This window comes from Gasterosteus aculeatus, chromosome 1 (genome assembly GCF_964276395.1).
Source record: "Gasterosteus aculeatus chromosome 1, fGasAcu3.hap1.1, whole genome shotgun sequence".
NCBI classification, from domain to species: Eukaryota; Metazoa; Chordata; class Actinopteri; order Perciformes; family Gasterosteidae; genus Gasterosteus; species Gasterosteus aculeatus.
This window is the reverse complement of record NC_135688.1, coordinates 27,610,156-27,682,244: the sequence shown is the minus strand read 5'-3', so window position 1 is coordinate 27,682,244 and position 72,089 is coordinate 27,610,156. Positions and strand designations below refer to the sequence as shown.

Below are 72,089 nucleotides of genomic sequence, written 5' to 3'. Positions count from 1 at the left end.
TGGGTTTAGAAATAGAGAATCTGATTTAGGCAGAGGAGAACTGGAGAGGCTTTATCTTTCAGTCATGTGTTGTGTTTAAAATGAAGAAACACCGGACGGACAAAAGGGAATTGCAGATCGAAAGGTTAAAATCAAATGTATTTAATAAAAGAAAGGGTGTTGTGGTAAAAAGGACATCTCCGATGAGGAGCCGCTGTGCCCCAGGGTAATCCATTGACCACCCAGTGCCTTCCACCAGCGAACCGAGAACAATGGCGTCTACATTTTTTTATACAGATCCGTAAAGGTGTGAAAGTTCGTGTCCACACCTCTGGGAGTGGTCTTCTGGTGAGTTCAATGTAACTCGGATTTCGAATGCCTCTCAGTCAATACCAGTTGTTGTGCAAATATTACATGCATGCATTCCAGTTGATTACATTAAATACAATCATAACTGTACATTGATATTTGATTACAGTTTCAAAATTACAGTGGTTTTACAATATTGTCATTACTTAATTGATTGCACAGTTTCAGAGTCATAGCTGTATTCTGGTGTACACTAAATGCATTTTATCAATTTATGAAGCGGGTCGTCAGTTTGTTTCTAATATCCTACACATGTTTGAAGGCCGCAGTTAACTTCAGATTTCTTCTCCCTCTTCAGTCCAGAGCACTCAACGTTGTCCCAGCGAGCGTGTTTCCCCGGTAAAGACGTTTAAAAGACGTTGACAGTTGGTTGAAAGGCGAAAAGTCTAGTTATATATAACTTCTATATAACAGACTTTGAAAAAACGTTCGCCTTTCAACGGAAGGTGCTCGCGGGGATGCTAACGCTAATGCTAACCGACGTTAGCGCTCGACAAACTCTGAACAAAACCTTTTAAAGATGCAAAGAGGCACCAAAATGAAAAGAGAGAAAGTAATGGAGGCGGAAACAGGTGAGTTCATCGGTGTTTTAAGAGGGCTGTAAACTATAACGTTAATTGTGTGGTAACCGTTGACCGGTGACGTTAACATTGACTTCCATTGATATCCTCCGCCTGGTTGGTAACCTTATTTAATAAATGTAACGTTGACGTTATTTCAACCTGATTATGGAAGCATTACACGTATTTATGAAGTAAAAGTAATAAAACATTCACACTAAATTCCTTTGAGAATATATTAACTTAGTTTACGGCATGTGACAGTCAGTAAAATATAACTAACTTTAGGTAACGTTGTGTAAAATTACCCTCTCAAGAGTTTTATACGAAGCAAAGGTGTTACGTTATTACACATATAACGTATGTAACGTTACATTAACGTAGTAATTGTACCTAAAGCTAACGGTTAGTCACGTTCCACCATTGGCCCAATGTGGGCTCATTAATTAACGGTTAACTTAGTTGATAGCACACCTGTGTGTGACAGGTGTGCTATCCTCCTCCATGGACACCCGAGCATCAAAATAACACACTAAAGAAAAAGTACTGTCCAAGCAGCCGGAGCAGGGAGAGGAACAGGTCCATTCAATTATTTCATATTATTATTCACTCGCATCAATTCATCTTTTTTTTTAATCACTTTTAGATGTTCAACCTTCCTCGTGTTACAGAAACTGCTACCGAGCAAAGCTGCTTAAAAGGACCCTGAAGACGTGGCACAAGGTGAGTTCACACAACAAAGTCAAACAGTATTTTCTCGTTATTCAACGAGAAAATACTTTTAGCTATTGTAATTTTGTATATGTATTTCCCATCGGAGTTACACAGGACAAGCAAGAAACACAAAAAAAAGAAAATACAGAATGGAATGGAATTTAATTTATGGCCGTTTTTGACACCGGTCCATCATCCGGGGACACATCTTCACACACATTGTTATGTGTCCGGGGCGCTGATTCAAGACGTCGTCTTTGATGACTTACAAATGTAGGTTGAGTATTTCAGTCTACAGTGTGGGACAACACACCCATGTGCTACTGGAGCGCTTTCCAGACACAATGTTTAATATACAAATGTAATGGTTTAGCTAAACTCGACTAGCAAATTACAAGCGATTGGAAATAAAAAGGGTCAAGATTTAAGGAGTCTGAAGTCCTCTGAAAATGACAGAAAACATGCAACGCCACCACCTCCGTGTCTTCTTAGGGTGCCTAGTTTTTAGCTCCATATGCACCTGTAACCTTATAACTGAAAACATGCTGTATATGTCAGCTTTTAAGTGAAAAAGATAGAGATCATAATGAGAGGGGGGGGCGTAATTTAGATTATGCCAACCGAGGCGTAAATGAAGTCTTGTTTCAGCGCGAGTCTTGCATGAATACTCAGCCGTCCTCTGATTCGTTTGAACAGGGAGAGTCCACGCAGACGTCTAACACAACACGATGTAATCTGCTGCAGCGCCAGCCAATCGAATACATGCACGTGCACATTCCTGAAACCTGCTTCTCCCGTGTGGGCTATATTCCTTGTATCCCCCCTCAGAGTTGTAACACCCTGTTTGTGTGAGAGAAACCTTTGGTGTCTATAACCTTCAAAACACATTGTGTTACTTTAATGCTTCCGCGATCGCTAAAGGCTGTAAAGGTAGATTGCGTTCCTGCCAAACAGGCACGAGGCCACAATGATCACAGGGTTGATGATTGCTAGCCTTGAATCTGCATTGTACCAGTTAAGTTAAATGAAATCATGACTTTGGATGGTCCGTGTCACAGTGCTGCCTTCGACCTGTCTGGTTTGTGGGCGAGTCTTCTTCCTGTGCCCTCATATGCTCCCTCTCTCCAGTGTGTAATGTTATAAACATGACATTTGATATCATTTGCCACTCTAATGTCATCACATCCATTACCAGGCATGTGACGAGTCACCGGGACATTTATAATAAATAGACGAGCAGCTTGAAGCTTTTGCATCACTTTAGTTTATACATAACAAGAACAGGTGAATGACCTGTTATAGAAACAATGCGTGTAAGGCCTGTATCTTTTGATCATAGACATAAAATATTCCTGATTGTAGCATCCCTGCCGGCTACTCTTTAGAGCAGTGATTCTCAACTGGTCCGGCCCCCGGGACCCGCCATCACCCCTTAATGACAAGCCACGACCCAAATCGAGGAACATTCTCAACTTCTCAAATTTATTTAATGAAAATATAGTGCAGTTTGAACCTGAGATAATATGGAGACAGAATACGTATGCCAACACAAAAACAAGTTTAATGAAAAAACCAAACAGCCAGCTGTTCATTTTTATCTTCCCAGACAAAGGCCTGCGACCCATTAAAAACGGGTCCCTAACCCCCCAGTTGAGAATCACTGCTTTAGAGTATTTAGCTGATTTAAACGGAAAATCTGACCTAAATTGAGACTTTCTGTTCATGTATTGTGCAAAAGTATAAATTTACAAAATGTTCAGCTGCCACTTAACTTTTTTGAGAGAAATCTAAATGCGACCAGAGAATGATCCTCTCAGTGCTTTGTGTCAGATGTTTGTGTCAAAGATACTGTAGTTTGGGATTTAAAGGAAGAGTTTAGTATTTTGGGGAATCCACTGTGAGGGATGCCCCTCTGACTCCCCGGTTCTCTCCAGAGCAAAGCACCTCTGCAGCTCTGAAACAAACCAGTCCTACAGGGACGACAGCAGGCCGGCTTGATGGTCGGTCCTCTCAGTTCCCTTTCATGCGGCCTGAGATAAAAACGTCTCCTCTCCTTATGAAGCCAGGAGGCAGTCATTGGAAATGCGCCCCATATTTCTGCAAATAATGTGTATGCACTTACACAAATGGACAAATCAAATATCTTGATTTCAGTAATTTGTACAAATATTTATTCTATCCTGCATTATTCTCCCGAGTCCCCACACATAACTATTGTGATCTGTAGAAGCCGAGAGGTTCACAAGATGATTGTTGGAGGTATCATATTTTATTATATTATTTCCAGTGGGTCTGTTTATTTATTAGCATCTGGAATCGCCTGATATTTACAATGTTCTAGCTTACAGGAAAGATAAATGAAGCCATAACCAGCTCGGTGGGGTTAGTTGGCATGTCAGTGGCTTCCTCCAAGAAGAAACCTTTTATTTCCTCTTCCTACAAAACTTATAAAGGAGTCCATGAGAAAATCTGAGGTTGGGTAGCTGCTGAAAAGTGAGCCTGCTTGAGATACTCAATCATTTCCAGGTTACATGAGTCGTGACTGGAGATGAGCCCGAAGAAACGGGACTATAAAAAGACGTTTACTCGTCTATTGGTGTCGTTGTCGCTCTAGCTGGCGGCGGACTGCTGTAACGGCTGCTTCAAAAACCACCCAATGAGCCAGAACATCTGCCCAAGAGCAGAGAAGGAGCCGCTTGTCCATGTGGTGCTCTTTCGTGGCATTGCGTGTGTGTGTCAGAGTGGATCGGTTTTCTGTTGTTCAGTCTCCTGGGGGCTGAACCGAGTAGCAGAGATGTCGTGATCTTACGCTCAAACCTCCCTCCGTCCTCGGCTTTCTGTCTCGCTGTCTCTCCATAGCTCGCTGAGCGGCAGGACGCTCGCCTCAGGCACAAATCCTTTCTTTCCAACTGCAGCTGTTTCTCTGTGTTTGACCCACAAACTGGCATGCCGAAACTTTACAGATGAATAAACCTGATTTCACGGCTGCCGAAATAGTAAACAGGAACCGCAGTGGTGTGAGAAATCGTCCTAATGATGAAATTGTCGTGTGCAGAAGTGTAATGGTTTGAGTTTAGGGCTGAAATGGGACACTGCAGTCGACAGTGAAGGAACTAACGAGACGTAGTTTCCATGTAGATCGTCCGTGTGGTTGAAGTTACAGCATACTGAGCTCTAATTAATACAAACAGATTACAAATAAACTAAATATGTTAATTATGATAACACAGCGTTTTGCATTTCTTTGGGAAACGCGTGTGTGAAACAAATGTGTCTGATTAAAAAGTCCAATCTACGGTTAACTGAAATAAACGGAGCGAAAGAAAGATTAGAAAGAAACGTGTTTAAAGTCTTTCAAACTCACTAGTGAAATGGAAGTGGTTTTATTTAGATTAAAGTTTTCTAAGATCTCTTGAGTGGGAGGGGGGCGGGGGGTCTCGTTTAAGGAGCCCGTGTGTGTGTGTGTGTGTGTGTGTGCGGCCTCAGTGTATCCACCTTTTTCTTATTGTTTCATTACTCGTTTTAGCCATTAAACCCTTCCTGTTGGAGTAGAAATCCCTGAGGGATTATTTTTATCTTTTTCAGTCTCGGGGTGATGCAATTCTGTTTTGCCTCACTTATTCAACAGTGGAAAGTAATGAAATGTGAGAAAATGTTCATCCTTCGGCTCTTGGAGATACGAGAGGCAAATCGAAACCCAGTCTTTATTTGTGTTGCACCTCTCGTTCAGGTTAGTGGAGTTATAAGAACAATAAAAAGGAGGATCTATGACCAGAAATGTGCTTATTAAAAAATGTGCATGGATCTGAGTGTAAAGATGCATTCAGTTTAAAGTAAAAAAGAAATTTACTAATGGTATAGATACGTTTTTAGATGACGCCATAACACTTTCTAATCAAAGGCCAAAGGGTTTGTTTGAATTCAAATGTTAATCAGAAAAACTAATTTATCTAAGAGAGGCTAATTAAATACTAATAATGTTTCTTTTCTGGAAAACTATACGGGCAAAGTCTTCTTTCTCCTATCTGGTCATACTTAGACATACAAACCTACCAAGTCTGTGGCCAAAGAGACAGAAAGAGAGCGCAAGAAGCTCTGCATGACTGTTATCAGGAAGTAGTTTGTCCTTCACGCTGCCAACGTCATCGTCTCTGGCTCGCACATTTTCCACTGCCTTGGCCAACTCTTCCTCCCCACACGCACACTCTCTACCTAAACTACATGTCACACAAATTTGTAGTGTGTGTGTGTGTGTGTGTGTGTGTGTGTGTGTGAGGGGTAGAAGATCATTTTTCCACCAGTGATGCTGGTGACACCAAAACAACATGTTCCTTCTTGGACTTTGTGACTGGACACAAAGCGATGAGGAGAAGAAAAGAGTGGAAAGCACAGATCCAGAACTCACAGATAAACACTGTAGCTGCTCAAACATCTCAGTGTAAAGGAGATGTCAAGATTTAAATGCTTTTCTCTCTGGTTATGTTTTACTTTTTTTTTCTTCTGGTATTTGATTCGCTGCATCTGCAAAAACATTGTGCCCCCTTCTGTCTGAATCATTCTCTCCATGCAAACATAAATTCAATTATTCAGCTTTTGGACGTAGCTCAGTTTTATAATACACTGATTCTTCAGCATGCAATTTTTTTTACAATCAAGTACATTATAAAATCGGAAAAAAGCTTTACGAACGCCTTCAGTGATCTCTTCTATGCAGTGGGTTTCTATGCAGGCGATGGGGTTCAACAGGAAGTTTATCCCCCTGACAACTCTCTGTCTCTCGCTTCTTTTCTCTGTGGTCTTTGTGCCTTTGGGGTTCCCCTCACTAATTACTATGCCGAGTGTCCCCAAAAGCAACAACAGGCCACTGTGGCCGAGTGTCAAGGCAGGAAACAAATCTTTCTGCTCAGTGGCCTCAGAGGCTGCCCTGTTTGATCAACCCAGCAAGTTGTGAGTATTTGTGTCTTTACTCAGTCAGATCTGGGGACAAATAATCCTGGAGGGCATTTTCCATATTGTGATGGTGTTGAAGAACATTCATGCTCTGAACCCAGATTCTCATGTAAAGCAAAATTAGAACAGATTTCAATGAAAGGAATTGTCTGCTCCGGATGACCACCTCTTTAGCAGTTTCGGGGCTGTTGTTGTTCCTAAGAACTCTCCAAATGTTGCCTGAAGAGCGTTTCTAAATGTGGCCGAGGAATACAATCCACAGTGTCACTAAGTGGTAACACATCCCCTTTTGGTCCTCGGCAACCGAGTATCTCCAATCGCTTCCATTTATAGTACTTGAGAAGGATTACGGTTTTGGAAAAAAAGCCCCCTTGTTCCTGGTAGGCTGACAAACTCGGTTAGAGGCCCCCGGGGAATGAGACAATAAGATTTAAAGGGCGCTCCAGCCTGGGTGGGCCCTGATGAAATCAGTTTTGAATGACATTTTTTATCAATCGCAGGATCAAAAGCAGATAAAAGATCAGAGATGATCTTGAGAAGCATGAATTCAGTAGATGATGGAGGGGAGAGTAGGGTCCTATCTGTTTATGGATCATGGAAAATGTACAATTAAGAAGTTGGAAGTTGTGAATTAATTCATTACTACATTAGAGTGAAAAGCGGCAAATCTGCACATGTGATGTTGGAATCTGTATTTTAAAAAGAGCAATTGCTTTGAAAGAATAGTTGCAGATTCATTTTGTGTTTGCCAGCTATTGGTTTCATTCATTTATTCTTTAACTACACACTATATAACTAGTTATTTAGCTCATTGGATATCTCTGGTTACATAATTCTCAACTTCTAGTCTCATAAATGAGACAATTTACATTAAAAAACATACTAACAGTAATGTTGAAGGTAATGATGGTGCACACATCCTGCAGTAAGACAACTGGTCTGTGTTAGTTCATTCTTATATCTATTATTGTTTCTATAATGTAACGCCACACACATTCACAAAGAGGAGATACATTTTCTTTGACATGGTTGTTTTCCCGGCTGTCTTAAGTTCTGACGTGTTCCCACTCGTCAGGTGCTGCAGAGTGCACATTGAATATGAATTTGTGTGTATTGAGACGGATGTGTATGTATGAATAGAAAGAATTATAGCAGTTGATTTATAGGCCAGGCAGCCCTTGGGGACCGCACACGCCACGGCCGTTTCTCCTGTGTGTTCCCTATTTCATGGTTACAGGGGAAAGAGAGACGAGATCACACGTTCGGGGGGAAAAACCGGGTCATTATTTTCCCTCTAATTATGACATATAGCCATGCAGCCTGAGGAAGGGAAGGGTGGGGATGTTGCAGTGAGATACTGGGAAATGATTAAGAGATGAAGAGATAAAGAGAGGAAGCGGCTAAAGAGGATGTTTTGAGGATGAATCCTCTGCTCGGGCCACACAGATATGAGATCTGAGCTATGGAGATATTACCTGCAGCACTTGAAGAGGCCGGACAGCGTTGGTGACGAGTCTGTTCAACCAGAACTGCTTCAAATAAGTCCACAAAGAAGCAATTACATGCCTTGTCCTTCCTTCTTTCTAGATAGTGTGTTTCACTGCTTTGAGAACACGAGATGGGAGAAGAGACAAGGCGTTATTATTGCCATAATTATGAAAGATGGCCTCTTAAGGAGTTAAAAGCGTCGGAGCAAAGAGGCAGTGGAGTGTTTTTGAATGGAAACCATTATAGTTTTAGTTACTGGTGTATAGTTTTCCATTACAGTGAGCATATTGCCCTCACGGTTTAAACAATCAATCAATTATTTTTGCTTTTTTAAATTAGCTAATAAAAGAATAAAATATACAGTCAGACTTATTTGATATTTTCCTAAAAGTTGTCCGTCATTATTTGTTCCTGTACGACAGCTCTGTGGCTGCACGCGAGAACCTTCCTTCATTCGGTACACGGATCGTTTGATAGTTTAGCAGTGTCCTTTTTCTGTAAATGTGATATTGTGAAATCATTGCGAGATATATTTGAGTTAAATGTAGCAAGAAATGTCTTTTATGACTCATTCATATCAAAATTATTTTTAACTGCTTCTTTGTTTTAGCCCAACTCGTTTCATGTCGATGAAAGCCGATTAGCTGCTATTAGGGGTGTAACGATTAATTCAGTGAATCGATTTATATTCCTGCGATCCAACTGAATCAATCTGTGCTCCGCAAATCGGCATTCCGGACGACATATATCGATTACAAATCGATTGAAATGGTACATAATCGATTGTATCGATACTTGGAAACTGCACATTGGATTTAAGCACAAAAAACGGTATGGATGTGTGTGTGTTTGTTTGTTTGTTTTTTAGCACTTTAGACACGTTAAACGTTACTCGATTGAGTCTGCCTGTCTGTGACGTCATCAGTACGCAGCGGCAGCCGCGCGAAACTCGGAACAACAACAGAACACAGCGTGGAGGAGACGACTGCGAGCGAGACATTTACAAACCAACTTATCAATCCAGCGCGTGGAAACATTTTGGCTTTTACAAACACGGAGGTGTTCTAAATAAGTCGGTCACTGTTTGTAGAATATGTAGAAGCCAAATAAAAAAACACGGAAACACGACGAATCTTTCCGGCCGTCTACTAAGGCACCGTGGGATTAAACAACGCCGACAGTCAGGACCTCTAGCAGCGTCACCGCTGCAGCAGCAGCAGGTAACTGCAGCTCTGCAGACACCTCAGGCCTCGCCAGCACCAAACTCAACATCACAGTAACAATTGTTTATCTGTAAAGACATGCGACCCTACAATGTGGTTGAAAATCCGGGATTCTGTGAATTGATCCAAACATTGTGTAATTATTGTGTAATGTTTACATTGAAAATGGCACTTGATTCAAATAAAAGGTTAATACATTTGCCATTAATTGTTGTTTGCTTGTTTATAATATCCATAATTAATTTAAACCTGATTTCCTTACAAGAAACAACAGGGATCTCAGAAACTTTGCCTCCACTGTCCAGTAAAGTTACTGAATCGATTTTAAGTCACTGAATCGAATCGAATCGTTCTAAATTAACCCAGATCGTCCATGAATCGAATCGGCAGCCATGAATCGTGATTCAAATCGAATCATTGTTAAAATTAATCGTTACACCCCTAGCTGCTATGCATTGACATGCTAAGACAAGTAAATCTTTTCATTTAAAGTCTGTAAAAAACGTTTCACACGCCTCAATTTGTAAGAGAATTAGAGAAGCTTTATTAGTTTGCCATTAACAATGTTTAATAAATTATTAAAATGGTAGCTTGTCCTTAATTCAATCACATGCTTGTTTATTTTGTGAAAAAATATATCTATTTATAATAATCTCGCTCTTAACCCCAAAAACTGAAGTTGCAACTATTACATCACCATAAAATAAATAAATATATAAATGGGACATTTCTTACAGTAGGGAAACAAAGAAGAGGAGGAGGAGCACATGGGAGGAAGGAGGAATTATTGTTATTATTTGTACTGAGACAGGATTCAGTTCCGTGATTATGAAAGGACTTTATGTCAAGTGTCTTCACAAGACATTTCAGTCAGATTTATTTTCTCCCAGAGGTTGTCAGACTGTCGCCTGTGTGTGTGTGTGTGTGTGTGTGTGTGTGTGTGTGTGTGTGTGTGTGTGTGTGTGTGAGAGAGACTCACACTGAGGATTTCTTTTGCTTACTGTTTGGTCGCTATCATCTCCACCATCTGCTACGGAGCATATGATGAGTAGGGGAAAGAGCAGTGCTGCCAAGATGAGATGAGGCAGAACGAAAAGCACAATAGAGACACCCAGGGAGGGGGGGGGGCAAGCGTGTCTACCTGTGTTTATGTATGGCTGCTTGCACGCATGTGTCACTGCATACAGTGAGTGAGTGTGTGTGTGAGGGGGAGGGGGGGGGGGTGTACAGCAAGGGCTATTTATAGCCTCTACTAGCTGTTAGCGGTGTGTTTTTACAAGGAACCGAGAGGCATCGTTCATGGGGGTCCCAGCTCTCTCTGCCTCTGTTCCTCCTCAGTCTGCGCTTCCACACACGCCTTCAACCAGTTGGCCGCCCTGCAGTCACAACAACAACAAAAGTGCCGGCGGCCAAATTCAAAGCCGCCATTTGAAAAAGCGGACTGTTAAAGACGGGGTGGTTGGCGTGATGGAAGGACGGGAGTTTGGATTAGTTTTAGGTGAATAGATTCATCCACAGTGTACTTTCATTTCACGGGATCAGAGGCTGAATGTGACGGAACCTGTGAGAAGATTCTATTGTCATCTCCTTTTTCCCGCTGAAATGGAGCCATGTTTCCACAAAAAGGAGACCTCGTGTGAAATTGTATTTTTCTTAAATCAAAGAAGTGATCAAAGCACAATCCCCGTATACTGGAACAACCAGCCCCAAAATGTGTAAAAGTCTATTCACGGTGCTCTCGCTATTTCTTTTTTAAATTTCTGTGTGGTCATGGAGGTTATGGCCTCGCTTGAGTGAGGCAGATAGTCGTGCTTTGGTCTTAATGTTTTTAAGATGCGTTTAGGAGCTTTTGTTCTCATGCTTTTGCAAAGTAGCTTCTACAATAAATCTTGTTGTTATTGTATTATGAAGTTGTTTTTACCTCATTTACCACCTCGCTACATGACAATGTCACTATGTATCGTTGAAGAGGATGAGATTGGTCCTGGATTCTATTCCGCTCTTTCAAAGGTTTGTTCGTTCATGCTATTAGCGACCGTCATTGAGAATAATAGCTATTCTTAGCCAATGAAAAGCAGTTTCATGTGGCGCTTTGAACGGATGGAGGACGGACTGATTGGTGTTCCTTTTGAAGCCGCTTCAAACGGCCTCCACACTGGACACAATACTTAAAAAGCAAGCGCTACACTTTTAGGAAAAGGACCAAACGAATCTTAGGACATCTGGACAAATTGATTTAATAAACAGAGTACATTTATTCCAATTAAAACTACACTAACTAAAATATGATTTTAATCAGTGCAAAAAAGAAATGAGGCTTCCTACTAAATGTGTCCCAACTCTGCTTATTCTGACCTATTGATCTGGGTCTATTGGTGCAGATCGTATTGATGCTGAAGGAGTGAATGACTTTAAAGTAGTTGGACTTGAGTGTGTGCTTACATAACAGAAACAGCCTGGATTACTGCAGGATGTAGAAATAAATACAGTAGACATACATAGAAAATAATAAAACCTTTCACAAGTCAAAGGCACAGTCTATTATTGATAAATAAAAAATGATCTCACCCTTAACTACAGGAGTGAAATGCTACTCGCACATACCTTAATTAAAAACAATATCTGCATGTAGATTACACGATGATTTGTATAAGATGTCAGCGGGGATTTAATTATGTTTTCATTGTTTTTGAAGTGATTTTGCTTCAATTTAATTTAACCACTGCAAATCTGAGCTGAACTACATAAATTAATATTATGCCTTTGCTTATTCCAACTGTGCAGAGATCCAGGCACCCAAACAACTGCCCAGTTTGTCTTTCTTTTTGTTTGCCTCAGTATAAAACATTCAGTGTATTCAGTAATATACTTTCACGCTGTTTAAAACGCTCGCTAATATTTCAAATTTGTTCCAAATTGTCTAAATATCTTTATCATATATTCAAACTGTATTTTCTACTCAAGCAGTCAGGAGTCCTGCTGAGCAGACAGCAGTAAAATCGGAATGCAGAGTGTGTGCTGCGTAAGAGGGGAGGTCTTGAAGCTGCAGATGCATTTTTATTCCTGTTTTTCTCTGAAAAAGATTCATGAATAATAGATGGCAAGGGGTGGAGAGATGGATGGCTGGATGAAGTGAATGTGAGCGGGAGAGAGATCGTTAAGACAGTCGCTGACACTCTGGGAGACTGGACCTCTGAGGAAGAGGTGTGAAAATAAGAGCAACACAAGAAAAACGTGCAAGGGAAAACCAGGGTATGGCAGAGTGGGAGAAAAGCCGCCATGCACGGGCAAAAGGCTGACAAAGATTTGGCTGAGGAAAACATATCGATGGAAGATGTGCTCCACTTCTGAGAGAGAAGGCAGCCTGAAGTGAGCTTGTTTTTCGGTCTGATGCAACAAAATAGATTTGGGTTTTCCTAATTGCCCTGGAAGTGGAAGAAAGAATAACTGTGACGGCCGATCGTGTCTCCCCGTTAAGAGACTGGGGAGCAGTTTCTACCTGCAGGCCATCAGGCTGCAAATTTAATAATTATTAGTATAATAGTATGCAAGAAGTTCCTCTGTAGCTTTTCACCCGGTGTGGAGGAAAACGGTCAGCACGCTACTGCTGTGCACGCTGGCCTAATGGCATCTGATGTTGGCGCTCATAGTACATAAAGTTATTCACATTGGGATCAGAAAGCAGACGTTGTAAACTGCACGGTGAAAATGCTCTTCACATTTCTGCTATATGTAAGAATGCTGCCTCTTGTGCGTCCTTCAGCTGTGTGGAAGTGCCACACCACATCACACAAGCACCTCTTTACATTCTACCTGCTCCGTGAGTCTGATTGGCAACTTGGACAAGGGTCTATTAGTTTACATGTGAGACCGAGAACTGGTCCTCAAAGGGGGACTGCTTTCTCTTCTTCTACTGCAATTACTATGACTAATCGAAATAATAACAAATAGTTACCTGCTCATGTATAGCAGCAATGAGTGCGTAACACCAAGCTGATGGCAAAATGGAAATAACATTGATTGCCTACTAACCTTAAAGTCTGGCTGAGGAAACATTTCATGAGCGTAACAGCCATTAGGAGCAATAAATGCTGTAAGACAACAACATCCATCACCACGCGCGTGCTCTGCTAACCAGCAGTTTGCAGCAGCCGGATTAGTGCACTGATGGTCTCTGCAGCAGCAGCAGTTTGACATCTCCAGTTCTAAAATCCACCTCTCCTATTCCCATAGCCATGTCTCACTCTCCACGGCAGGGTAGAGCGCTGTCAAGGTGTGTCTGCAGCAGAGGAGAGGTTTCCCTGAGAGGCTTAGAGATGCAGAGACAGTCTTGGGACCAACAACCGAGACATAATCAAACATCTTTTAGTCTCCTAATAGACAACAGGAAATCCACAAGGGCAAATATTCGCCTCCAATTTCCAGAATTGTGTCTCCAGCTTTGATGTTAAGTGCTTTCATGCAGAAACTGTGTTCAATATTATCATTTGAGATTGTCTCGTGAAGCCGTATTTTCCCTCCTTGATAACGAATCATGTGTAATAGCTGGTAATGTGTCTGTTTTCTACAGGCATGCTTATTATGTTGGATTATTAAATTCAATTTGACACAGCCCCAGGAACCTGTGAACTGTGTAGCTGACTCTCCATGATTTAGATCCGTGTCTTTCCAGTGGTGTGAAGAAGAGCTCTGAACGGGCCACATGTGACTAATGTGGCCCGCTAAAGTAGCAACACATGATGACACTGTTACAAGTATGTGCGTTTTATTAAACATCACACAGCAAGGGCCAAGTCTCTACTGAGCCGAGCGTCGGTTCAACCACTCAGAGGGACAACGTAACGAGATGACACCGTCCTTCACACAACGCTTTGCAGTAATTAAGAGAGCAGCGTGTTGCGAGTGGGTTTGAATCGTCACTCTTCAGACATAACGCTGTAGTTGGTTTGGTAACTGACAGCTGGACAGATGTTTTATGAAGAAGTGTGTGTGTGTGTGTGTGTCGCTGTTGGACCATTACTGACAGCAGATCGGAGGGAGTGGAGGACGAAGGAGCAGAGTGGTTGATTACGAAAAAGAGGAAAAGTCTGTCCTCAGCAGCAAGACTCAGCCAGACTGACGATAACTCTGCTCCGACTGTGTGAGTGTTAGTGTGCGTGTTTGAGTGCGTTTGGAAGCCTAACCGAGCGGTCTCCTCTGGGAAGTTGTCTTCCACATGTAATCCATTTAAGGATGGCTAATGTCCTGCTGTAAATGGGTGAGTTTCCCCCAAAACAAGACGCCCACTATTAGGAAGAGAGGAACCGGTAGTATGAATGGTAATAACAGACCTGGTTCCCATTAAAGTTTGAAGGTAGTTCTGTTTTTTATAGTAACAATCAGACGTGCATTCATTGCAATGTGCATCCAGAGCTCTGCAGGGTTTTGTACTCCTGTTGTGCCACCTCAACACAATCCTCAGGGCTTTGAAAGAAAGACAAAGACAGATGTGCAGTTGATGCCTTTCTGCTGGTGGCGTGAGCTGTTCATCCGCAAAATTGGGCTTTTATGCATTTTTCAACTGCAGCTGTCAAACGAGCTCTTTCATTCCTGCAGACAAACACACATTGTCCTTGATGAGGGTCCATGACGGGCTGACATCTGCAACAGGGAGATTTGTGAGTGAAAGCAAAGATGTATTGAAGATAACGCTGCTTTGCTGCAAGCGATGTCTCAAGCAGATTGATGACATCATAAACTAGAGCCCCGCCTCGCCCCGTCTGGCTTTATAGCTGCAGCAACACTCACAGATGCAAACAAGATGCTGTGAATCAAATAAGTTATCAACACAAAATGTTTGTGCATCTCTTATGCATGTTCTTTCAAATGATCCGTTTCATCGTTGGGATGAGGACAGCCAACTAGTTAAACTTTTAAATAAAGTTTCACAACAGAACACCAGCAGTCGGCCCCAGCTCTCTTTCTTTGCAGTTAACCTGCAAAGACCCCGGCAGACAGATTTGTTGACACCTGGGAGGACTGTAAAGAAAGAGAAGGGGCAGACTGTAAACTTAAAGTTCTCATCACATCTCATGTGCTGTCAGAACACATCACAGCAAGCACATCGATGTCTAAAGGAAAATGTTCATGATTTTCTGACATTTACTAGGATTAAATATTTGGTTATAAAGATATTCTCTATTTTCAGCCCCATTGTCACTTCTTTTATCCCTTAATATTCCCTCCTCTCTCTTTCCTCGTTCCCTTGTCTCTCTGCGGTGCAGCGTGCCTCTCGGGCTATATCGACCATTAAAGAAGTTTAATTATTAATAGGCACAGGAGGTCTGATCCCGCTGTGTTCAACCAAGTGCTACACACACACATACCAGACCCTCATAAGAAACCACCATACCCCTCCCAATGGGGGGGTTAGCGTCTTCATGTTGGATTTCATATTTCCTTCAAACGTCACTTTACGTTTTTTGTATCTTTTTAAGGTTTTGGCTTGACGAAGTTCTGAAAGGATAATAAGAAAACGACTCAAGGCTAAAACACCCACGGTGGGATCTGGAGTACACGTTGATTCCTGCTTTGATGTCTTTGAGGCTGATGTTGATACTTTAATGGGGTTCACTGCCAACAGCAGAATTGTGAATGAGGAGACACCGAACAGTCAGCAGATATTAATCGGAATCGGAAGAGACGGCCTCATTTCTGTGCGTTTGAACCCTCACCTCGTGTCACATGGTCTTTCTCTCCCTCACATGGTTGTGAACAATAGGACTTCTTTCTCAGATTCCTGCAGACTAATCGCGTTATGTAATCTCCCACAGCCCACACACACACACACACACACACACACACACACACACACACACACACACACACACACACACACACACACAGTGTGCTTGGGGGGAAGCTTCACTTTTTCTCTTTCTCACACTCTCTAAAACCGACTACTGACTCGGGAAACGTGAGGGAAATACAAAGTGTGTGTGTGTTGTGTGTGTGTGTGTGTGTGTGTGTGTGTGTGTGTGTGTGTGTGCTTGGGGGGGGCTCAGTAAGGGCCAATGGAAGAAAAGACCTGTTGTTTAAAAGCCAAGTTTAAGCCATTTAAAGGGGCCGTACAGATGCATTTTACTGAGAGATAATCTGGGATTATCTCTACTACTCGGTTGGTCTTTTAAAAACGGTACGCGAGTTCTGCGGTATCTCTGATGTGTGGTTTGTGAGACAGGTCATCTGCAACACTTTATTCCTCCTACAGTTTATTGGCTTGATGGTCACCGATAGAAAGAGGACTTGTTTTCCTCCTTCAGAGCAAAGCACTTTCTGCCATTCATTAGTTTACTGTACAGAAAAACATCTTCCAAAATATAAAGTGAAATAAATGTTGTTTAAAATGTCTGCGAGCTCACGTTGATGTCTTCGGTTTGCTTCTTTTCTCCCTCTAATGGCTCAAAGTATCACATTCCAGAAGAGGAACAATTAATTAATCAACAATCAATCATCCCTTAGCTGATTAAAGATTGATTGTTTGACTAATTGCAGCAATGATTTCAGCTCGACTGCTGACCGAAGCTTAGCAGGGAGTGAGATGATATTAACTTCAGACTTCAGAGAACCTTCTGGATTTATGACCTGTGTTAAAGTCTATTCTCACATCCCAAATATGATGATTTCATGCGTTGCATAATCCCGACTCGAGTGTCAACAGTTTTAATAGCAAACTTTGTAAATCAGCAAAATTATTTATGGAGCGAGTAGATTATTAGAAAGATGAATAAAATCCCAACCCACCTAAACGCCATCATATGTGCATAATAACGAAACTGAATTTGAATTCTTTCATCAAACATTTAGTAGAGACGCAGTAAACAAGAACAAAGCCAGTAGTGTTACATAAACATACAAATCAGATGGTAACCCAGTAGAATGAAGACATGCATATGTATGAAGTTATTATCAAGGTCAATGCAGAATATAATAGGAAAACCACATAGAAAGAAATGCTTAAAAATAACATTCCTGAAATGTGTGGATGTACTTTATCACCCAATATGTATATCTGTGAATCATTTACTTCTTTTAAACAAAACTCTCTGTCCTCGCTCGGAGAGCCCAAAGCATTAATCCTTTTGCAGGATAAAGAAATGGTTCATTCCCATTAATCCGGGTTTACAATGCCACAGCCTGCAGGAGGGAGGGGGGGAAATAGGGGGGGTCATTGAAATGCTCGTAAGCAAACTGCAGCAAGTGTCTGCGCGGTCCAGAAGCACGGACATGAAATGGTTCTTGGTCGACCCGCGGCCGTGTTCCTTCATCCTGAACCGGGTCACCTTGTGTTTGTGTGTGTGTGCTGGAGTCCACCCCCCACTCCCCACCAAGAGGCCTCTCGATTCCATTACATAAGCGCTTCTGTGCGGGATCCCTGTGTCTTCTGGACTGAGCTTTCCCAATCAGTCACTGCCCCATCCGCCTGCTGCTTTGATGTAGTAGCAGCGGTTGTGTTTTTTTACCCTTTCCTCTTTGTGTTTCAATGAGTGAATTTATGAATGAAAAGCCGGTGGGCGTTGATGAAAATAGCCAGGCTGGGTTATTGGAGCCGTATCAGATGTTATAATGCATCATATGTCTTTTCTTTCATTTTGCTGTCAATCAACAAGCCTCAGGCGTCAAAACGCATCAATCAGGAGCGTCCTGACGTCAGCAGATGGCGTCTGCAGCTTCCCGGACCGCGACTGAACACTGCTGCCAGCATCGCGTGACAAAATCCAAAAATATATATTTTTCGTCCGCTCACAGCTGATTGTGAACAACAGGACTGGCTGGTGGCCGGTGAGGGTTAGGAGATGGATCACTGCAGAGCAGCGGGGGCCCCTGGTGGTTCACAGCGTTAATCCTCCTGCCCTCCCCCATCACATGATCACTGACTGTTCCTAGATGGGGAGATCTGTCCGTTTACAGAGTGATTGATAATGCTCTAAAGCAGTGATCCCCAACCACCATTTGGTACCAGGCCGCACCACAGAGAGAATATATATAGTTATTGATAATTGACCGGGTTCTCTCCAAATTATGTGCGCTCGTTCCTCTTGACATATTTCCTAAGCGTCACCAAGCGTTTTTCCTCACGTTTACAATTGTCCTCTTACCGCGCACGGCAGTTTCGCCCACCGGCGAATTCCGCCTGACCTTCTTGACCGGTCCACGAAATATTGTCTCACATGAAAACGGTGCGTGAGGTAAAAAAGGTTGGGGAGCACTGCGCCGGGTGTGGACGGCCCGCCGGATGACTTTGCTATTGTGAGGGATGAGGGACGAGAGGCCGGTCGTGTCTTTCTTTTATATCGATTTGTCCGGCCCGAACCTGAAATTAGTTTGACACCCCTGCTCTAAAGTGATCATGATTATTTCACAGTCCCAGACTACCTGGAATGAGAGTTTGGGGGTAATTGTATTATTAGGGCATTGTAACAGCACTGTAACTGAGATGCTCCCAACGGGAGACCTAATAATCAGACTGGGAGGACACCTGGTGGACGATAGAAGCAATCACAAATACATAAATACATTTATATTTAGATATAACAGTACGACTTTTTTTTCTTCTAATTATACTAATAGTGCAAAAACTGTGAATCAGTGTTTTTTATTTAATTTTTTACCAAATAGTTTCGGAAAACGGATGACCCCCACATTATATTTACATATGTGGAACTTCAAATGTAAACTGTATTTTGCGTAGTTTGCATTTTCTGGCACAAAATGGATTGATAAGAAACATTTTAGATTTTTGGGGTTTCTGCCATTGCACTTCAAAAAGCCAAAGTCCTCAAAGTCCTCCTTTGTGCAAGACGGTGTTGTGCATCGTGTCATGCACACACATGTGCTCAGCCCACATGGACGTAGCCAGCCATCAGACACTCTGAAGGCTTCCTTCCTCAGCAGAAAGCAGACCTTACCAACACAAATATTTCCTGAAGCATCACATGATGAGGGTTAATACATGAAGTCTTTCCCTCAACTCAAGTCATCTTTGACCGTTTTGCCAAATTCTGCGGCACTCCAGTTGTTTTTCTCTCTGGTAATAGTTTCATAATTTAGCGTTGTATCAAACAACACTCCGTGTTTCCTTTTACATCCTCAACAACTTGTGTGTGTCCCGTGCTGAATATTATTCTGCAATCCGATTTGAAAAATGTAAAATAAATCACACACAAAAAATAAAGTAATCTCTGCAGTATTTCTAGTTTCTGGGATGTCTCATTTTGTTTTATGGCAAACTGATTTGTCATAATTTACCAGGGCTTAATGACAAATGTTCAGATTGTGACAGTGTACAAATGATATGTGATATGTAACTGATCATACATGTCCTGTATTGAACAGGCGGATCCACTGTGCATCCCTCTGTTCCACCTCTGGAGGGCGCTGCTATATTGACTCCTGTTTTAAGAAAAAACAGGAGTCAATATAAAGCAGCGTCTCCTCTTCGCTGTTGAATTGGAATGGAATTGTTCAGTCTTCTTGGATTGATGTCTCCCATCCTTCTTTAAGAGTATGGAAGGTTGTTTTGCTGAGTCTCTCCTCATAAGAAGAGGTTCTTCACCTCAGAGTGGAGACTCTCGGTTTAATTAGAAACCTGAGAGGTCTGTAATCCGTATCATGCAAAGTGAAGTAGAACTTTGGATTGAAATTGATTGTTCATTTTTTACGCCCTCTTACGTATTAAAAACAATTGCATTCTTCACATGATATAATATGTGTCTTACACTAATGGTAAAGACCTACTCTGCTGTATACAGTCAACAGTACGTACACACGTGGGTGGCTTTATATAATCAGGCTTATTATTTAATTCTATTAGTCGCTGAAAGCCCAAAATATTATGGAAGAAAAGTCCTTTACAACTTACCACCGCCCAGGGTGAAGTCTTCGGAAGTCTTGTTATGTTTGATTATATATATTTTATCATGATACATGACAGTGAAAGCAGCAAATCCTCATAGTTAAGAGGATTGGTCCAGAGAATAAGTGTGTGTGTGTTTTCTTTGCTTTAAAAAGTACTGGATCGTCAATTCTACTCTTCTATTTGTGCTTCTTGTTACCACCGGATGCTTCTCTACCGGATGCGTATTCGTGCAGAGCGACGTGTGAAGCCCCCCCCCCGATGAGCGTCCCCCATGAACCCAAAATGAGCTCCTGTGGTGCTGCGTGTTAGCAGCTTAGTGATTGTTGGATTTGGGGATTGAAAGAAAAGCAGGCCGCATCACTCAGGTGATGACCCCGACTCCTTATCTCTCCTCCCTCCATCCAACTCCCCCCTCCAGATGTACCCTGTTCCATTTGTCATCATTTGTGACCCCCCCGCTCCCCCCCGCCCTCCCTGCCGCTCAGTCTGAGATGAAGATTTGGCTGTCGCCCATCCACTCGGCCCCTGCGTGACCGCCATAATTCAATTTTTCCAATCTTTCTAATCTAAAGATTTGTTTTTCATTTTTCTAATACTATCAAGGCAAAAGAGAAGGGGAGGGGGGTGCACAGCCTGGGCACCATTTGTGAATATTATAACCTTGTTTTATTCCTCGTCTTGATTAATAAGAGACTTCTTGAACCCGTCCCTCCCCCTCCTCTCTCCCGTGTCTCTTCATCTGTGGACCTTTTCTCTCCCTGATGTTTCTGCTGTTTTTTATCCCTCCTCTTTTTTCTTTCTCTCTTTTCCTTCATTTTTTATCAGTCTTTCTTTTCTATCCCCCTTGAGTCAGGTCCCGAGTCCTAAATTATTCCGATTATTGGGCTCTGGGAGGGGCAGCGGAGCGTATGGGGAAATGTTAAATCCATGATGGATTACGGCGTCCAGATTGTCGTTTTGAATTAAAGAAAATGATAGGGAACGACATGTAAAAACAATCATAAGTAGATTTCGTTCTCAAGGAGAAGCTGTGTTATAATGACAAGAGGGTGGAGGGGTGATGGCCCTGCATTCAATCAGTAAATATCGCCTCTGCGGGTCCCCTTAAAACCCTGGTAAAACGCAGCCGGGCTTAACCGGCACATCCACTCTCCTTGGCGGCCATCTTGTTTGTCACTTTGGGTTATTGGTCTCCTCCTTCAACCACGTGAAGAGCAGAGGAGCTTTTCTAACAGCAGTGTGTGCACTGTGGTTGGATCTCCCACGTCTTCTGTTGGTCTATTCGTTGGTTTAGTATTTCTCAAAAGGACTGATTCATTTTGGCATTTTACCCGTCTCCGTGGGTGGGCTTGATGAGGTGGACAACAGAAATGAAAAAATGTAACTTTCATGAACTCTTTTCACTGTAATCTGTGGCAATCCTCAAAGCCATAGCAACATAATCTTCCAAATATTTTCATAGCATTTCAACATCATATGTTTCGTTCCATTATCCTTATTTGGAGGCTTAGATGGTCCCTCCCCGACTTTTCTCCCCATGTCATACGGACTCGTGCATGAAAAGGCAGGGGGCAGTAAGAGAGCATGACATGCAGCACCGTGTGTAACACAGGGCAGAGTAAGAGGCTTTGAGTAAAAACCCTGCAGCGTATTGTTACGGATAAACAATGTCTAATTGATCACTTTATGTTTTCCTTTCATCCTTTTTTTTGTTTGGAGATTTTGGGACAAACTTACAAATGTAACGATAATGTAGATCATTTTACGGAGAACCAGAATCTAGAATCTGGCAGACCGACTGGTGAACTTCTATTATTTTCTTCTCTGTGTCTCGTTGAAACCCGCTGCTCAGAGACTGAGAACTCCTTCGTGTCTCACAACGCCGGCAGTAACCGCAAAGAGAGGAGTTGGTGCCGGAGGACGTTTGCGTCGACTAAACACACGCGCGACGCTTGGCATTCTGATTTACCGCCACGGCGAGAGCTTAACCTTGCTTTAACCCCAATAAAAGTCTTTGCTGTTCTCCTTCTGCCCCATTGTTTCCCCCTCAGACCTCCTTAGCTGCCAATTGACGGCTGTCCACAAGTGTGTGTGTGTGTGTGTGTGTATGTATGTGTGTTTCATTTTCCACACGAGTGATCCCGGTCCTCCAGCTGACCTGCCAGTGAACCTTGACCGCTGCATGTTCAATCGCACCGCACAAGCTTATTTGTGGTTCTGTGTGTGTGTGTGGAAGGACGAGCACGGGAGGCCGGAGATTCTTCCCCTCTGTTAATGTCACGCTTTCTTTTTCCTCCTTACAGTAAGCTCACTCCTCCTCCTCCTTCATTGTCTCCTCGCTGTGTCACTTTGTTATTTATAGTGTGCGCCCGTGTGTCTGAAGAGGGCTCTTCTGGGAGGCCTATCCATTTCTTGATAAGTGAAATTCCTTGTGCCTCTGTGGGGTCTTAACAATGGACGCAGACACTGAGCTAAAGCTATCCCAACGCACCTGCTCCTCATGTCACACACATCTTCTAAAGATTTCCGCTCCACTAAACGGGCACGAAGTGCAGTTGAGCCAAGCACGTTAATATACTATATTTTAGTTAGTCTATTGATCTGCCAATTTATCATGCAACATTTTTTCTTTGTTGACCAGAATAGACAATAAATTGGGTTTCCTTATTGTCACATTAACTACTTTATTTTAAAGATCTGTTGCACTAATCCATATTGTGACATACGAGACCTTTTCATGCCACTGGTAGAACAATAACACAACCAACCACGCCATCATAATCCCCATACACCGTCTCAAAGAGCGGCTTATGTTTAGTTTTAATAGAACCAAAGCAATGAATAGAATGGAATCCTTGGCTCATGGCTTCGTATAGATTTACTAACCCGCATTTAAATGTAATGACATGAGTTTCGGGCCTTATTGCTCGCACTCTGCCGAGTTGTTACCATTGCTGAGTGTGTGCTCGGGTGCTTTGTCGAACTCGGCATCGGCTATTGTTCCCTGTCGTACGAGGAGCGGCAGCCTTGCTTTTCAAGTTGTTTCACCCAGATTACTTCTATTTAAAAGCTTTTTTCTCCTCCCATTGAAATATTGTTTTACCGTCCCCAGACCATTAACTACTCCTGATGTCATTCTGTCTTCATCCATGGAGGGAGATTCTCCTTTTCTTTTTGGGTTCTTTCAGACTCACAGAATGGAAGCTGCGAGCTGGATGTTCAGTCTGGGTCATTGTGTACAAGGTCACATCTGGCTGTTCTTTTATCTTCATAATATATCTATTTCTGCCTCTTTAGGGCCAGTAGGCCTACCTAAATGAAATGTTGCTCTATAACAATCTATCTTTATATGTCTCTTTTAGTCTCAAAAGGATTAGAATACATCAAAGAAAAAAAATGACTTACGGAATCATAAACCACTAATTGTTGTCGCAATAAGGATATTTATGAGTGTTTTAACTATAATTGTTATACGATATAACTATGTTTATGATGCATTATATTTGAAAAGGGCTAATCCGTGATCCCACAAAATACAGCGCCACTGGAATAAAAATAAAAAGTAAAAAAAGATGGGAGGCAAAGGGAGGAGGAAACACAGAACCGCGGTGTCATGAGGAGAACGAGGTGAAATGGAACGGCTGCACTCCAGTTTTGTCTGCTTAAAAGACAAAGTAAGCGGGGGAAGTTGGTCTGTGTGTGTCTGTGCGTGTCAGCCGATGGAACCCCTGGTATTCTTGAAAGGCTCTTATTGACGGACCTAATGCCCTTATTGGACATGAGACATGAGGCCGACACGCTCCCTCAAGTGTACGTGTGTTCTTCTATAAGCATGTGTTGATGTGTGTGTGTGAGCCCCCCTGTCTCCACCATGTGTGCGGCGGCATTGATCTCCCCACCAGAAGTGTCCCCTCTCAGCTGGTGGAAATATCCCATCGCAGGGAGTCCAGTCCATTCCGTCAGGCACGTTCGATTTTACTGACTAATGCTCCGGCCACCAACGGTTTATGAGCCAGATAATATTTAAAATCTAAATGATTGCCTTTGATTGCATCTTCACAAAAGGATCCTCTCAAACTTGCAAGAAACGTTTCGACTATTTTCACTGCTTTGGTGTTTTTACATTGTTTTATTGACTTTGTACGCCCGTTGAGCAAAGCTTATGAGGTAGCATTAATGGAAAAGCAAAGATGCCAGTGTCATTTTCAATGAATGACTGAGAGAAAGAGGAAAGCTTTTAACAAAATTCTCATATTTTCTTTTTGGCAGTTACTATGGGAAAAAAAGCATGAATTGTTAATGTGTGACCAATTTTGAATTTCTTTTCTCATTCAATTAACATGCTGTACACAACCCAGGTTTTGGCTGTTACTATCTTGTCTTTTTGCAAACACATTGTATGGAAAATAACATGAAATTAGAGTTTGAGATCATACACTCATATTGACAATGCTTAGTGAGGCAGAAGTAGTCATGTTCTCATTGACTTCCACACAACCAGCAAACCAACTGAAAACGGGAAAGAGATTGAGACGCCGCCTGCCGCTCGGTGGCGTGGTGATGGCGTGGTGAGGCACTACTCCTGCTCCACTCCTGTTCCTTTCACTATATGAGCAGTTTGTCTCTTTCACCTCCACTCTTTATACTCCTCTCCTCCACTCTTTATACTCCTCCACTCTTAATACTCCTCCACTCTTAATACTCCTCCACTCTTTATACTCCTCCACTCTTTATACTCCTCCACTCTTAATACTCCTCCACTCTTAATACTCCTCCACTCTTTATACTCCTCCACTCTTAATACTCCTCCACTCTTAATACTCCTCCACTCTTAATACTCCTCCACTCTTTATACTCCTCCACTCTTTATACTCCTCCACTCTTTATACTCCTCCACTCTTTATACTCCTCCACTCTTAATACTCCTCCACTCTTAATACTCCTCCACTCTTTATACTCCTCCACTCTTTATACTCCTCCACTCTTTCGTTGATCCCTTTATTTCTTCTGGCTCTTCTCGCTCCTTGTTTCTTGCCCTTCGTATGATAAAAAAGTCTTGGCGCTTTAGTCTGATATAAAATGCTCATATGCCAGGAGGGTCGGGGGGGGATAAAGATGCCAGCCAGTGTTGCACTGACTGTGTGCGTGTGTGTTTGTGTGTGTGTGTGTGTGTGTGTGTGGGTATTTGTGTTTGCCAGGAGAACATCTGGCCCATGTGCCAATGATTGGTTGGGGAAGTTCCTCAGGATATAACACTTGAAAATGTCTTGGCATGTTCGCGACAACAGCAGTGCAGTTTCTGCAGCGACTGTGTGTGTGTGTGTGTGTGTGTGTGATGAGAGTGTTAGTGAACGTGCACCGCTGGGTGATTACATGTGTGACGCGTGTCTGATGATCGTATGATGTGAGAAAACTGTATACGGTGCTTGTAGTGTTGATTTTGTGTGTGTGTGCGTTGATTGGACAGCACTTTGTTTGTGTTGGGAGCTTTTACTCTCCACCATTAGCTCTAAACCCTTTTTTTTGAGCAGGAGGCTGATTCTTCCCTTGATTACTATTTAGACCGACTCGTTTACCGAGCGCCATCTCTCCGTTGTTTTATCTCTCAGTTTATACCTTCTGCTAGCTCGTTATGCCTCTTTCTCTGGAATGATTTCATTTTCTTTGCTGGTTCCTGTCGGTGCTACGTAGGTTCATCCAGAGGCCAGTAAAAAGTTGTTTTTAAACTTTTAAAACTGGTCTTACTGTCTTCCAAAACCACTTTTCCATTCATTCTCCAGTTTCCTCGTTCCTTTGAGACTCTCCCGCCCTGATCACCTCCCGCGCTCCGACGGGCTCCGACGGGCTCCGACGAGCATGCACGGTTCTGCACGGCGCTGGTCGCACACATGTCTGTTGCGTCGGCGGCGTGCGCTCTTAAAGGAGGCGGTGGCCTTCGACGGAGACGCCCGCCCTGCCGTGTGCCGGGGAAGATGCGGCAGGGCTGTTAAAAGAATTGTTAAGAGAGCGGCTGGCAGCTGTTCCTGACAGGTTGGGGATGCAACGACAGATGGCGTTTGATTAGCCAACAGCCCGCTGATGGAAGGAGGGATGGAGGGAGGAGGAAACGCATAGCAGTTAGGAGCCAGGGAGAAAAGAAGGTGGCGGTATGGATTCTTTGACTTCAAGAAAGGGGGATAGAAATGCATCATGGAGAGATAGTTTGACTCGGACGGTTAGATTGTTTAAAGGACAGATAGTTGCCTTAGTGGCTTAGAAATGAAGGATTTTCTGCACGGCGGGATGGAATGGGTGGAATGGGAGCATGACCTGCTGGAGAGATGAAGGGATGCAGAGCGTGCCGCGAGAAGGAAGTGAAAACGCTGTCGGGGCAGCTGCTCAAAACAACAATTAGCCTCATCCACCTGGGTGCCATCTTAAAGAACGATGCGAATAAACCTGCAGCGCTGGCTGATTAAAGTCTGTTCGACAAGCTAACAGTTGTTGTTGCAGCCGGCGATGGTCCGATCCAGTCAGTCGTTTATTTGAATTATGTTTGTAAGTTGATGTGTTGAAATGAGTCATAATTAGACTCCAACAGGTCAGGCTGAGGTCAGACGTGGAGCTCAGGTTCTACTTACACAGCTGGAAAACTCAATGAAAACGTTATTAAACAGTGATGAGAGACACAACTACAATTCTGCAGATTTAGCTCTACTGGACAGCAGATCAACCTTTTCTTCTATAAAATAAATCTAATATCAGTTTAAAATGCAAAATAGCAACTTTTATTCAGGAAAACATCCTTTATTTTGTTATGATAGAAAATAGGAAGAAGAAAAATTCAATGCAGATTGAGTTTTTAGATTTCACAGTCACACACTGTACTAACCGTCATGATCAATAATCCGTCTTTAAAGCATGCTGATCAAGCAGAATAACAGGCTGCTAATTGTTCTTCTTCATTCACTCACTCATTATCTCTTAAACAGGAAATTGCACAGCCAATCTTTATCAACATAATGTACGTTAAAATAGAAATAAAGACAAATACCAGGAGAAAAACACAAGAAGACATCAACAGGATTCTTTTTCTGCCAAACGATGAGTTATATTTTATTTGTGACCGTAAAGTCGGGCTGTTTTTACGATTATTGCCGTTGTCGCAGCTCCAGACACAAAGTTCTGCCTCGTCATTGGATGAGAACTCGGCCTCTCTCACACACATTCACAGCGACCACAGTCCAACTCAGCAGCAGTCAACACGGAGGAGACCGTTACAGCCATTGGCATTAGGTCAAGGACTGATCTTCCTCTATAATAATAAACTCGCTCCCTACTCCATGATGATGGCGGCCATTACCCAAGACGTATCGCTGTCCCGTCTTCTCGGTCGACAATAAGTGTGCTTGTGCATATGACGAGGTGATAGAGAAGGAAACATTCAGCAGGCCAACACAAACACAGCTGTTTTATTGCGTTGCTCAGATGTGCTCTCACAGGCAGACGGCGTGCGTGCGTGTGTGTGATCATGTAGAGCACAGAGTGACCACGCCTCCTGTTCTAATGAAACGTGTTGGCAGTGTAAGCCTGCTGCATTAGATGATCGTGATTTGGCCTTTTGTTTCCCTCAAAGCACTTAGAGACAAACTTTCTGGATCAGCGGTGGACGTGTGATTGTTGTCCTCCACCTGCAGCGTTAGAGACGTCCTGCAGGACAGCTTTTATCTGTGTATCAATTGTTGTGAAGTATTTGCTACGAAAGGCCGTGAGGTTACTCTTAATGCCTGTCCTCACGGAGCATGACCTTTCAGCTCAGATTCCCACGGGCCTGCACCGAGACTCGCATACTAATCCGGTCTTTTGGGCCTTGTGGATTAGATTTCTTTATGCTTTTCTCCGATGAATAATTTACTTCCGTGAAAACTTGTGAGCCCATCACCGAACACACAATTCCAGGTTGGCGCTTTAGTGAGAATTCTGAGGATCAAATCAAATAATCCATAATTGTTCTGAGTAAGAATGTGTTTGGATGACAGCCTCACAAAGCTGCTTGCATTGCTCTTTTTATGATTTGTATTCTTTATTGTTTTGTGAGTAACTTCCTTCATGTTTCCTGTTGACGTACACTGGAGCCGTGACTTTGCATTAACGGTTGTGCTTCACATGTTGCGTTATAACATCCAAATGCTACAACTTCATTGTCAGGATTGTATTCAAAGTGGCGCACTCGCTCTCACTCACACACACACACGCACACACACATTGCTGTCATCTCCTGTATGGGGGAGAGCGCGAGGAGGAAAAAGAGACACACATTGAGTGCTGGCACTTTATCTCATGCTGGTGATGGCGGTTGGCATTGTGCGATGCCAGTCAGCGTTGGACGCCAACACACATAGGGCACGGTGTGTGAGTGTGTGTGTGTGTGTGTTAGTTAGGGAGGTAAGCGGTGGGAGAGGAGGACAGAAATAAAACCTACGAGACAGGAGGAGACGGGAAAAGAGGAGGAGGAAGTGGTGAGAGAGGATGAACAGAGGACGTGTAGAGGACGGAGAAGGATGGTAGAGCAACGAGGGCAGACGGGCCTTGTCCCTGTGCCTTTGTGTGTGTGTGTGTGTGTGTGTGTGAGTCTGTACCTATGTCTTTGTGTGCGTCTGTCCCTGCGTCTTTGTACTGGCTAATCTAGGCGTCAGCAGCTTTTTGAGGCTTTTGTGCTGACAATAATCACACAGCGCTCCTCTTTTCAATTCATCAGCATCAACAACAAGGGATCACATGTCTCCTGTACACAACCCGGAGAGAGAGAGAGAGAGAGTCAAAGTGGCCGGCATGTTGCCTGGTTACCGCTCAGGTTGAAGGCGTTTTTCTGCGTACAGGCAGGTCACCGGCCTCTCCGCCTCTGCTGAGCGCAGGTCCAACACACAATGCAATCACACACCGATTTATTTTTATTTTTTTCAAAGAATAATTTATTTCATGTTGCAGTGTGATGGATAAGTAAAACCACTGGCCAAATCTGTAGCAAGCAATAATAATCGTCATCAACATTAATAGGAATAATTATTTCAATTATAAATAATAACATTATCGGACTAATTGTTACATCTATACAAGCTACAAATATCAGCATTTTGTCTTTTTTTCTGCTGTTAAAACACTTCACACGTGACCCGGCCGGTGTGTGGCTGCTCCCCTCGGCCCCCCCACAGCGAGCACAATTTAAAAAATGGATGATTGTTGTGAGCGCCCTGCGTGTGTGAGGGGCAGAAGGTTACCCCCCCCCCACAGAGGAGGTTGTGGGAGTGACCTGCTGCTTTAGAGAAGGGATTTTTCGATTAGATATTCTTGGAGATATAATGAAGCACACGAATGATAATAATAAAAGCCAAAGTTGTAATAGTACATCTCTTAAATGCCGTGTCCTAAATTTAGATCGTGGGGATTTTTTTTCTTGGATGCTCTGGGTGCCCTAATGCGTCACCAACCAAGAGGGGCGGCCAGGAAAGTGGGGGGGGGGGGCACACGGTCAAAACAAACACCCAGTAAGTCTCAGTACAGTAAGAAGAGGGAGGAGTAAAAAGAGGAGGGAACAAAAGAAGGAAAATAAACAACAACAAGTTAATTTATGTGCAGTTTTTCCTGGTTGAGGTGAGGATTTGGGAATGCTACGGTGCTTTCCTATTCAAGTGGCGTGTGAGTGTGTGTGTTGTGGTTGTGTGTATCTATGCACGTAACTGAGGGTTCATAGAAGAGTAATACAAAGGACAAGAAAATACAGAAACATCACTTCTCCGAAAATGTGCATGAAACTTAAAAACATCCACAATAAAAAGATTTATTTTAATATATTATCATCTTTATTTGTACTTCTTTCCTGACCCCAAGTCATCTTCCTCATTCCTTCATTCCTCCAGAGAAGGAGCGCGCGCTTTGATGAGGTGGAGAAGAAAAAAGACGGAGGAGCTTTTCTGTAGCTGCGTGGAGGTTCAGGTCTCACCGTCTTTGCTTCATTTTATAAAAGTCTCACCAGTCGACTACGATTTCGAGCCCTCTACCTCTTCAAGAAGGATTCTTTGTTTCTTTAGGAAACATTTTGAGGGCATTTACGTCTTTTTAAAAGTTGGGCTGACAGAAAACATCCATCAACAAACCTCTCCAGGAGTGTTTTCGCTGACTAATGGCGCTCTGTTCCGGTCTCCTCTCGGCCCGCGGAGGTTTTGTCCCGCTCGCCACGCGTCTTCCCTCTGCCCGGTCAGTCGTGAAGGAGTTCTTGTAGACAGTTGGGCGATTTGAACACATCGGGGACCTCGCTGTCCAGTTTGCAGATCACCTTGTAGATGGCCTTCTTCCAGGACGGATCCGCGTCCTTTCCCGCCATGATGGCGTTGAAGAACTCGCGGAGAGTCACCTGGGAAACCTCCAGAAATCGTTCAGGAACCTGAGGGCGGGAAAAAAAGGGGAAAGGAGAGTGAGAGGAAATCAAGAGTTAAAGGTCAAACTAAAGAGGAACTACTTCAATCAACTTCTTCTTTGTGGCCTGATTTTAAAGCATGTATGAATTAACCAATCAGAACTTCCGTATGAGGGCACATTAAAGCGGCTTCCTCTTCGTCACTAAATCGGTTTCTTTTGTCATTTCTTTAAGGCAGAACCTCTGATCACATATCTGAACAAGCAACATTTTGAAGTGCTTCTTTGTAAAGAAACTCTGTTGTACTGATCGGTGTAAATGAAGTGGTTGTGAGACTGAAACCAATCAAGACTTTGGTTAAGAGTGTTTCAGGTGTCTGCATACTGTGTTTTACTATTCCTGTACCAAGCTCTTCCTCAGCTGTCCACTTCCCCATAATGTACTTCCCCTTCCCTAAAAGCCCCCAGCTGTGTGTGTGTGTGTGTGTGTGTGTGTGTGTGTGTGTGGTCAAGAGTTTCTTTATGCACATGCGGGCTCATATATGTAATGACACATTAAGTCCTTGACAATGGCAGGTAAACAGTCTGTTCTGTGTGTGTGTGTGTGGGGGGGGGGGGGGGGGGGTGTACGTATTTAAACAAGAATGAAGGATTGCAGTCGTTGTAGATTGTAGTGTCATCACAAGGCTTTTTGCGTTTGTGTGGCTTTTTAATGCTGTGTGTGACAGCTGAAGAATGTACACACACACATTTTTCATGCTTTTTTCTGCCCTTTCTCCCGGGGGCAAGATCATACAAAGACATGAAACCACCTCTCACTACCCCTCTTTTGGTCTGTCTTTTTCTTCTTCTTGCATGCAGATGCGCGTACACACACACACACACACACACACACACACACACACACTCTATCTCACAGACGCACACAGGGGGGGGGGGGCTCCTACAAACCCTCTCTCACACACAAACACACAGACCTAGAGGACGACAGAGCGCCGTCTGGTTGTAACCCCGTCGCGCATGGCGGGACGAGCCAAGGTTAGCCGCCACGAGAACGGATGAATCACCACACACACACACACACACACACACACACACACACACACAGGGCCTAAATGCTTCCCTGACTCTCATATACTCTCTCCCCTCACCTACCCTCTCTCTCTTTGTAACCTCTTGAGACCACAGTTATTTCAATGAGGCCCTCTGTCACTGTCTGCTATAGACACACACACATGCAGACAAACACACACACCAAAGATTCAATGTTACAGAATGCACATGTTGGATTTTACACTTCACAATAGTTCTGTTGTTTGAGCTGTTATGTTTAAAAAATCACCTAATCTGTTCTAATAAGTCAAATTTGGTCCGTAAACAAATGAATAATTAGAGCAAACAAGATCGTCTGACTGCTAGTTCTTCTTTATAGTGATTCTACTGCATTTCAGAGCTCCACTAAGTATTAACGTGACGAGTACAGTGGTATTATTAGAGAATCATTGCACCTTACCCAAAACATTTTAAACCTTTGTGTTGTACCTCTGAGCAATAATACCGAAAGCCCCAACGTCAAGCTGCTGTTTTAATAGTTTCTGTGAATTTGACCAGTGGGATAAATAAAAGTAGAAAGCTGTGTTTGCTCTTGAAGATGAATGTGCCTTTGAGGCGTCTTCTCCCTCCTGAATCACCTTCATCCTTTAGTTGTTTTTCTCTCATCTTAAAAGAATACTTGAAAAATGATAATTTTTTATTCTATTACTTAATAATTAAACAAACTGTTAAACAAACTTTTTTCTCACCTGCCTCGACAATGTTTGTTTAAAAGCACACCTCGTGCATCTCCACGAACACCTGACTCTCCCAAACGGCCAAATCACAGCTCAAAGCTCACATCCACTCTCCCACTTTTCTTCACTCCGAGTGCTGAAACAAGACGAGACAGCGAAGACCGGGAAGCAACGCCGCTGATCCACTAAGAGGTAGGAGAACCCGAGCAGGAAGAAGGAAAAGCAGCAGGGGAGGATACTGTGCGTCCGGTCGGGTGTCAGCTCGACACAAACACACAGACACACACTGGGCCACAACGCCCCAATTTTGGCTGTTATAAATAAGTCCAATAAGGAGATCTAATATAGGCCATCATCAATACAGATGGGCCTGTGTGTGTGCGTGTGTTTGTGGCTTGGATCTTGATATGGTGTCTAGTTGCCAGGAGAGAGAGAGAGCGAGCGAGGAATGGGGAAAGAGGGAAAGAGAAAGAAAGAGAACGAAAAGTCACTTCCCAGTAAACATAATTCGCATGATCGCTCTGGTTTGTTGGGTAAATATTGGATGGAGGGAGGATCAATTACTTTCTCTTCACACACACACACACACACACACACACACACACACACACACACACACACACACACACACACACACACACACAGACAGAAGGACAAGGGTCTGTAAATCTCTACATCGCTGCCCAACAAAGAGGCCTACTGGGAGTCCCTCCCTCCCTCCCTTCTACTTGTCTTCTTCCCTTTTCTCTCATCCTCTCTCTCTCTCTCTGCCGTCACTACCTCCTCGTTGGCTCCTCTGTCCCTCATCTCTTCTTGGAAGTGTTGTAGTAAAAAAGACAATCCCAAACTCATTACACTAAGATGTTCTAAAAACAGGAGCAGTTGCTGCGTCAAGATGCTTTTTCAGCCCCTCCTCAAACATTTTCCACTCTGTCGCTTTCGTCCAATGCAAATGTGACTTTGCATGTCGGTGTCTGCCGCAGCGGTTTGAGTTTCATGTTAGTAATTTAAAACCTTTGTTTTAATAGGGGTGGAAAGGAAAGGCACATCTCATCAAAGTATATAAAGAAGCATTTATCTCAAAGCAGAAAGCTTCTGGACCACAATTACCATTCAACAATTTAATGTCGTGAATATTAAGAGGCTTAATTGTGAGATAACGAGAAGAGACTCAAACCATCACTATTTGACCCGGAGAGCAGCACAGAGACGGGCACTTAGCAACAGTGACGTCCGCTTCGCTAATTTAGTCGTTTCTTAGAGTGCAGGCCACGAGCACAAAAGGGCAGTGTTGCACTCTTAACATATTTTTAGAATAAAGTAGAGCCCTTTATAAGTAGGTTACTTCTTTATGAATACATTGTCCCATTTTAACACATCCAAAATAGAGTAATGCTTAACACAGACTTAAGTTACATGTGGAACATCAACGTCATCACGCAGAAAATACTCTCATCGGGAGTCGTGACGCTACTCATCCTGTCCTCCGCGTTTGGACGTCTGTGTTCAGTCTGCACCAACATCTCTAGGAGGTAAAAAAGTATCAAGGCCTCCTTCTGTCTGCCTCTTGATGCCCACTGATCCCCTCCTCTCCTGTAGAGAAGCCCCTCCCCCGTCTCCTGAAGGATTAATGCTTCTTTTTCTCAACATGAGTGACTGATGGAGACGTCTGGGCTGCGCGTCCTCACCCAGTCACTCCCCCTCCGTCTTTCCACCTGCTTCTCCACTCCGTTTCCTTTCCATCCTCACTCGCCGTCTTGCACAAAAGGAGACACACACACACACACACACACACACACACACCGGGCTCCTAAGAAATCACTGTGCAAACACCATATGTTTGATTGTCAAGGTGTGCAAACAGAAGGAGGCTGTGTGTGTTGTTCCATCTCTTCTGGTCTTTCTACCTCTGTCCATTAACATCGGAGACGTGGACAATGTTTACTCAAGTGTGTGTACACTGGTTTAGTGGGTTGTTAGGCGTCTGTATTTAATGATTGATCATTTATCAGCTCCCTCTCTGAATCATCTTTAGTTTCAAGGTTTTTCTCTTTTCTATTTGGTCACCCTGCTGCCTGGTGGTCGGGTCATTTTTGTGCCACACACAAGCATCTGCTTCCTCTTTCCTCCCCTCTCTCTGTGCCTCTTTCCCTGCTATCAGGTCTGGCTTTCGTCACACACACACAAACCCTGGCAGGAAAATACGGAGGGACATACGCACACACATTACACACACTTCCAGAGAAGAGTCATTTCACTTTTCTTTGTCTTTTCTTTTCATCATTTCTGCACCTACAGGATTTCATACTTTGGGTCTTTAGGTCACTATTGTTACTATTGTTTTTCCATTTTGCGCATGTTTAGGTGGTTGAGTAATTAATTAAGTTAGAAAAGAAGGACCTGCTATGGTTCTCATGTGCTCAGTTCAGCTCATGGTGGCTGAACCTCTGATGTGAAATTTTCCATCTCTATTTGCATCCTGATCAGATTTGAATTATTATTTATCTTTGCAAAGCAGATGGAGCACGCTCCTGCTTTTTCTGGTTGTATTGAGCCTCACGCCAGCACCACTGGTACATGGAATACACACTCCTTAATTTGTGTCCAAAACACTGGTGCTTTGGTTTGAATTACCCCTGCTACACCCCACCTGCCCTTTGACCCGTGATTTACTCAGTTATACACAACTTTGTCCAGGGAATTCTGTTTGTTCCTAGATGTTCCCAAAAGAATCTTTTACACAGTCACTGTTACTCCAGGACGTCAGCAATACGTTTCCTTTCTCTGCTGATCAGTCACTGATCTCACTGTCACCAGGACAATGGCAATCAAGTTTCTCTTTGTTCACACTGCATGTGACTAAGAGGAAGGGTCTGCGTCCTGAGATTGTGTCTCTGTGTGTGTGTGTGTGTTCTCAGTATGTCATGACCGTGTATGTCTCTTTTTCTTCTTGTGTGTCTTCGTATCTACGCACACTACAGGTTGCGTGTGTCCCTTCATACACGTGCTGTGCTTCCCTGGATTGGTGTGTGTGTCTGTGTGTGACCTGTGGTCCTGTGTGTGTCTGTGTGTGCAAGTGTGTGTCACCCATAGAGGACAATGGCCTGGGTCATCTGACTGAGAGGCTGCAGACCACTAGTATCACATGACGGAGGCTGAAGGCCCCGTCTTTGTTACCAGGCCTATTGTTAAAGCTAAGGAGACAGCTGGGGCAGGGGAAGGGAATCACTGCACGCGCACACACACACACACACACACACACACACACGCAAACACACACATACATACACCGGCCCCTCGTGACTCCAATCAGGCTCAGTGACAAAGATGATGCCTTCTTCTTCTCAACTGGAATACTAAGACACACACACACACACACACACACATTGCAAGCAGATAGCTATAATTATAGTGACGGAAAGTGACAGGTGGCATTGTCTGTAGCACAGCGCTCTCCGTCAACAGCCGCAGAGAGCAGCAGAGGGGAAGACTGAGCTACTTGGTGCTCGTGTACTTGCTTAATAACATTGAGTGACAGAAACAAAGAGTGTGTTCACGTAGATTATTGGCTTGCGTGTGTGTGTGTGTGTGTGTGTGTGTGTGTGTGTGTGTGTGTTTTCAACAAATGTTTGTTCACACTCCTGAGGAACCGAGCAGGAATACCTTTTTTATGGTTCGGCCCTTCAGATCTGTAGGTTAAAGTTACGCAGAGATTGAGAGTCAAATTAAAGCCATGAAGAGCTGGTGTAGCACTTCAAAAAGCACAAAAAGCAAAAAACCCTGGTGAGTCACATGTGGTAATTGCCCAAAGCTGTGCGCTCAGATTGTAGGAGAGATCAGAGTTGGAGAAAGAGGGAGGAGAGGACAGGTGTAGTCTTTGAAATGTGTGTTTGCCTTCTGGGTAGGTTACAAATAGATGGCATAATTAGGTGGGGAAGAAACGTAAGGCCAATGGATTCAGACAGACAGATCTTTAATATTTTGTGGTGTCTCCATTGATTAATAACAAAATTATAAAAAGCCTCTTGAGGCCTTTATTTAAAGCTGCAGAGCATTCTCTGTGCAAAACGAAGACCTGACGGAAAGCCCACCTTTCTTCTTCTTCTTCAGCCGACTCGTGTGAAGAGGAGGCAGAGAAGATGAGTGAATAGATGAATAAGAGGGGACAAAGGATGACAACGACTCTAAAGCGGTGGAGAAAGACACAAGAAGTTTAGCCTTTCATAAAGTGCACAGCTTATGAAACCAGATCGCCCTGAAATGTGAGTGTGTGACCACTGTGTGGCCTCCAGGTGTGTGTGTGTGTGTGTGTGTGTGTGTGTGTGTGTGTGTGTGTGTGTGTGTGTGTGTGTGTGTCGTTCAAAGTCAAAGGCCAGATTTTGGTGGCAGCCACACCCACCCTTCAAGGGAGGATATCTCTGGTGTGTGTGTGTGTGTGTGTGTTTGTGCGTGCGTGAGAGGCGCAGCTGTGCCGTCTCTCGGTGCTGACGGAGGCAGTGAGGATCCTTGAACTGGAAAGATGAGAACGTCCTCTAGAAGGCTTCATAAAAACGTCCCATTGTCCCTCTCCAGCCGACACACACACACACAGACCAAAACATGACAACTTTTCTCCCAGCCGATATTCTTCCCTTTCACATTTAGTGTGTGTGCGTGTGTGTGTGTGTGTGTGTGTGTGTGTGTGCGTGTGTGTGTGCGTGCGTGCGTGTGCATACACACACACACACACACACACACACACACACCTGGAGGTGAGAACGCTCGGCCCAGCTCTGACTCGTCAATCTGTTCTTAATACAAAACAGAGGAAACGCTTCTCTTCCTCTTGGCAGAAAGTACAAGCTGACATGTTTCCCTGAGTGTCCTGGCAAAGAAAATCTCCCGCTCTCTCTTTTTGTTTTCCCCTTTCTTTTTTTTCTTTTTTCGAAGATGAGACTATTCCCCGTTCTCCTTCCTCCTTTTCTTTCTTTGCCTTCCTCATTAGTTTGTGGGCAGAGCTGCAATTAGGAGAAAATAGTTTCAGAGGCGAGGGATGGGAGAGTAAGGATGGAGAGAGAGGTAAACAACAAAGACGAGTTGAAAGAATGTGGCTGGAGAGGGGAGGAGGAGGTAATTAATGAATCTGCTGTAATTACTGGGGCCTGTTTACGCCAACACCGAAAGACGGCGCACACACAAACTCGCAACAAATTAGACTCACCTTTCACTCGGCAGTAATGCACAATGACTGTTTAAAATGCTGCCCGCGTACGTCCACTAATGACACTCGCTTTCCTTTTCAACCGATCAGACCTAAGAGCGCTTTCTTATGGCACCATGTTTACAAAGATTACGTTTTCACCAGAAAAGCATGAAAAAATGCTAATTATTTAACCTCGCAAGGCCTTCTTTTGGCAGGTAATGTGACAAAGGGCAGATTTTTATGGAGGAAATAAAAGCTGTTTGGGCACAAAGATGAAAGGTTGATGAGGGCGATGGAGCGTGCAAAAAAAGAGTTGGAGGAAGTCAGGGGAGTTAAAGATGGAATGAAGAAGCAGAGGAGAAGAAAACGACAGCAGGGGACAGGAACAAATCTCAATGAAAGGGCGATCGAAGAAGAAGAGGACAAGGAGAGGAGTGGACGGAGAGAACAATCGACAGCGGACAGATTCAGCAGAAAGGGTGGAAGGAAGGAAAGGGAGCAAGGAAAGAGCAAAAAGGGGAGGAAGGAGGGGAGGAGTTGAGGTGGGTGTGATGGGGACAAACCAAGGTGGAACTCTGATGATGCTAAATTTGGCAAAAGGATAAGACTTTTGTGTGTGTGTGTGTGTGTCGAGAGACTTGCTGAATCGGCCGTGGTTCCAGTTTCACGCCTCTGACTTTGACAGTGGGGCGGAGGGAGGGAGGGAGGGAGGGAGGGAGGGAGAGATCCCTAGCCGGTAATGTTCCCTCAGGGCGGGCGGGCGAAGGGAAGGAGGGAGGCAGTAAAGAGGACAGAGTACGAGAAGAAAATGTTTCCCTTCCTTCGCACACTTGAAGGACGCATTTGTTTGTCCTTCTCAGAAGTCGGCTCATTGGTCGAGCAGTAATTTCACACAATACTTAGTGGTGCTTTTGCAAAAATGTTTTTTCCGAACTGTGGACTCTTTTGGTCACGGAAAGTCGGAGTTGTCTGATTTGGAACCAGTACATCAACTGTGAACCTTAGAGATTGTCTGAAGTCTCTTTTCATATTTAACTAAAAGGAACTGAAACTAATGGATACCAGGAGGAGGAAAACGCATTCCGATGTTTGTGGATATGTAGTTGCAGAGCCAAAGTCATGCCTCTCAAACCGCTTATGTACGAACCCGTAGCCCCTAAAAATAAACACACGGAGGTGATTTGCATGTGGGTGTCTGTTGCTTGCGCAGCCTCTTTACACACACACACACACACACACACACACACACACCTGTGACAAGCTACCTGACTCTTGCTGTTCATTCCTACAGAACTGAATACTTAGAAAGCTTAAAGTCTGTGTGTGTCTGTGTGTAAGAGTTGTGTTTGCAAATCTCACTCTTTGTGCTTTTGAGCTCCAGCTAAGCTGCAGTGTTTCCGTCCCTCAAGCAGAAAGGGAAAGCGCGCGTGTCAGCGCAGAGGTGTGTGCGCTAATGGACGTCTAAATGCTGCTGATGTTACGTTGAATAGTTTAAGGGCCCTCAGGTCCCCTTAGACCAATATTGGGAGAGAAAGAGTGAGGGAGGGAATGGGACTTCTACAAATCGCTCTGACAAGGACACCAGCGCCTCGAGCGGCGTCCTCTTTCGCCTCATCGAACACACACACAGACGCACACGCTCCGACACCCACACCTCAGCAGAATTGCGAGGTGACTGTTGCGCTCGGACCAGCTGAGCTGCTAGAGGACGATTGTCAGAGTTGCTGAATCGAGTTTTAATTCAGTTTGATATTGTGAACTGAGAACCAGTTTGACGGGAATCTTCATTTCTTTTTGAATATTATTCCATTAACAGCTGAGATATTTTGAAAAAGAAAAAACAAGCCGGTGGCATATTGAGTTAATTAAACTAAACTAATGAATTATAGTTGAGCAAACGATGAATCAAACGTTTTTCCAGAATCAGGCAGACAACTCCAATTCCGAAAAAGGGAACGTCGGTGCGTTTAACTCGCATTCTCTCCGCTGGCCATCAGGGGGCGACTCTTGTGGTACAAAGGCAAGCGCTCACCTCGAAGTCGTTGGCCTTGTTGTAGTGCATGTTGAGCGCCCTGAAGAGCTCGGCGTCGCGGCTCACCACCAGCTCCTCCGAGGCGGTCACGCCCTCGTTGATGGACTGCCGGGCGAACTTCTCCATCTGGATGTAGTAGAACTCCCTGAAGTTGCTGAACCACTTGATCAGCTGGGAGGTGATGCAGCGATTGAACTGTCGAGTGAAACATCAGAAACATTATCTTTCATTAGAGATGCAGTTGTATTTTGACTGTTTGGTCAATTTAAGGGAACAGCTTAATAAAATGCAAACTTTGCGGCACAACATCTGTGTGAAAAAAATAAAATAAATATATATAGAGATTTTTTTTACATGGTGTACATTTTATTCTGTTATAGCTGTACTCATAAAGTCACAGAAAGAAACACGGAGTGAATGTCTGAATAACGAGAGGAAGAGAGGAGTGACTGGGAAAGTAGTGATTTACTGGTAAACTGTCCACCAATTAACTCCAACCAGGCAAAAGTAACTAAACCTCCTCAAACAACTGACTGTATCCACCTCATTAGCCACTCAAACACTGTCTGCACCAGGAGGGTCCTCGCCGGAAACCTGCCTAACCAAACAAGAATGACCCAAATATTATCTTATTGTTATGCATCAGACTGAGCCTGAAACCCACATTAAACAACTCTCATTAACCGCAGCGAACGCCCTGCAGGCCTTAACGTGACACTCTGTGCAACATCTATTATGCGAGCACATACTAGCCGAGTGAAAGTTTGTGTGTGTGTGTTCGGTGAAGTGGAAAAACGGCTTTGATACGGAGATTAAGCGCGGTATTGTTACAAGATATGGGAGAGAGAGAGAGAGAGAGAGATCTTTTTTTCAGGAGCGGTCAGAGGGGGTGACATAATGGAGCATAATTGGGAGACTTTGTGTGTGTGTGTGTGTGCGCACGCTCACGCGGAAGCAAGGGGAGCTGGTTTTACAAAGCATAGCGACGGCAGAGGAAAGTGTGTGTTTGGGGGGGTTGAGTGTTGCTCTAAATGAACGTATAAACACACACACACACACACCGAAGACGATGTCATATTCAAATGAACAGAAAAGAGACATATACCCTCGACTGTCATACCAGTGGAAACATTTCCACACATTGTCGTGTACTATGTTAAATAAGCCAAATGAGTAGCACATCAAAGACAATAGTAATAATAATAATAATGATAATATCACACCAGCGTTTTGCAGTGGTCTTTTCTGTCTTCTTTTCTCCCAGATCCCCACTGGTAAGCAAAGCAAACAATAGCGTGTCACATGTTAAGGGGACGGTTAAGGTGTTCAGATGAGGAACCTGGTCTGCGCGCTGACGTGACACTAGGGACCGTAATTGCAACAGGAATCTTACACACTTTAAATGGTAGGAGTTTCACACACAAATATTTTAGCAAATGAGTTCCCAAGTAAACCCTAACCCCAACCATCCCGCCACCCCCCCAACACACACACACACTATCCCGTCCGGCTCATCACAATCAGCACAAACCAAAGAAGAGGCCAGAGACAAAAGACAGAAAGAGAATGGAAGGGGCAGGGGGGGACAAAATGCTTAGCTCGAGGAATGCCATTTCTGTTTACAACAAAAAAGGGGAAAGAGAGAGTGTCAGGGTGCCGCCCCCCCCCCTCGCTTCTTCCCCTGACGGCGGCCGTTGTCAGGCCCCTCCAGGCCATGCTGGACGCACACATCCTTTAAGAATCTGCCCACTTCAACCAGATTCGTGGTAGCTCGGCACATTTTATAGAGGGCGAGGGGAATGTGCACGATTGACATAAATCTACAAGTGTTAACACGGAGGTTTCCTATGGATATCTGGAAGAACCGCTGCTGTAGGAACCTTCTCACGTCTTCTTCTTTCGGGTCTTTTCTGCCTCTCAAGACGGAATACGATGCAGGGCAGGTGTATGTGTGTGGGAAGTATACAAAGAATACAATCTCTCTAATCTCTAAGCAGTAAAAGAAAAAAACTGTGAACATTTGTCTGTCCAGATAATTAAAAATGCAGCTACATCCTTTCATGCAAGGGCGTAGGTTTGCATACGGTCCCTGGGGACGAGTCACAACCAAAGTTTGGCAAATTTTTAAAAATTTGAATTGCCTGTTAGAAAAAAAAATTGCACAATATATTTGCGAACTCATTCTCATTATTATATGTATGATGTTTGTCACCCAGAAGAAGATGATTTCCAAGTGTCCAACGCGTCCTCAACAAGATGCTGTTATTTGATTGGCTGGAGCGAGTCAAACACTCGTCAATACAAAAAGCTTTCATTTTTTGGTGGCATTTTAGTATTTTTTTCACCAGCAAGCAAATAATGTTAGCTATCAGCACAGGTCGTTGTTAGCGAAATGTTAGTGTAAACCACCAAATTCTTCTGTCCGAGTGTCGGGTATCCATCCATCCGTCCATCCATCCATCCATCCATTGTCCACTTTGGTAGAGTTTGCATTAGATTGTTGTTTTTTTATGGGTGTTTAGACAATGTTACCCATGAGTGTTATCAGTCACACTGGCTATTTTCAGAATAGATGTTATACTTGAAGGTAGTAAGAGGGTGCCATGAATCTAGATGCACACATGTATGCATTACACAATTCATAAATTAATACATGCTTGGATTTGCAGTTCAGGGAAAGGTTTAACCAACCGGATCTGGAGAAACTCAGATGATGCCGTTGAACCATACTTTGAAATTGACAGTGAGATTCTGATTCTGTTCCGATCAAAGTGTCCAGTCAGCACCACCAGCTAAGCTGTAGGAGTTCTTAGGGCAATGCCAAAAGACGTAAGGGGTCTCTTTGACCAGTGGAGAAGCTGATCTGAATCTTGATGTTTGTGCCTGTTTCCTCAGCTGAAGCTGAGCGGAGTTTCAGTGCCTTAAAAAGGTTAAAAACCTGGCGGAGGTCCACATGTCCCGGCAGCGGCTGAACAATGTCTGTACGCCATGATTATCAAGTTGCTCTGGACAAGATTGAGCTTAAAGGTGTAAGTTTATCTCTGTCAATGATAGATGGAGGTAAATTCAAATAAGAAATCAAAATACAAGTAGCTATGCTTAAAGGATGAAAGCACATCAACTAATATCAACTAAGTTTTTTTTAATATGAAGGGGCGGCTGGTGGTGTCCCTACCAATGCTGAGAGCAAACATACGCCCTTGCTTTCGTGCTATATTTGTCTTATAAGACTGGTGACAAATTATATTATATTTTGTCACCAGTCTTCAACGTTAATAAATGCATTGTATGGCAATTAATGAAAGTTCTGCGGCCTCTGAATCACCAGACGAGCTGATGCTGCTCCACGATATGATGACGCCAACAATTGCCCGTGTAGCTTTAATTGACAAGACGCGCTTGACGCTAAGTGATTCCTGCTGAGGCGGCGCCGAGGTGTCATTTCAGCCTCTCTAGACAGGAGACTTGAGAGGCTCTTGCTGATGAATGTGTCAGTGTTTTTGCGCTCATGTGTGCTGGATTGTGTAGAAGAAAAAGCTCCGCTGACAGCGAAGTTGTGAGTGAGTGTAAGTCGGAAGGAGCTCCCTGAGCCACTGAGCGTCTAATTAATCCTAACTCATCCAGTCCTAACGAGGTCTTAATTACTCCCACTGACTCTCTCAAGATGAGGCGACAGAGCCCTAAGCTTCTCATGATTACATATCTGATGGTCTGGTCAGGTGGGGAGAGCTTTCACTACACAATTAAGATCCCGTGTGTGTTTATGTGTATGTGCGTGCCTGCTCATCTGTGCTTAAAACAGTTGTCAGCTCAACCCACTTCCCACACGGAGTGAGGCGGCCATTGTGTGTCCGAGGCTCATCCTTAAGAACCAGTTTCCCATAGACAAAGTCCATTCAAGTCCAATTAGGGGAAACCATGCAGGGCCCTAATTCCCTTACAGTGAATCTGCCTGATCCTCCTAACACATGCTACTTATTGTTCCCTGGGAAGGAGGGGGGAGGAGGCAGGAGGAGTAGGAGTAAGAGAGAGGGTGAGAAAGAGACACTGACCCGGATTTTGAATGTAATGTATGCAATGGGACAATGCCACAGGACACACACATAGACACAGTGAGACAGACAGCAACAGGGTGTGCAATCTCCCCTCCACACACACATCACACCAAAGCCTTGAAAAGAACAGCCTCCCTCATTACAAATAGGATTATCCATGATTTATATTTTTATTAAGCAAAATTATATCTGCAGAGCTTCTGCTGCAGATAAAATTGGAAGATTAACTCGGATTACGTCTCAATTAAAACTAAATGTGAATGTTGCATACAATCGCAGTCATAAGGAGGTGGAATTTTCTTAAAGGAATTTAAAATCAATATATTCTTCTTGTTAACAAATCCCAACAAAAGAATAATAATAATAATAAAAATAATACATGAATTTGTAATGCACTTTATATTTAAGAAAATCCCAAAGTGCTACATGAATAGAACCAACAACAAACTGATCCTGCGTGATTATGGTGTATTGTTAGGCTGATATATCTTCTTCCTCCAACCATAGAATTAGTGTTTTTCATTAAAAGCACAACAGCAAGCTGCATGTAAAAAACTAATTGAAGATGTGTATCTGGTTCTGTAAAAATAAAAAAGGCTCATGTTTTGTCTATGGCAGTACATTCCAGTAGAAACGTGTTTCCATTCCGATAAACCTGCCGTTTGTGGTCGGGACTTCAGCAACAGGCCTCTTCAGTAATGCTCTCCATCTGCTGAGCAAAGTTTCAGGCCAAAGCTCTGCAAACATCCTCTAATCTAAATCCATGTTTGTCAAGATGAGGGAGATTAATTGAATATCAATTTGGACATAAACCCACAGATTGATATTGGCTTTAACAATTATTCTAATCTCCAATCTCCAAACTGAGCCTGTGCATTAACTCATCAGTCCTAATTCATCAATTTTACAAATTAAAGCCCAAAGCTGCAGTTTATTTGGCCACATAAATGTTAATCATATTTACTCAGATGATTAAGAGTTGGATGTGATAATTAAGCTCATTATGGGAAATGATCAATGTCACCACAAAGAGTTTCAAATCGCTATTAATCTTGAGAGATATTCAATCATTTACTGTCTCTTTTTCAGAAAACCTCCTAGAGTGGAAATTTTGACCCACGTGTTAATTCATTTATTCAGCACACTCGCTGCTTTCAAAACGTTGCACAAAGATCTGATCCAATTTAAAACACGAAGCCTTTCTTTTCGGTGTTTATTTAACCTGAAGATGATGTTTAATTCCGTTTTATTTCTATCCACCAGTTGGCTCTCACTTAAATTCTAAACTTTGAGACGCCAAAAAGTTTAAAGGCCTGTTGGTTTGTAACATTTTTAGGTCTAACTGTGATTCCAATTTCTATCCATTTCCATTCTATCGTGGGCTGGTTGCAGGTAAGCTTAGCAACCTTGTGTTTGCCTAGCAACCTGGTGTCCCAGCGACCCTTGTTGCCATGGCAGCCGATGAGGATGTGGCACTGCCACGAGGAAGTGGTCACCATAAATATGAGCCAAAGGGCAGCTGGTCTGTGTGTGTGTGTGTGTGTGTGTGTGGCTGCTCATTTGAATACAGCGTCCTGAATCCGCGGAGGAGCCGTATGCTGCTTTGCAAAACCCGCGGCAGCCTGTAAACACGGAACAATCAGCGCCTTTGTTTTAAAGCTGTTGTTCTGTTGTCATCCCTTTCATTTGTTTGTGTCCCCCCAGCCCCCATCCCCTTCCCCATCTCCTCTGCCGTGTTACTCAAACACACCAAATACACAAATGCACGCACACTTTCCATCGTCTACTTTTTCCTCCAAATACCTTTGTTAATCTGACTTTGTTTATCTTTTTTTCAATGTTCATCTTTCAGCAAGTTCAACTTCTCTTTTTATGTCGGTGAGAGTGAAAGCGATGTGCACGTGTGTGTGTGTGTGTGTGTGTGTGTGTGTGTGTGTGTGTGTGAGAGAGTGAGAAAGTGGGCGTTAACAACCCCCCCTCCAGCCCCAGACCGATTAAGGCCAGAAACTCTAATTATGCTACAAAGAAGTGACAGACTGGAGCACCCATCTGCCCTATAGGGTGTCTCTCTCTCTCTCTCTCACTCACAAACACACACACACACACACGTAGAGAGTAACGGAATAACGCACAAAACTGATTGTCACGTAATGCACGAAAGTCATAAAAAGGCGAGAGTGAGAATATCAGTGAAAATTAATAATAACAATTAGATCAGAAAAACAACAAAAAGACGTTCTAAGCTTTAATCTAAAAATCCAAATGCTACACACAAAGACGCCTACCTGTTTACAACAGCTCATCAAACCCATCTGTCACTGATTTCTGAGCTCTGGTCCTAAAGATGCCATTGAATTCCCATCGATGAACATCCTCTCTCCACCACCTCGAATATTTCTAGCTTAAGCAAAATATTCCATCTACCAATGATAATTGTGTTTAGTCATTTTTCCCCCTAAAACACATTAATTCACTGCCTTTCAGTTCACTGTCTGTTCAAACCATGTCTGTCATTATTGTAAACTTCTGCTGAAAAACTGCTTTCTCTCTTGAGAAATAATAATGTATTCAGTATGAAAACAAAAAGACAGAAGGATTGAATGAATTATAATTATAGGGGAACAGTGACAACAAGGTTGATACAAAAGAATAAAAAGCAGAGGAAGGTCTTACCTTGACGTCTGAGAAGAATATTTTGAGCATGTTGGAGGAAGGGTAGCGGGTGTAGAAGAACATCAGCTTGGCCTTCTTCAGGTGGTTGGGAGACAAGCCCTCCTGGATCTGAATAACGTGTTGAGGAGCCAACAAGCATTTCTGAGGAACACAGCGGGCTTTTCTTTTCTGAGCATTTTCACGCTAAACGCAAATTTCATGCAGCAATCTTCTTATAGCTTTCACGACACATGTGAAGGGATCGGCTTCTCACGCAAAAACATGCGCTGTGGTGTACGACGACTTTATCTCTCCAGAGACCAAATCCACTCCTTCCTTCCTTACTTTTACTTTTTACACGCCAGACTAACGTAAGCATTTGAAGTAGTTCATTCATCACCTGTAAGAAAAGGCTTTGATTACGGACAATTTTACAGGATTTGTTTCACAAAATGCTAGAGGAACCAAATGCAAGCACCACTGTAGACGGATAGAGAAATACAGAAGCTGTGCTCGCTTCCCTTTTTTATTCATGAATTATTAAAAAGCAGTAGCCAGTGCATTGTGAGAGTGGCAGTGCGCTGCTTCTCTGATCGACATTCTATTTTACACCCAAAACGAAAGCAAACACGAGCACCTGCCGCCTTTGAATCACATCCCACAGTCACTCCTACACCTCGCCGCTTCTGCAGCCGCGTCCTCAAGCCCCTCGACAAGGAATATAATAATTGTGGAGGCCCTGGTTGCCGGGGTGCAGGGTGTGTGTGTGTGTGTGTGAGACAACAGCTGTGCCCCACCACGCTGCCATCTCCCCACCACATTAACAGCCCTATAATCTATCAGAGAAGATGAGGCAATCAATGGAACCCCCTGCAAGGTCAATTAGCACTCAGACAAACACACACACACACACACACATCCACATAGAGGAACCCCAGGGGCCCTATAGGGCTGGAGAGAGGAAGAGAGTAGCATCAGCAATCGGGAGAAAAGAGAGAGAACGGAAGTATACAAAAAAGAAAGAGGGAGCAGCTTCAAAGCAGCAAAGGAGAGGAGAAATTTTAACATTTTTTCACTAGTTTTTGTTATTTTCTGTCCAACTGTCTTATGTAAACACAGATATTTAATAGTGCAGGTGCGCTGGAGGCAGCACGGTCTGCCAGTTTGTTTGTTTACCTGAGACGTCACTGTGGTGACATAAAGGACACTTCTGAAGCCATCTGATCACGACACAAAAACAGTGCGTTACAAACCCCCCTGATGCCTCAGTAAGCTGCCCCATCATTCATTCAGCAGCAGGTACGTCAACAACACCGCCACCTAGTTCACATTCATGCCAACCTGTCACTATGTCTGGGTCCACGTCACATGATACATCTTGTTTACACACTGTCATGAGGCAGTATCATAATGATGCGTGTACGTTTGTGTGTAACAGTAGCTAAAGTGAGTCGGTGAATAAGCAGCTTCTTCTTCGGGCCCTCCTCTTCCTCCGCGGCTCCAATCGGTGTGTGTTTTGTTCCTCCTGCAGCACATCTGTGAGGGTGTCTGTGTGTTTTGTGCAGCGCTTGCTGTATCAGCTGTAACTTGACCTTGTTGCCAGGTGTGTGTGTGTGTGTGTGTGTGTGTGTGTGTGTGTGAGAACGGGGGAGATTTGGGGGGGGATTGGGAGGGGAATAGAGGGGGGGATAAATTCATAAATGAATGGGGGACATCTGGTCAGATCTGTACAAAGGATTAGGTAAAAACACAGACCTAAGAGGGAGTGTGAGAGTGTGTGTGTGTGTGTCTGTTTGTGTGGGTGGCTCTCAGGTGAACCATGAGTAAGAACAGAGGACAGTTCAAACAAATATTGCATATGCATCTATATGTTAATCTTTTTTTTTTAAGTATTGATTTTAGATTGAGAGAGAGCCAAAAGAAGGAAACACATCTCAACGAAATAACATGCGATTCACCGTGGTCGTCTTTTCAATTACTGAAGTAATACATGAGGTCAATAAAATATTATATTTGATATAATAGTCAAATAAACACAATCTGCAAAAGCCAAAGGGCACCACTTAATATTATTAGTTTTCCAAAAGGAAAAGTGATTCCATTTAGAGAGCTAGAATTCAGAGAAAAGATGAAGATCCTCCAGTCTGAGCTTTGTGTTGATGAATCATTTAAACAATTAATCTTTTGTTTTTCAAAATAATTTCTGGACTAGCAGTATCATTACTTTTCAAAAATAATCATATTATTACATTACAGGTCATTTAGCTGATGCTTTTATCCAAAGCGACTTACATTACATTATTAACCCATGGCTTTTTCACATTTTGCCCGGGGAGCAATTAGGGGTTAGGTGTCTTGCTCAGGGACACTTTGACTTGAGACATGGGGCAGTCGGGACTCAAACCACCAACCTTGCGGCTCCCCGCACACCCGTTCTACCCCCTGCGCCACGACGACTCCTAAATTGTTGTTATTGAATCAATTGACTGACTTCACTGTTGAAAAAGATTTTTGTTATAGAAGTGAATTACCTCAAGCGGAGGGCTTTCTGTATTATGATGAATAAACACCAAACAATTGCAGACGTGTTTACCTACAAAATAAAAAAGAGGGTTGAAGGGTGATCAGTATCTTTGAAATACTAATGTCCAATTTCAAAGACTTTTTCTTCTTCTTCTAAATGAGCAGTAAAGCATTTAGGAATGAAACGGCGAGCAGGATCAAGAGACGTGTCAAATATTTCCTTTTTAATTAAAGCAACATCTAAATTGTCTTTGAAGACGACACTGTGATCACACCCTCGTCGCAGCTGCAAGGAGTTCCTATTTGTCAGGTTCAAAGTCTTATTTTTCTTTTTACTTTGTTCTTCAAGAGTGCATGTTTGTGTGTGCACGTGCATGTGCACGTGTGTGTGTTTATGTGCAAGTGTGTGCATTGTGTAGTGGCCCCGAGAAGCCCTCTCCATATGAAAGGTTAGGGACGAAAAGATAAACAGCTACCTGCTAACACCTGTCCACATGCACATGCCGTGCAGTGTGTGTGTGTGTGTGTGTGTGTGTGTGTGTGTGTGTGTGTGTGTGTGTGCGCGCGTGTGCAAAACACACACAGCTGCCGGGCAACTGCAAGCGAAGGCCAAACAAATGAAGACGTTTGGGAGAGACGGACAACCACGGGGAGAGAGACGAGCAGCTAAACCCTGAACGGGAAACTAAAGTGGACACTTCTCCTGATGAGGAGACAAACGCACACCGTCAGAGAGCCTCCATCAATAAGGACAAGCGCTCACCTATTCCTCTCCCGGGCTCTTTGAAATATGATTAGCTTTGAGCTCCTATCAACAAGGTCTTACCCCCCCCCCAAACACACACACACACACACACACGCATAAACACAGACAAATATGGATTGCTTTGAGCGTCTTTGTGATGAAAGAGAACCTGACGGCACAAGAGTGTCTCAGACTCTGTGTGTGTCTGTGTGTGGGGAAGAGCTCACTAGCCTTTCTCAGCACCTTTAAACACCACAACCTGCTGCAAAGACTTAAAAGAGCAGCGCGCGACCTGTTTAATCTCCCCCCTCTTGCGAGACCCGTCGCGGCCCGTTTCATCTCGGCCCTCAGAGAGGAAACAAGACGGTCGCACCAGGAAACAATTAATGCAGATTATTGGATACGAAGGACTTGGTTTGACTGCCGCTGCCTCCGAGTCGGCTCGGTGTGTTCCACTGTTTCTAATGACACTCTTTGAGAGCAGCAGATGAAATCACAGCCGATCAAACTTGACGATGTACAATCATATATATAACAAACTGAATGCTTAGTCCATATATATATATATATATATATATATATATATATATATATATATATATATATATATATATATGTAAAGCGGTACTTAATTAGTTATTATCTTGTAATATTATTATATATTATATTGTTATAATCTTATAATATTATTAATATTATCAGAACAGTCACATCACCCAACATAAGGACAAATGTATTGCGACACACACATATTGTTCTGCTCCGCTGCCAGTTTAAATTCATTAAGCTAAAGTATGTTTTTCTTGCAATTAGTGTTAATGTATTTGTTGTTTTGCATTGACAGATGTCAGTTAACTGTGATTTAAACTAAACAAAGGAAAAGACAACCAGACCCAAGGCTAAAACGATTTGAAGCACAAGAAATCACGCACATTGGTACAATGGTAAGGATACGGTGCTGCCCGAGTACGCCGACATGTCGGCCATGTCCTGCAGGTCCCCACACTCCGACTTGATGAGGGACAGGGACAGACCCTCCGGCCCGTGCTGCCCTGGTGAGCTCTGCCTGTGGTGGTGGTGGTGGTGGTGGTGGTGACTGAGATGGCCCCCGCCGAGCGATGCCATTTTGGTTCTGAGGCTGGCGGCTTCGCGGGTCATGTCCATGGAATCGGGGGAGGAGCGATGATGGTCCTTGGGCCCCGGAGGGTAGCTGGCTCCACCCCCGTGTGAAAGGGGGCTTTGAAAGGGGTAACCCATGAGGGGGAGAGGGAACGGGTGGCGAAAGGACGGGGGGCTAAACCCCAGCGAGGCCGTGAGAGGAGAGGGGTGGAGGGAGGGGTGGTGAGGAGGAGGAGGAGGAGGAGGAAGAGAGGGGTTAATGTTCTGTCCTCCACCTCCTCCGCCGCCCTTGCGCACCACCAGCGGCAGGGCCTCTGTCTGGTCGTTGGGCGCCGGCACGCCGCTCAGTCGGCCACTCAAACCCCCGAATGAGTCCAGCGGGCTCGGGACCATTACATCGGCGAAGCAGTGCAGCCGCTGGGCGGAGGAGTGGTAGTTCGGGGTCGGGCTGCTGTCGCCGTTCATACTGAGGCCCAGGACGCCGCCGCCACCAAAGCGTGAGGGTGGGGTGAGGGAGGGGAGGGGGCCGAAAGGCGCAGGACAAGAAGAGGACGAGTTGGAGGAAGATGACGGCGCGGCCGGCGTGCTGCTGTGGCGGCCGTGGTGGTGACCCACAGACTGCTTGGGCGAGGAGAAGCCCTTAACGACGGTGTCGACGACCTGCGACACGGCGCAGTTCAGCTCCTGCTTCAGCGTCTCCGCCAACGCCCTCTCTCCTCCTGCTCTTTCTCTTCTCTTCACCACCCTCTCAACACTTCTCTCCGCATCCTCCCTGTCGTCCTCCATCTCTCCGTCTATCAGGGCCTGTTCTCGCAGGAGGGCTCGGGCGCGGTCCAGGAAGAGGCCCGGGTCCAGCTCAGACAGGTCGTCGTTGCCCCGCCGCCCTCGGTTCCTGTGCCTCTCCTCCAGCCCGTCGGAGCGGATGCTGTCCTCTGACAGGTTGCCGTCGTCCTCTCTTTCTCCACCTCGGTCGGCCTCTCCGCCGTTGTCTTCGTCTTCCTCCGTCTCCGAGTCGTAGATCTGGTAGAACTTCTCCTGCAGTTGGCGCAGCTGTTTCTGAACAACAGAGGAAAGATTGTTACAGAAGATATCCCGTTACCATACCGAGAGAGAAATGCAAATGGTACAGTCTTAATTAAATGAACCCCACTTGTGGATGGAAATAGTCTTTTCATTCAAGGAAAAGATCAGCAGGACCTTGAATCTGTGCCACATTGGAAAGTTGGACTCCTGAAATCCAGGGCTCTTTATGTTTTACAGGCCATATGTTGCGTGAACTAACGATAAACTCCCATTTTAAACCTGAAAATATGAGCTGGCTAAAGCTGTTGTCTTTGGTGCATTTGCGTCCTTTTCGTGCAGTCCCCTTCTACCAACCTGCATGTCCTCCAGTTGGAGCTTGAGCTGCCGTCTCTCCTCCTGTCTCTGCTCCTGCCTGGAACACACCAGCTGGGTGAAGCTGTGCTGCTGCTGTGGCAGGCGCTGCTTTCGCTTGTTCTCCCTGTAAACCTCGCCTACGCCGACCACGCCGCCCCGAGAGCCCGGAGAGCTCAGCAGGGAAGGAGGGCCGTCGCTCCGGCTGTGGTTGTGGCCGCTGGCGTTGTGGCTGTTGCCGTCTCTCCGGTGGTCGTTACTGCCGTTGCTGCAATTCTCGCTTTCTCGGTGGCTTTCTTGGTTGTGGTCGCCGTTGGACCGGACCAGTGGTGAGTGACTCATGCCGCGGATGATGTTTTCCACGCGGGCGCGCTTCGCGCGAAGGTGCTCGTCCGACATCCTGTCCAAGTCGAAGGAGGAGAGGGGCTGAGAGGGAGCGTGGGAGTTGAGGCTCGAAGGAGGCGGTGGTCGCCCGAAGGAGGAGGACGAGGAGGAGGACGGTGGAGGGGGGAGAGGAGGCCCGGGGGAGAGGCAGTCGGACGGGCTGTCACGGTCGGAGTTGCTGCAGGCGTCCTCTGCATGGATCTCTGAGCCTCCACTGGACAGAGCTCCACTCCCCTATGATGGAGGACAGGAGGAGTGAATTAATAAGAAGCCTTATTTAACCAGTGAATGAGGAGAGAGGAATATTTAATGGCGCTTTGTTTGGTTCATTGGATTAGCTTTCACCACTACCTGTGTGCTTGTGTATACCTGGAAGCCCGAGTCACTCCCTCCATTCTTGCCCATGGTGTTCTTCAGCAGCTGAGAGATGATGGTGGCACCAGGGAAAGGCATCAGGGCGTCTTCGTATGAGTTGGCCCTCTTCAACAACTTCCTCAAAACATTGGACTTCTCCCCGTCCCCGTTGGCGCCGCCGTGCCCGTGGCCGACGAGCGAGCAGTCTGCGTCCTGGTCGGGGCCGTGTGATTGGTTCATGCTGTCAAACAGGGTCTCCCTGGCCTGGCCGAATAACGCGCAAGCCACAGTCCTCTTCACCCCGATGTCGACGCGCCGGCGCTTGGTCTGTCTGGTTAGGAGGGCGGTGCTGTCATGATCAGGCATCACGCAGGGGAGCTAAACGGACATGACCAGGGGTCCTCGCAGACACGCAGGCTGAGAAGAGTCACCTGATCAACCACAAGTAAACACAACATGCTGTGATTAAAATAATTTAACATCACCTGAAAAGTAGCATTTATATAGTTTTTATGTTGCAAATGGAATCTTTATAATTTGGAAAAAATAGTGCAGAAAGGGATCATTTTACAATCAGAGAAAAAAAATCATTGAAATGTATTTGACGTCTTAATTTTGGACTGTCGAGAAATAAATATTTGAAATATATATATATATGTATGATGTACATTTTTAGATAAACCTAAAATGTTATTTAAAATCACCTGTCATTAGTGTTTTTATTAAATATCAGAATTATTCCTTAGAATAAAATCTCCACCTGTAAAAGACATTCGATGCCTTCAGCTATGTTAATTTAATTCACTAAATGTTACCTTCCACCTTCAACTATATTAAAGCGGCAGATGTTAAAGGAATCTCCCCCGTGAACAATCACAAACAATTTAAGCACCTCTTCAAATGACACGTGGTGCATTTCTAGACCAAAAGCCAACCACTGTAAGAAAGAAGTACTTTTTAAATAGTTCAAGGAGAATTAACACCTGCCTCTGAAAACATAACATAAATCATCATAAATCATTTTCCATATCCTCGCTGTCCCCCGAGAGGTAACCTTGATTTCTACGTCTTGTGATGAGCTATGAAGAATCGAAAGGTTCTTATTGCCAGAAGAATTTAACAAAACATTTTTTGCATTTTTAATTTTTCTATTTTTCACAAGATTTTACAGAAATGAGTATTTGACTGAGATTTGCTAATATCTATCATGGATTTACTTTATTTTATATCGACGAGAAAAGGTATATTCCTATAAATCGGTGCTTTTTGGGTGTTTTACCAAGATCTCCATGTAACGCAAACCTAAACAAGACGCCTGGCTTCTTATCCAAAGTATCACCAACAACTGGACTGATATATACAAATTACAAAAATAAAGAGCCAAAAATTGCAGGGTATCCTGACCTTCACTAAGTAAAACTGATTTCTTAAGGAAGCAAAAGCATCGAGCTAAAGCTGACTTTACTCGCCGGGCTGCTTTCCTCATTCATTTAGAAATAAAGCAATCAAGCAAATTCAAAAACTAAAAAACAAGCGTCACCAAAAAGAAGCCTCAAAAGAGGCGGATGTTGGAAGTGGATATCGCCGCGCTCTTGCCCCCCGACACATGTTACATGTTTGCATCTGCTTTGCGAGTGATTTCAGGGTCAGGTCTATGGAAATCTTTGGAAGCTGCTTCCTGCGACAGTTTGGCCAAGCTGTGCGTGCAGTTTTCCTTCCACTGTTAACACGCGCACATGCAAACACCGCAGCAACACTCAATTTGACAGAAAAAGCAAACGTGCCAAAACACACTTATGGACCAAATCAGGGAAACAAGGGAGTTATTTTTGCTGTAGAGCCATTACCAAATTAATTAGTTTCCAAGCAGGGAGTTTAGTTTGAATGTGACTGCGAGACGAGAGGTGCTCAGGTCCTCAGGGCAGTGGCCAGCAGTGACCCAGATACACTCACATATATGCAGCACATACTGTCTGTTTGTCAGATTGGTTCCTCTGGGCAGAGGGCTCACGCACACACACACACACACACACACACACACACACACACACACACACACACACACACACATAAGGGAGATAGATAGAGAGAGGGAGAAACCAACAGTTTACATTCAGAGTCCAAAGAGCTTAAAACACTTGGTTATCTTGAAGTTTGTGTCCGGGGTAAAATTGAGGGTGCATAAGTGCAAAGACAACCAGTGTTTCCTGCCTGCACGAGTAAAACACAAAATGCATTCAGCATCATCTGTAAACGCATTACTTACTCATAAATACTCTGGTAGTACCACGCAGCAATGCAAGGTGTTTAAATAGACAAGTTCAGCAACTGTTCATGTTTAAAGGCGAGCTCTGAAAGGAGATGTGAGAGTGTGTCCGTGTGTTTATCTCAACGGACGCTTAGGTTTTAATCTGCATTTAAAGAGCAAGGAATAACTTTGCTCTGCAAATGAGAACTGAAATGGGAAGTAGAGTAGCTATTTATGACACAATTTAGAGAATACAAGCGTGTGAAAATGTACTTTAACCCAGACGTTATCAAAAAGCAATGTATAAATGACAAAAAAAAGGCAAAATATGGATGAGTTGTTTTTTGTAGTAGATTGTAATTTGCCCACCTTTGACATGCCTGTGCAGTTCTAAAGGGAAGCAAATAACGAGTTTATCATTGGTCACACAACACGATACTTTTACGCACAGATGGAGATGTGCGTGGCCCTCCAAACAGCGATCATTCCGCGATAATAACACGGCGGTGGGCGGAGAACTCGTCTGGCCGCCGCTCGGCGATGAAGTTTCATTGAGGTAGTGACGAGCTCTCCACGGTGAAGAGAGACGAACCCATTGGTTTCTTTGCTCTTTTGTTAGCGATAGTTCAGCTCTCTGGAAATAAGGCTGAATGTTAAATTACAGATTAGTCAAATGAAACATCGAACTACGAGCAATTCGCACCTGGTTGGCTTTAAAGTGAGAATCTGAATAATATAAGAAGGTTTTTATGTCATCTGCCAATAAAACAGACGAAAAAGCGGCGGCAGGTGCGTAAATCCAACAGAGTCGAAGTCGATAACCTCAAAGTTGCAGCAAGTTACTCGACCAAAAGCTCACTTTGACCGAAACAAACAATTTCCTCAACAACCGCGAGCGGACCGACGCGCGTAAAGTCCGCGCGGGCCCAAAGTGTTTCGGAAAATAGTGCCAAAAGCATCCGGACCCCGTGAATCGACGCTGTGCGACGAGGATGGACCGTCAACCCGAAGTTGCGCCGCAGCGGACACCGGACAAATCGCACACACGGACTCCACGAGCCCGCGGGGGACACTGATAATAAAGAATAACCGTTTCCACTTACTTTTCCAGCGTTTCTCCAAGTCGCTCCGTCGAAGAGAGGGCCGAACACGACAGACGGATCCGCGCGCGTCGTTGAGATCAGTGCCGCAAGTTACTACGCCAAAGTGGAGACGTATGCAGAAGGTGCGCAAGCGCCGGCGAGTGTGTGTGCGGGAGTGAGAGAGACTCTCGGGGAAAGTGCGGGTGAGAGAGGTAGTGAGAGAGAGAGAGAGAGAGAGAGAGAGAGAGAGAGAGAGAGAGAGAGAGGGAGAGAGATACTCCGCTCTTGTGCGCCGCTCTCCTCCCGGGACGGGAAGTGTTCAGAATGGAGCGCACCCGGTCCGTCCGGCACGGCTTGGCTCGTCTTGAATCGCGTCTCCCCCTCCGCGAGCGACAGCAAGACTCTCAATAAGACACAAGAGGAGACGCGCGTGAAGGATACGTGAAGACGCCGCGTCACTGCCCCGGAGTGAGGTAACGACTCCCCCTGACCAATAAGGAAGAGGAACCGGGGACGCTGCATTTTATTTATAAGGAGCCCTCCGAAAACAGCGCGCAGCCAGAGCGGAGAGGGGGGAGAGAGGTGCGCAGGGTAAACTGGTGGTCTGGTTCTCCAACATTTCTCTTTTACGGAAAACCCGCATCAATGTTTAGAAAATCCATTTACTGCGGAACTTTAACCGGTAAAGTTTCCCTCTTCTGTGTTCAAGCATTCATTCACGTATTTTATTTATTTGTTATTGATGAACGCGGGGAGGTCAAACTTTATCTGTGATATTTATACAGACTTGTGTCACTAAAATACAGAATAACTTGTTCGTGATCAGGTGCACTGCGAGCATTCCGCTCTATGCTTATTAATAAACACCGGCTTTCAATGTACCTCTTTTTTTATTTATTGCGCCTCACAACCGTGAACACAGACACGCCCCCCCCCCCCCCCCCCCCCATGCTGCTACTCAAGGACCCTCCAGCACATTCGAGCTGAGATGAACTCTTTTTCTGCAAAAAACAAAGTAACAGGAACATTTGAATAAATTCCATCACTGCGAGGCCTTTTGAGAAACACGCGTCTTAAGATCCAGCGACGAATCCTGCACCGCATGTTGATTTATTCCATAAGCATATCCGCTTTCTTTCTCCCATCTCCTATAAAACATAAATTAAATGAAATTGTTAATGCCGACAGGTGTGTGTTTACTGCGTTGATCTGCTGAGTTTCGCGCGCGTTCCTTCAGTATCGAGAGCGCAGCAAAATAGAATTATTTCACATATGAATCCACAAGACTGACATCAGCATCACACAGGCGTAACGTCTTTGTTTTGTTATTTATCAGGGATGTTAATCCGATTAAAACTGTTCAAACAAGAGTTAGGGGGCAGATTCCATCTTCGTAACACACCTCCTTTATTAGAGAAAGAGAAGCTCCGGAAAACGAAATGGATGGAAGTGTATTTCTTTAAAGCACGCAGTGTATTTGTGAGCCACCTTAGTGCCAAAACACGTATTTACTACACATGAAGTAATTCAATAAAAAATCCTACAAATGAAGTAATTGTAATTCAACGTTATTGAGATAAAGAAAGCACCATGTTCAACCGCATTTAGTCCGTTTTTGTGGAACGTGAAATGCGAACAAACCAGCGGTGATCCCTCGATCGTAACTTAGTTATGCACGCTAATAATCGGCGCGTCCACGAACTTACACAATTATTTGGCATTCTCGTCAGGTGTGACATGCGGCTACGGGTAATTATTAAAGTAACCCCCCCCCCCCCCCCCCCCAGGAGACGAACGCTCACTTGCTCTTGCACGCAGAGGCGAACAGGCCCCGTTTTTTCTCTTCCCAAAGCGACTGAAGCTGAAGCCGTTTTATAGTTTGGTAACGTCGCGGTGAATGTGATCTTTTTTCTCTACATATTTATCGACGTGCAGCCGCACATCTGAGCACAACATGTGCACGTTCAGAGAAGATGACAATAACTTGAAATCTTGAGATTTTTGAAAAAATATTTCGCCAAATATGGATTTGTAAAAAGATCCCACTATTGTCACTTTAAGGCCAAATGAAGGAGGAGGAGCTTTTCTGGGTAAAGACGACGGGGCAGTTTGCCTTATTAAACAGCTGAAAATGTTCAGAATTAGAGGCAGGAAAAAGAAAATCGTAGCTATTTACAGGAAATACAGCAGTACATTTCTGACACTAGAAAAAAACCATCTACGTATTGACCAATCCAGGACAACGAGAGTGGAGATTATCCGCCTCATAACCAACAATGTTCCAATGTGACCGTGAGCGAGTGACAGTCACACAAGCGCACACAGGAGGTGGAGACTGTGTGACTGTGTTTTGGAGGCGAGAGGAAAAAACCCTAAATATTACCCCAGAGCCCTCAGCCCTCTGCGGCAGCTTCTGAATAAAACTCGTTATTCTTCATTGTGCTTGAATGGGATATTTTCCAATGAATGACGTGTGTGTAATGCAATAAGAAAGGACGAGTATTACATGTTCACAATGGCCATATATCTTTAAACATACCACCCAAACGGTTTTTAAACACTCTTGAAAAACATCCCCACAGGTTTAGTTTAAGTTTCAAACCGTTTAATTCCACTTCCACTTTTCAGTTTCAACCACGCACTGAAGAAGACATGTCACGCACGTTCATCAACTGCGTCAGCCGCTCGTCTCACCAAGACGGTTCTGACACCAACGGCTGTGTTGTTTTTAGTGGCCTGGTCTATAAACTCAAATGACTTGTTTTGTCCACAATTGAAATATATTTTGCTTATTGTCATAGAAAAATAATAAAATTACAAAATAATCACATTCAGTGTAAAACTCTTCTCCCGGACTAAATTCAGCGAAGCTGCTCAAAAACAGCATATTCTTCCTCATAATAATCATGGAAATTTCACTTTGCTATGCGGTCGGCGCGCGGTAAGGACACCTTACATGTGGACGCACTCGTGTGCTCACACACACACACACACATGCAGAAACAGACACACACCGCGGTGTGTGTTTTACGTGTGCAGATCATCATCACGCCGAAAAAGGGAGACAAAAAGGGAATAATGAAAATAGAAAGGCATAATGCCACTGATGGAAGTCTGAAGGGACGGACACATGGAAGCGTCTCTCTCTCTCTCTTTTTCTCTCGCTCCCCTTTTCTCCCCTTTTCTCTCCTTTCTGTTTTTCGTCGGCTCCCTCTCCATCAAGATGCCATTATTCAGGACATTAGCGAAGAAGAGCTAAAAGCTCTCACTGTCGAGGAGGGTCCCAGGGTCCCTCTCTGAGAGCTGTGACGCAAACACACGCACGCACACACACACTTTGACTACAGAAGTAGCGTGTGGTACAGGTGAAGAGGTAAGAGGTGGTGGAAAAGGTCTTATTGCAGACATTACGGTGTCTGGGCTCCTCTACTCTCCTCTGTGGCTAAAAACATGGACATTAGCTGACACAAAGAAAGATGAACAGTGCCCAATAAAGCACATTTTGACACGCGTCATCTTCTCTCTTTGCTTTCCTCGGCTTTCCTTTGTCCCACCACGCTCACAATGCCTTCGATGATGCTGAGAATTAGGGCACATTGTGTGGATGGATTTGGGTGAGGCATCGGAGTGTGCACGTGCTCAGAAATGCTGTATGTCATTGTGCCTTGTGTTGTTATAGAACTTTTTAAGTTTATCTTAATCGTGGATTACACTAGTTTGTGCCTGAAACTCAAACGTGTGAATTAGTTGACATGTTTCTCCAAAGAGAGGTTTTCCCTTTAAACACGTAGTACAGGCATACTAGTTGTAGGTAGTATTGAAGGTAGGTAGTAGAATAACCTGCCAACTATTGATCGGATTAACAGATTTGCTTTAGTTGTCATAAATACACTCATCGTGTCCGTGTATGGATACACAAGTCAGAGGCCTGCCAAAGTTTATTTCAGCCTGGAATGTTCAAACTTGGCTCTTTAACTCTTCCTAATTATTCCATTTCCTGAGCTCAGGGCCTTGTTGGATTTTCATAATTCATCATTCTCCTTTGCCTTTGCTTTTTTCCCCTCCCATCACAATTACCGTAGTACAAAACCATCAAAATTATTCATGCCCCCCTTTTCTAAATGTTCTATTCTTTCTTTCAGTTCCTATAATTCATGTGTGTTTTTCTCTTTCTTTATCAGTCCTGTGGAGCGCTACAGTGCTCATGTATTTATTCATGCTCTTCTGCCTCCGATAGGCGACATGGACGGAGCCGAGTACAGGCAGCGTGTGCGTCTGTGTGTGTGTGTGTGTGTGTGTGCCGCTGTAGACCTCTTCCATTGTGCTGATTCTAAGAGAAGGTCTTAATCTAGCCTTTGCCATTACCGCTGCTGAGACCTCCAGCCTCTCACCCCTCCTCTCGCCCTGATGTCGTGCCCAGCCACGGAGGCCCTTTAGTGGGCCGACTGGCAGGCCAGATCGGGGTCTTGGGTCCGTGGCTTGGCATGGATCCCCGGGTCCTCATCCTCCACTAGCGACGCCCCCTGCAACCCCACAATGAAGCCTCTGTCCTGGCCTGACTTGGCCCCCAAACCCGCCTTCCTGGCTCGGGGCCTGGGTGGATGGAGAGGGGGAAGAAAGCCCGTGGCTGGATGTGCAGCGGAGTGAGGAGAGCTGGAGAGGCTAACAATGCTATCAGAGAGCCCGCGTCCGTCTCTCCAAGGCGCTCACACACACACACACACACACACACACACACACACACACACACACACACACACACACACACACATACTGCTGCGCTTGTCTTTATTTATCACAGCTCTTCACACATAGACGACAACAAAGGAAGAAAGGGAGTGAGCAGAATAGAGAGGGTCAGATACAGAAAGGGAAAGGGGAGAAAAGACAGGAGAGGAAACAAATATGCAGAAAAATTAACGAGATTAACTCGGGAGGGAAGTAGAGATTGAGAGTTTGGGGGAAATTGGGGATCACAATGTGAATAAAAGGAGGGGAAATGCAGCAGTGTTTTCCACCAGTCTGTTGGCCAGATCCTCTGTGACATTGTCAGGCCTCCTGGATCCCCATGGAAACAAAAATCAACATGTTTGCTTGAAACGCTTTCATTAATGCCTTGTAGCCGAGCCAAAAAAAAAGGGACGCGGAGATGCCGAATAAAAATCCCATCACAAATAATACGAACAAACAAAGGATAAAAACACTTGAAAAAAGGAGCAGGATCAAACTTTTTTTCATCTGCTCATTGACGCGTGTCGTTTGGTACACAATGTGATCGGCAGACTTTCAGGATGTTTTTGAGTAGCCATCACTTTGGGGATCAGGCTGCACTGTCGCCATATTTGCACGGGGCATTATAGTGATAGCCTTTGGCACATTAGGATAAGCTCTGGACTGCGGAAGTAGCTTCAACAAACATTTGTTTTCATGAAAAACCCTGAAAGATAAAAATGAATCAACCTTTGCCGGTGTGTTTTATCTGATAACCATAGCCAACTTTCTGTGATATGGTAAATAATGCGTCCATTTGTCACTGCACGTCATGAAATGAATCCGATAGAGGTTGAAAACTGCAGTGAGCTTCTTTAAGTATTGAGCGCCTCCTCGTGCTCCCTCATCGCAGCCTGGAAACAACACGAGTATATTCAAGAGAGAAAGTAGGGCATCTGCGTGTGTGTGTGTCTAAAGTCAACCCGACTCTCTCTCTCTCTCTCTCTCTCACACACACACACACACACACACACACACACACGGCTCTGGCATAACGACAATCAATTAAAGCTCCCTCTTCTCCTCTCCTTTAATTGAAATTGAATTAGAGTTTTACCTCCCGCCCCTTTAACTGAGCACGTAAAGAAGCGCCCGGGGCTGATCTGAAGTCCTGCCGTGCTCCCATTTGACCAAAGAAGGCGTTTAAGGCAGAAAACATGGCAAGTAACAAGGCTGTTAGGGTATTAAACTGAGAGGCGCACACACGGGCTAAAGCAATGGGGTAATTAAATGGTAAAGCCCAGTCGAGCTGAAGTAAACATGTCTAGAAGGAATATTATAAGATCTCGATCACCTAATGGCCCAAATCATCACTCCATGGTACTTATGTGCAACATTTTAGTCCACTGACAGCAGGCATGAATAAGCAGGATTTGCCCAAACTGATGGAATGTCCTCCGTTACTACAGCTGATCATTAGAGAGCTTAACTCTAACTGACACGCTAACACGGCAGACTGTTTTATTAAAAGTAGAGAGAACGCCACGAAGGCTTCGGCAAGGATCGGTTTTGGTTTGATGGAGCGTTTCTTGTGGAGAGCTGCGATGATTGTTTTATATTCTTAAAGTAGTCATCAAAGCAGCGTTTTTTGACACGCAGCATGTTTAACGGAGAAGAAGGACGTCTGTATTGTTCAGGGTAAAACTTGGAAACCCGTGACTCGGTTGAGGGGGAAAAAGACCAAAAGGTGGCTGAAGAGATGAAAAGTGGAGAAAGGCAGCGGCGGCACAAAGCGAGAGGGACACGGCCCAGTGCCAAGCTGTGATTGCCCAGTAAGATTGAGCTCTTCATCTGCAGATGAGCCGAGCCTCCAGCGGAACAAAGACACTCGTCTATCGGACATTTTTCATCTCTCCTCTTTTTTCCAACATGCGAGAGAGCTCTCTCTCTCTGACTCAGTGGGATAACCCTCACAACCTCGCACCTCCCCTGCGCTTCACACACACACACACACACACACACACACACACACACACACACACACACACACACACCGTCTTTGTCTTTGTCACAACAAAAGCAGGGGACATTTATTCGGAGACAGATTGTAGTCGTTTGCTGACATTTTCAGTCATCATCAGCTTTGTCCCTCTCGTCGGAATCATTTTCAGGATCGTATTGACTCAAGCTTTTCAAGGTACCCCCCTCCCGCCCTCACTCCCTCTCACCCCCTCCTGCATGGACCTCAGTCCACCCCTCTCCCCGGTGCAGGTCAAGAGGCGGCATGCTGACTCCGCCACCTGCTGTCTGATAGCATATAAACAAACCAAACACTTATTTCCTCCTGATCCGTACCCGGCAATCACAGCACCAGTAAAACCTCACACTCCATTTACCTTCAGCACAGGTGACTGCGCACTGTGTGTGTGTTCATGGGTGTGTGTGTGTGTGTGTGTGTCCGGGAGGTAAAGAGTTGCAGTTGGGGCTCGAGGACTTTTGGAAGGAAGTTGAAAAAAAAAGCTAGAAAGAGAACAGAAAAAAGGAAGGAAATGGAGTGTCAACAATTTAAAGAATCAGAGAAAATCTGAACGGAAAGTTGTGTATAAATGAGAGAGCCGATGTATTAAATGCGTTATGGAAACTCCTTTGGTACGTGTGAACAAAAAGCCTCTTCTCCATCTTTGGGATGAGCGGAAGCACCGCCGGCGCATTCAGGCTCCAAAATATTGTTGGAAAGCAGAAGCCACGAAGAGTCGATGCTGCCAGAGCAGCAGACGAGACGCTCGACAACCAGAGAGAGAGGAAACGCGTCGCGCTATGGGAGACGGCGCCGCTTTACAGCGCCATCTCAGAGATGGCTTGACCTGCCGCTCACCCCTCCATCTTGTTTGTGTACTGGTTTATTTGTTGGAAACAACAACAACAGCCACAGCAACCAGCCTCTGTAATTATTCCTTAGTGCTGCTTCACTCACTGTAATTATACACCCATACGGCGTGTGTTTGGCCCATGTACGCGTGTGAGATGGTAGACGTGAATGGGAAATACGTGCGGATCTGTTGTGTTTCTAGGGTTGTGCTTATCCTAGTGTCTGTGTGTGTGTGTGTGTGTGTGTGTGTGAGGGAGAGAGAGGTATAAGGGGACAGCAAGCTGAGGTCTTTGTTGCTAAATAGCAGTGATTCACTATCAGTCCACCCATTTAGTTTAAGTGTGCTGCTCATTTGTGTGTGTGTGTGTGTGTGTGTGTGTCTGTGTGCGTCTGTGTGCGTGGGCACAAAAAGAGGGAGCGAGTGTGTGAGATAAAGATGATGGCTTGTAACAGACATAGAGGAAGAGAGGGAGCAGGACAATGCTATGGTGTATGTGTGTGTCCAAGAACTGGCACTAAACCAAACTGTGTGTGTTAATGTGTGTGTGTCTGTCCCTGTGTGTGTGTAGATGCATCTGTGTTTTCCGTGTGTAAGCGCGTGTGCACGAGGGGCCTCTGTAAGTGATCGTTAGCTTGCGCCCTCTCCTTGTGGCTCCTCTCATGCAGAAATATTTGAATTTTAGTTTGGTCTGATTTCAATCTGGCGCGGAGTTGCTCTCGTTGGGAATGTTTAAACTCGACCTCGGGGCTCTTTCAGGAAATGTGTTGGTGTTTTTCTGTCGTTTTGCTTGAGTTGAAGGTTTTCCTAACCGCGACTCAAATCACACTCACAGTCAGGATTCAAAACACCAGCAATCTTATGTAAATGTTCAGGTTTCTCCGCCATTTAGAATCAAACAAATGTTTTTTTTGCTTGTTGTTGTTACATAGAGTTTCTAACAATGCTCGATGATGACACCAACAGCTGTATTGACAAAGAAAGTGGCCCTAAATATAAAGTGATGTGTTTTGAGGCAGTATTTCCTGTCAGGGGCTTCCATGTCTTCCTGTGGGGGTCCGGTGTTTGCCAGGAAATTGAGGGTAATTTAAAGTGCCAGTTATCTGAAAACACACAGGCGTTTCGGTTCCTCTGGAGGTGATACCCCCAAATATACTGACGTGGAGTCTTCAACAGCAAAAGTAACTCAAAGCACAAGTGGAAATGTAGAACAGAACCTCGCCATCACGTCAGAATGTGTCGTGTCTCATTGGGAACGCGGTGCGAGGACTTTCTCATCTCACCTCGGTTGTGCTCAGGCGTTTCTCCAGCTGAGTCTTATCCATTATTAATGTCTGAACAAGGTCTCTAAGGATCTGCCATCCATTATTAATGCGTGACAATCCTCTCCTTCTCTCCCAGGGTGTTCTTCTGTCTCGTCGTGGACGCATCCGTCCCAACGTCCCTCCGATCGGCCGTCTGGAGAAAAGCAAATAACAGGTGTGTCTTCCTCCATCTCGCCATCATCTCCTCCTCCCTGTTTCCTCCTGTTGTCCCGTCTTCAATCTGTCCGCCATCTCCTCCGGGTCAGCGGCGGCTCTCACAAGATGTTAAGCGCGCCAAGTATGTGTGCGCACATGAGCGCGCGTGCCACCTGGGATAAGGTGGCAACCTGCTAAACATGTGTGCGTTTGTGTTAATGATGTATGAAGACTTGTCTTACTCCTTGAGACAATTAATTTGTGTGTGTGTATACAGCCACGTGCGGTTGTCCACACCTGTCCAGTCCACATGTGTCGTTTAAAGTACTGTGAATACATCCATTTCCTTTAGGACTCGTTCTGTGTCAGCGTGACACATGATGGGCATTCGAAAACACACATTAAAGTGTTTATTTTACTCATTTATTCAATTTTCATTAAAAGAATTCACCTATTTCTTTTGCATATTTCATCATGACATGTCCATTTTCATATATCATTCATAACGTTATTAATAGCACATTCTGCTGCTGAAACACGGTGAAGATACACGATTGATTGTTGACAATATGTTCTGATTTATAGAAAAAGATAAACGTGTGCGTGTGTGTGTGTGTGCATGTGTGTGTGTGTGTGTGTGGTAGGAAAAGACGGCGCTGTGGCCTTTTTCTGGCAAGTGAGTCCACTCAAGAGCAAGTGTGTGTGTGTGTGTGTGTGTGTGTGTTTGGTGGCAGTTATTCTTTCCTCAGGTGTAACTAGGAATGGAGTACTGGTTGTTGTCTTTTGGCAGGATCTGTGTGTGTGTGTGTGTGTGTGTGTGTGTGTGTGTGTGTGTGTGTGTGCGCTTCTGGATCGTCTTCCAGAGAGTCTGTAATTACTGTTGTAGGAAGAGTCTGGACAGCCAGAGGAATCAGGCATTCATCTTATTTGATATCTACCTGTGAAGTATAAACTGACACTTACCCACAACTTCCTACACATTCAGAGGCCGTTTGTCAGTTCACCGATATTAGATAGGTATCCCTGCCGGTTCCTGTGAGTTCCCCTGTTTCCTTTGTTATTATCAAGTATTATAGTAGGAACAATTGTGTGTGTTCACACTTGTTCCTGTTGGGAATCAAGCGGCGTGGCGGATGTTGTCGCTCCCTTCTTAGCAGATTCCTGTCATGAAACAGAGTTCCTCGGTTTTAATTAGTCCTGAATCTGCTTTCGTATTCCGGTGAACTTCATAGATGCCACGTATTCAACAAATAACAATTAGACTTAATTAAGATGATTAAAACCCCCCCATCTAATCTGTCAACCCACCGGCCGTCGATGTGTGTGTGTGTGTGTGTGTGTGTGTGTGCTCCTCTTCGCGCTTGACAAATCAAGATCACAGTATAATGGCGGCCTAACAAGCGAGTCCTTAAGATACGCACCCACGCACACACCCACACCCACACACACACACACGTTCATATTCACAAACAAACACGTCCTTAAGACAGACGAAGCGCGTCAATAGTTAATTAAATTCTTGAATGAAAGACGCAGACTCGCTGTGTGTGTGTGTGTGTGTGTGTGTGTGTGTGTGCCGGCTTGTTTTCTTTCTTTAATGAAAATATTTCACCTTGCAACAGTAATGGTTTCTACGTACGCTGTTTTCTGTATCTCGACAGAATGTCCAACGCTGGGCGGATTTGACAGGGAGAAGGAAAAAGTGACGTTCAAGGCTGGCGCACGCTTCTGCGTCTTTACGCGCAGTCGTGTCGACGCACTGGTTTTGTGTGTTGCAGAGCAATTCACCTCCAACAACAGGCGGAGTAATGTGTTTCGACCTGGAGAGTCACGTGTTTGTGTGTGGAAGTCGTTGGTTTGTTTGTTTATTTATCATAGACTTTATTGCCCCGTGCATCGCCACTGCTGCTTGTCATCGCGGACACATTTGTCCCGTATTTTCCTCCAACACCTTTGTTCCCCTCGACGGGCAAACCGACGTTTGTGCAGATCTCCCTCCATGAATCAGAGGCCATCCGCGCGTCCTTATAGTCCGCCAACGACGGCTTGTATAAGCGGTCATATTTACGCATTTCTTCAATTTGATCCGTTCTCTCATAAACATTCTTCGTTTTAATAATGGTGGTATTGTGCTATGAAACTGAAATGTGAGGCTCCGTAAAGGACGTAGTTAGCAGACCAATCGCAGTCTTGCGGGCTCGCAAGGGACACGTGAGGGGCTCCTGCGTCTGCGTGTTTCTCTGAAAACCCAGAAGCATAAACTAGGCTTCAGGGGTCAGTCCCATCCAACGTGACGATGGATGTAGAAACGATGCGTGGAGGCGCCCGGGTATCCGTTTCCTTTAATCCCCTCACCTCCATCTCTCTCGTCTCACCCCTGCGTATCGCTCCTTTCGCAGCGCCATCTGTTCCTCTCGGGCCGCCGAGGAGCTCTCTTCTCGGCCTGTGACTTCGGCCCCCGGCCTTAAACGCCACATTGTCGTTAGCAAACGGCTTGATGTCCAGTTCTCTCGTCATATCCTCATTCCCTTTGCTCCTTCGGATTAACGCCCTCCCTCTCCCCCCCTCTAACATTCCCGGCCCTCCCCTCCAACTCCCCCTCCGTCCCTGCTCCGTCTCAGGGGCATATGTCAAGAGGAAGCAAGCATCTGCTCCTTGAGAGGGATTTTGGCTCCGCTGCGCCGCCGTTCCGCGGCAGCATGGCCACGCGGTGCCTGGCGAGGAAGCGGGACACGGACCCAGGAGGCGGTGCCTGATTTCATTTGGGTGTCTGAGTCTGGGTGTGAATTGCAGATATTGTTGTACAGCGGGGCTCCATGTGAGAGGAAAACCGAGCTGAGGGACTTGGGCTTTTTCTTGGTGTGCGTAGATGCTGCGTCAATGCAAAGAGGTTTTTTGTTCCATGTAATTATTACGTTTGCATTTTGGCGTTTCACTGGCCCGTATTGGCGGTGGAGCTCCAGCATGCTCGTCATCAGCGTCAACATTTCACGTCTCACGTTACAGGTTCCCCTGTGACCCCCTTTCTTACCCCTTTTTATTTCAGGTTCTCATTTGGAAGGTTTTAACAATTTTCAGAGAAAAGAGTTTTTAACAGATTCTTTTCAGATTTTTTTTCACCTGCAGGGAGACACTTGAGTTTATGCTTATGAAAATAATAAGTATATAGATAAATATGAATGCAAATGAGCAGCTAATTATGCACCACAGTATCTTAAAACAGGATAAATGGTTAAACTCCAGTGTCTTTTCTGACAATGGTATTTTAAAAATCTGACTTTACCTTGATTTCTTTGCGCTTTTTATTACGCTTTCACCTGTTTTCATTCAATATTAACACAAATGAATTTATAGGTTTTTATAAAAAATAAAGAACAAAAACAATGAACCCTGAGCATATTCAAATTACACGTACAGCCACACACAAATTACACTTTAAGGCCTCTTTGCTCTCCAATTTAGTGCAAGAATAAACAACGGCGAGGCAAAAGAAAAGAGGAAGCCATTAATAAAAAAAGGAAGACAAGCTAATTGTGTTGCATGCTGTGGAAAAATCAAAAATCCATTAGAGAGAGGGAAAGAACACTAAACATGGCTTTTTGAAAAGCAGATGATGTCTCATCAAAGAAGAATAGCAAGGCGCTTTTACCTTTAATTTAGTCCTATATCCTCTATTTAAGATGGTCTCTATGTGCACGTCTGTTTGTGTGCGCATTATTGTTGTACCCTGCTAATGCATGCCAATGAGTCAGGCAGGAGGCAACTTCCATAATTTCCATAAATGGCCATACGGTTCACAAAGGTCACACACGTATCCACACACATACACACAGACGTGCCCATGACAGAGCGCACAAGGAGACGGTAATTGTGAGAATTTAGAAGAAGTGATGGAGAGGACTTTTGGAAGTAAAGAGGAAGGAGAGACACAGAATGGACTCTGAGGTGAAACAATTAGCTGCGTCATTTCATGTTTGCTCAGAAAGGTCAGTGCACTTCTCAAAGGGAGAAGTCTTTTTCCCGCCAGGTCTAGAAGGACAACACGCCCTGCAGATTATTCCCTCGACAGAGATGGAAAAAGCCAGGCGAGCTTAGCGAGGGGTTCGGCGTTGTACTTTTACTCTAATGCAAAATAAAAACCGAGTAACAAGTGACTTTAAAAGAATACACAGATGTTTTATTTTGCTCATTGACTTTCTGTGTGTGTCTTAGCGTGCATGTGCACTTCACATTGCTTTGATGTCGCCAAAACAGATTTTTCTATTTTCCCTCCTTTGTACGGGAGGTAATTTCCTCTCTCCTTCTCTTTAATGCCTTCACCGGCACCCGTTTTTGATTCAGCCTTCTTCTTTCATACCTTGTTTTTGATCCCAGCGTGACACCTGGTTAGAGGGGTGTCGGGGTTGGGTCATCACTTTTTGTGTGCGCGTGTGTGTGTGATGTTGGCATTAACCGTTGTCTCTTTGAGGCCATCTGGAGTCGGCACATGTGGGAAAACCCCGTGTTAGCTCTGAATGTGAACGCGTCAGCGTGTGTTTGTGTCACTTTGACGCGCCAACACATTTATAATAGATAACATCACAGTTTTAAATTCAACTCCAAGTGAGGACAACACAAGTGAGCTGAGGACGGTGATTTTATTCCTTCATCTTCTACATTCAAACAGTTGTACTAACAGGGACACACACACACACGCGGCGCAGATGGAGTCAGCGCTGTGTGTGTGTGTGTGCGAGCAGAAAACCATTGTGTTGATTCCAGAGCTGTCAGCCTGGACAGTTAGTAACAGGCCCACTTATTGTGCGTTCCCTCGTACGTCTCTGTGTTGAGCATGTGTGTTTGGTGAGAGGAACGATACGTCGACTCTTCTGCTATCTGTTCTACGGAGAGGGGATTATGAATGGAAAGAGTGGCGTGGATAAAACGAGGACGACTCCATGGGGGAAGTTTATTTAGGTGTGAACCTGGCGGCCAAAAGGGGGGTTGAATAATAGATGTGAGGGGAGAGAGGATAGAAAGCGGAGAAGAAGAAGGGCTGGATGGATGGATGACTGGGTGCACGTTGGCCCCTCCTCTTCCCGTTGGATCATAACCACATTGGGACTTTTGCTAAAAGCTTTATTTACATAAAATATATGACAATGAGAACACATCCTCTGTGAAACCTCTCTACCTCTCTACTCCTCTGGTCCGTCCACCCCGACCCTCCTCGTCCCTGCTCGTCCTGTTTCCCCATGATGACGGCTGATTTGGGTTTTCGGGGTACAGCGGGCCCTGTGGGTCGAGCCAGTTGTCTGAGGAGGTCTTGGCTTGGCATCGCAGCAAACCTCCTTCAGCCGGGGAACAGGACGGGAAAGGAAGGAGAAACATGAAGAACCTTCTGACTGTGATTCGGAGAACAGTGTTCCGTCCGCTCTCCCCCTTTCACCCCCCGTTTCTTTATCGTCCATTCCTGCTCAGTGCCTCAGTGAACTCTGCCTCCCCGATTCCAGTTGGACACACACAAAATAAATTGCATTCATGCTTGCACACACACACACACACACACACACACACACACACACACACACACACACACACACACACACACCTGACCACACACACATTCATTTCACACACACTTTATACATTGCCTCAGAATAATTTTCTTTTCCATTTGTTTGAATCAAGACCCTTAAGAGTGCATACAAACGCTGACCTTGAGACGAGACACTTGAACAGCTGAAGAGAGACGCATCCTCCGAGTGGGGGAACCTTGCAGAGAAGCGACAGCATACTTTTCTAAGAGACGGAAGGCAGCCACTTGAGGGAAAATGAAATCTCTCCAAGGATGCTGTCGGGCATTGAGAAAAGATTGTTTTGTGTCTTAATACATGCACAGTGAATTGCCTCGGTTCGCTCATCGCCGATTTTGAAATGTTTTTGTTCATTGAAACGGCTTTGAACTCTGTTCCAAAGGGGGGGGGGGCTTGCCTTGGAAGGCTTGACCTCAGCTGAGAAAGTTTGAATTTAATATATTTTTTAATTAATCTTTTCTTCAATGGCTGAAGAGATGAGAGCGCTATAAGGGGAAGAGTGAATACAAAAACAATTAATTGAAATCTCTTTATTCCAAAGTCTGAAGAAACATTTCCTCCTGAAAGTTGTTTTAATGGGTAATTCCATTACAACAGTCCAAGGCGGGAACTTTTATGGCTTTCCAAATTGTCTTCCACGCCGTGAACTCGGCCATCACTTGTGAGGAGGCTTGTGGCCCTCGCAGATTGTTTGCGTTTGTAAAGAGGGTTTACGTCCGTTTCACGTCCAGTTCCAAATGCTTGTTTTTAATCGACCTAGGACAAATTGAAACTGTTGTGAGCCTTTCGTGGCTCTGTTGGCTTTCACATCAGGACTTTTTGTGACCAAATAGTTTTGCTGCCTGGACCTGACCAAGTAGTTCACTTCTTTGAGTAAATAGAAAATTGCTGAACGTTTATTGTGAGGAGACACGCACACAAATAAATTCAATTTACAACGCCACAGAAACAAATCCAATCACACAGGCGCGTTTGCCCACTAATATGTAACTGAACAATAAGGGTCCGGGTGAGGAAAGTCTGAAATGATTCTTTCTGTACCGATGAAAGAAGTTGCGGCCCTGCTTTAATGTAAATTCCAATGGAGCTTTACTTTACTAGGCGTTCGTTGGCTATAAAGATATTTTTTGTTCAAGGACTTTGTTGCATTGAGAAATGTGGGGGTTTACATTGTTTTTTAAAAGTGGTTTTCCTATAACTTCTCCCACATTAATGAAGGACACAATGAAGCTCCTCAATAGATTGAAGCCTAGTTTACTGACGATGTCATCATTTACAGAAAGCTGAGCTACCTGCAATAACTTTAATACAATGTGGATATGGCTTATTTTGACAACTTTAACCAGTTCCTATTTCATAAAATA

At 44.5% G+C, this 72,089-nt stretch overlaps 1 protein-coding gene across 3 annotated transcripts; it reads right to left on the bottom strand.

The window, feature by feature from the left end:
* Positions 1-29,103: 29,103 nt before the first annotated feature.
* On the bottom strand, positions 29,104-56,986 carry prox1a (prospero homeobox 1a). Of its 3 annotated transcripts, XM_078100950.1 has the most exons (8): positions 56,134-56,986; positions 52,798-53,213; positions 52,048-52,662; positions 50,506-51,726; positions 46,305-46,412; positions 40,800-40,847; positions 39,577-39,771; positions 29,104-30,600 (listed from the first exon to the last, which is right to left on the bottom strand). In XM_078100950.1, exons 2-8 carry the CDS (start codon positions 53,146-53,148, stop codon positions 30,415-30,417), a joined length of 2,724 nt encoding a protein of 907 aa, XP_077957076.1. In that variant the 5' UTR covers positions 53,149-53,213; positions 56,134-56,986; the 3' UTR covers positions 29,104-30,414. The 3 variants fall into 3 exon arrangements, with proteins under 3 accessions (XP_077957076.1, XP_077957078.1, XP_040058202.2); XM_078100952.1 differs by lacking the exon at positions 40,800-40,847 and having other exon boundaries at positions 52,780-53,213; XM_040202268.2 differs by lacking the exon at positions 40,800-40,847.
* Between the last annotated feature and the right edge of the window lie 15,103 nt (positions 56,987-72,089).

Coding starts and splice junctions, on each gene's coding strand:
- prox1a (XM_078100950.1), bottom strand. CDS start 53,148: ATGCCTGATCATGACAGCACCGCCCTCCTAACCAGACAGACCAAGCGC. Junction 40,848..46,304: donor TATTCTTCTCAGACGTCAAG/GTAAGACCTTCC, acceptor TTTGCTTACCAG/TGGGGATCTGGGAGAAAAGA. Junction 39,772..40,799: donor AAGACCACTGCAAAACGCTG/GTGTGATATTAT, acceptor TTCACTCGACAG/TTCAATCGCTGCATCACCTC.